The following is a 72,089-nucleotide window of genomic DNA, read 5'->3' as shown; positions in this document are numbered from 1 at the left end:
TCAGGTTTAAAACATGGACTACCAAAAAAGCAAAACAGTTTAAGTTAATGGTAAGTCGGTTAAGTGAAATTATTAACATATGTGTAACTCGTTCCATTATTTTCGATAATTGGTAACCAGTAATATAATAGTCAATAATAGGTATGAACAAGTATTATTAGAACTCAAGGTTACCTCAACTTTACTGAATTAGGAGATTTCTGTACTTTTCCAATTAATAGACTTTTGTTTTATTTCCTTGTATTGTAACTCAGAAAATATATGCACGATATTTGTATAACAGCCCTAAAGAAATTTTATTTTAAAAAAAAGAGACCTCAAAAATATTGTCAAAATAATTAAACGTGATATTAAGGTCCTAATAAGTGGAGCGGGAAAATCTAGTGTGCGACTTATTTTAACCCTTTAAGTGTTAGTGGTTCTTATATTAACCACCTGTTTTTTTTACTGTAATTCACTTTTTTGAAAATAGAATTTGGTCTCGTATATTAGAGACCTATATTTGGGAAAATAATGAGCCAAGAAGGTATCTTGCTATACTTAGGCTATTACATTTTTGTGATAACCGTAATCAAATGCAGGGTAATAGGCTTTTTAAAATTGAGACCATTGTCGAATCTCTTAGAATGAAATTTCGTTCAGTTTTTCAACCATACCAAAAGGTATGTGCTGATGAAAGTATAGTTGAGTGGAAAGGAAGACTTCAATTTAAACAATACATTCCTTCAAAAAGACATCGGTTTGGAATAGAATTGTTTGTCTTTTGTGACTGTAAAACAGGTTTTGTTTTAGACTATTTAGTCTATACACGCGATAACAAACATATCAATTTAAATATTGCTCTGCAACAATCATGTTCAGTTATATCCACTTTAATGCAACCATATTTAAATAAAGGACATATTATTTATATGGATAATTGGTATTCATCTCCATTACTGTACCAATATTTGTTAGAAAAAAACACAGGGGCTTGTGGTACAGTCAGACATAAGAGAAAAGGTATGCCCACTTTTCAGAAAAAATTAGTTCGTGGTCAATGCATAACAGCTACAACCAATAACATGATGGTTTGTAAATGGAAGGACAAAAGAGATGTACACATGTTGTCAACTGTGCACAAGTCAAAAATGTCAGTTACAAATAAACTAGGTCGTTCAGGAAATTCTGTTAAAAAACCTGAATGCATACTAGATTATAATGCAAATATGGGTCTCGTTGACAAATCTCATAAGTAGATGTCTTTTAACAGTACATCTAGAAAATCTATTAAATGGTATAAAAAGTTTTTTTTCCATTTACTTGATCTGTCTGTTCTTAATTCGTATATCGTGTACAAATCTTTAAATAAAATAGAAAAAAAACTACCAGACTTCAGGTTAAAATTAATAGAACAGTTGCTTCAGAGTTTCTACTTCTCAGAATTCAAGTCCTAGTCGTCCAGGTAGAAAAATGAAAGGTGATTTTCCGACTCGTCTCACTGAACGTCATTTTCCATCCCTTATAGTACCTCGCGAAGGAAGAAAAAGGGCTCAAAGAAAATGTCATATTCACTCATGTACTAAGTTAAATATCCAGAGTAGAAAAGACACAGCTTATGAGTGTAAAGACTGTGGCCAGGCACTATGTTTAGAGCCATTTTTTAAAGCTTACCATACAAATTTACACTATTAATTGTGTTTATTTATTGTGTTATCTATTTAATATGTTATTTTTGAATCAGTTAAATTCAAATAAAAGAGTTAATGTTTTGGTTTTAAAAATATATTTATTAACTTTTAATTCTAAAACCATAAAAAGTATTAATTTCTGTACTGTGTAATGAAAAAATGTTTAAACGTCAATTGACGTCCTTACTATTTTTGGACAAAAATCTAGGACGTCAATTGACGTCTTTACTTTAAGAAAAATATCAAATTTTTCATAAAAAAAATTCACTCCCAAATGAAAAAAAACGTACTCGTCAAAGGGTTAATTGAAAAAGTTTTACACCATGTTTTAGACCATCTATTAATTTTGCCCTTTAAAGGGTTAACCAAGAAACCGGCGAAGTAAAACAAATTGAATAAATGTTATCTAGAACAATACATACCCGTCACACGAAATCCATTCGACGTTGACGGCCATATTGCCGTGTGCACAACAATTGGATATAAGATTTTCTTTTTTTCATAAAGCGCAGAGAACTCGCTGAATTTACGTCGGAATTTCGAATACAACCGCAAAAGTTAAATTAATTTACAGGTACACTACAACTGAGGTTTCGAGTAAAAAAGCGTTTTTGATTATTAAAAACAACAACGCATTCGATTCCGGTACGTTGTTAGGCGAACCGCTTACGGCAACCGAATTCCAGCGGACGCCGGTCGAACAGAGCCGGTAGGCGCTGACGGCAGACGGATGGAAAATGGCCGGCGGCCGCAGTGATGGGCATAGCTATAGAGGCACAATTGAATACAAACTATCGATTAAATCATCCAACTGTAATCGATAGTTTTGATTAGTAGCTGTTGTCACTTGTCATTGTAGATAATATTATAATATAATAACATCTATGACAACAACTAATCAAACTATCGATTTTAGTTATGTTTTAGTGATATAATATAAATATATGTATTTATTTCAATGGTCGTTATTGACCGGCTATAGTTTACAATCTCATTACACGATTCCCCTACACGGCACACCGGCGGTATCGCAGTCGATGCGGTTGTTATCTCGAATAATGATAACACTGTTAAGAGCCTTTGGCTGATAACCACTGAGTACTGACGCACTGCGGCCTGTATTAAATGTTTGTACTTTATACCATCACACGTTATAAATTGCATTAATTATAATAACATTTATGGAACGCACTTTTCTTTTCACGGGCACACTATTTTTTACTTTATTTATTATGTTGTAGTCTCTTCCAGTTCAAAACTTATAGCTACTCAATCTTTGGGAATAATCGTTGCCCAAGTTTGAGAGTAAACAGGCAAAATATGTTTCCTACAATCAGTGCAGTGACATCAACATTCACTCTTTTTCTTTTTTATAATACATAATATATAACTCCAGTAGGATTGCTGTTTGCTTTTATTTCAAACCGAATAGTCGAAGAAATATTGTTTTTTAAGACCACTCTTTTTGATCTCATTTACTATAAGGACACACCGCATGACTATGCTGCTACACGATGTTACTATAGTTAGCCCTATGAATTTTCAACAAACCAATGCAAGAACTCATGCTAGTTGAACTAGTCATAGTCACTATACTCATTTGTTTGCTCAACTAAAATTGCAATCGCTTCAACTGACGCTATATAAAATATCATAAGAAGAGATTTAAATATAATTATTCTAAAGAACTTGTTTAATTTCTCAGCAACTTATACTAATACAAGAGGTTAAATTAAATTTAGTTGTATAAAATAATAAATTTAAATCAACAATAGATAACCTAGTTTTTACCTTCACTAATAAATACTTAATAAGTAATAAGTAATGTTTTAACTTTCTACAATGTCAAAAGTCTATTAAATATGTACAAAACCACCTTACCTAGATCATCAAAAAGTGAACATTTTTTCATAAATCGTTAGCAATTAACAATCTTAAAAACTCCAACTAAGTACACCAACGTTTAATTTAAGTGAATGTTTAAAAATATTTAATTTAATTTAAAAAAACTGCTCGAGTGGGGACGGGAAAGTAATTAAATTGAAATAATAAACTAGAAGACAAAAATACATACTTTAGTACAGAACAAAAACACTTTAGCATGATCGAATCTTGCTATAAGTTGTCGTAAGCATAATTCAGCCAATGAAAATGAATCATATTTTTTTTTCATTTTCTTCTTTGGATATTCCACTTGGTTGGAATAAAATCCTTATTCAGAAGCGTATCAATTAATAAAAGGGTTGAATGGTATAACAAATAAAATGTTTAATATCAATATGTGTATACGTATAAGTAAAAGCGACGACTGTCTCCCAATAACAATAATTAAATACTCGGTGTACAGGAAATACAAAATATGCTTACTAAGAATTATATCGACCTACTAACTATGTAATATTGAGCCAAATATTTTTTACTAATAAAGGCTATTTAAAAAAAAAAAAAAAACTGTAATATAATAATGGTGTTTGGTTTATAATTCCAACACACTTTTTGATATTATGTCCAAGTCTCAATGCTGAAATCCAATAGTATTGTTTTAAAAACTGCTTATGAGGACGTACAATTTTCGATTTATTAAGGGATTTGGTATAAAAGAATTTTGTCAATATCTTACAGAAATGAGATGTTTTTATGGGTGGATCATTTTTTTTTTTAATTAAACTATTATAGCATCGGTTTCCAACATTTTCCACTTTTAATGGTCAACATTTAAATGTCCTATAAATAAAGCTATTAGTGCTCAACATACATGATCTGTGTTATTTAAAGTAATTGAAAACAAGGAAAAAAGTGAATTTTAAACATTTAATAAAAATTATGCTTTTATAACAGATATCAACAAAAAACCGATGACATTTGATGTATAATATTGCTTTTTATACTTTTCCAAAATTTCAAAACTACATTAATTACGAAAAAAATAATACGACAGTTTAACCTCTTCATGCACAGAATTTTTAAATTTAAAAGAAAAAATTAATTTATGCGGATATTCGGCTGAAAAGACTGAAAAAAATAATAAAAAAATTCCACGGTCAACCCTTACTTTGTTACCGAGGGTAACAACCCCCGGCATCAAATGATACTTCTATGCAAGTCTGCAACAAATATAATTTATTTTAACTTTTCAAGATTTGTTCTTATTTCACATAAAAACATTAAGAATGTTCATATTATGAACACAGTTATAAAATAAATAATAAACATGCTACTCGCGTTTTATATAGTCTACAAGAAAATTTTATTTTAAACTAAATAATTAATTTTTTTTTTTTGCTTTACGCGCCATTTAGGCGCTTCGCAGCTTCTACCAAAGCTCTCCAAACTTCTCGATGCTCTGCATCCTCAATACCTGCTCCATTGCGTAATCTCTTCAGGTCGTCCTTAACTCGGTCCAACCACCGTTGTCTTGGCCTGCCTACAGGTCGTTTTTTATTTGGTTTGTTGATGAGTACCTGTCTTATCAGTCCACCCTCTGCACGCCAAACATGGCCAGCCCACTCTAACCTTTTCGACCTTAGAAAATCGTTTAAATTGGCTGTATTAAACAGAATGTTTAAGTCAGCGTTTTTTCTTCGCTCGTATACACCAGTATTGGGGTTTAATATAGGCCCATATATTTTTCTAAGTATTTTCCTTTCGAAAGTCAATAGGTTATTCTCGCCACCCTGCGTCGTGGACCATGTCTCACATCTGTACATGACAATGGGGCGCAAGTAGGCAATGTATAGTTTTTTCTTTGTGTCTCTAGATAGCAGTTTCGATGTGAACATTTTTCTCATTGCATGGTATCCTCGGTTTGCTGCACTTATCCTGGACTTAATCTCGTTATGCATATTATTTTTATGATTTATATTAGCGCCTAAGTACTTAAAATGTTCGACTTGTTCAAAAGAGAAATGATCAATGCTCACATTTTGTAACGGAGTAGGTCGTCTACACATTAGCATATACTTAGTTTTATTTTCATTTATTTTGAGGCCCATCTTTTTACTTGTCAGTATGAGCTTTCGTACTGTCCCTTCTAATTCCGTTTTCGATTCTCCAAATAACACAATGTCATCCGCATATGCTAAGAGAGTTGAGCGCCCCAGTACTTCCATTTCTCGGTCTTTCTGCATATCTCTTACGACTTTTTCAAGTGCTAGATTGAAGAGAGCGGGAGATAGCGCGTCCCCTTGTTTCAATCCACATCTGACCTCAAACTCCTTTGATGTTTCTCCAAGAAAACGCACTTTGCAAAGCGTGTCAGAATTGCAGCACTTTATTTACTTAACCAACTTCTTTGGTATTCCGAAATGTATAAGTGCTGACTGTTGGAATAATAATTAATATTCTATATATCAAGAAGTATTTCACAATATATAAATATGTTGTTTATCTGTATAATAAAAATACGTAGTTGTTAACCAGGAAATGTTGTAGAAAAACAAAGTTGTTTTTGTAAGCATACGTGTATGTGTAGACGCGTGCAACCTTGTGGGTTAATATAAATAGCATTTGATCTAAGGGCTCGGGGCTCAGTATTTCTATTCAGTTTATACATATTACTAGTGTATTATTGTTTCACTGTGTTGTATATATTCTATGTATAATATATCTTTTATTGTAATAACTTTATTTATGTTGAATACTTGATTATCATCACTACTGGCACTCTGATACTATATTTATGTATAGTATTACAACAGGTTATGGGCCCAGACACTCAGACATACAGTCAAAGGCACACCGGACATCGAGAGTCAAGTATTTGAAGAACACAATTTTTTTTGAAGATCACCAAGTAAGTGAATTATAGTAATTAAGCAGCACCTGACGAAGTGTATATTGGATATACATTTATCAAAGTCGTTCAAGGGTACTATACAAGTACGTAATCTATTGATATGGAAGAATCAATAAAGATTGCCAAGCTATGCAATATTGAAGGTTGGACACTTTGGAAATTTCAGATGAAGGTAATACTAACTTCATATGAGTTGGGTAGTTTAATTACAGGAGAGTATACAAAACCAGTGCTAACAAGCAAAGAAGCTGACGCCCAGAAAAGATATAAGAGGATCTATTATATTGGCAACGTGCTGACTCCAAATGCCAAAAACTGATAGTAACATCGGTTGACAACGGTCCAATGCAATACCTGATTAACTGTAAAACATCGTATGAAATGTGGACAAAATTACTCGCTGTCTATGAGCAGAAAAACGAGGCGAGTATACATTTAATACAACACAAATTTTTCAGTTACGTAAAGGACTCGGTTGACGATATGTCGACGCATATTACCAAATTGCAAAACCTACAGAATCAACTTAGTTTGATGGGACAACCAGTCACAGAATCTATGCTTATGACGAAAATTCTAATGACCTTGTTGGAATAATAATTAATATTCTATATATCAAGTAGTATTTCACAATATATAAATATGTTGTTTATCTGTATAATAAAAATACGTAGTTGTTAATCAGGAAAAGTTATAGAAAAACAAAGTTGTTTTTGTAAGCACACGTGTATGTGTAGACGCGTGCAACCTTGTGGGTTAATATAAATAGCATTTGATCTAAGGGCTCGGGGCTCAGTATTTCTATTCAGTTTATACATATTACTAGTGTATTATTGTTTCACTGTGTTGTATATATTCTATGTATAATATATCTATTATTGTAATAACATTATTTGTGTTAAATACTTGATTATCATCTACTACTACTCGCACTCTGATACTATATTTATGTATAGTATTACAACAGGTTATGCGCCCAGACACTCAGACATATAGTCAAAGGCACACCGGACATCGAGAGTCAAGTATTTGAAGAACACAATTTTTTTTAAGATCACCAAGTAAGTGAATTATAGTAATTAAGCAGCACCTGACGAAGTGTATATTGGATATACATTTATCAAAGTCGTTCAAGAGTACTATACAAGTACGTCATCTATTGATATGGAAGAATCAATAAAGATTGCCAAGCTATGCAATATTGAAGGTTGGACACTTTGGAAATTTCAGATGAAGGTAATACTAACTTCATATGAGTTGGGTAGTTTAATTACAGGAGAGTATACAAAACCAGTGCTAACAAGCAAAGAAGCTGACGCCCAGAAAAGATATAAGAGGATCTATTAAATTGGCAACGTGCTGACTCTAAATGCCAAAAATTGATAGTAACATCGGTTGACAACGGTCCAATGCAATACCTGATTAACTGTAAAACATCGTATGAAATGTGGACAAAATTACTCGCTGTCTATGAGCAGAAAAACGAGGCGAGTATACATTTAATACAACATAAATTTTTCAGTTACGTAAAGGACTCGGCTGACGATATGTCGACGCATATTACCAAATTGCAAAACCTACAGAATCAACTTAGTTTGATGGGACAACCAGTCACAGAATCTATGCTTATGACGAAAATTCTAATGACTTTGCCATCGGAGTATAAACATTTTTACAGTGCATGGGACTCAATGCAGCTAGAAAGTAAGAATTTAAATGAACTAACATCTCGGTTACTTATTGAGGAGTCGAGAATGTATCAAGGTAGTTCGGTAGTTGAATCTGTAGAAGAAAATAATGCTTTAACTGTTAGAAAGTTCCAGAAGAAATTTTCTAAAAAGACAGGCAGTGAAAAATTTGGTGAACGGAAAGTTGGGAATCCAAATGTGGGTACAAAAAAGATAGGACCCTGTTTTTATTGCAAAAAGGGCGGTCATTTCAAAAAGGACTGCAGGAAGTATAAAAAAGACCAAGACGATGCCAAGGGAAATTTGTCACAATCAAGTGAAATAGGACAAGCTTTTTACAGTGAACTGTTATTCACAGAACAAGAATCGGATAACTGGTATCTAGACTCTGGTGCTACTAATCATATGACGGGACATAAAAATTGGTATGTTCATTATAATCAATTTAAATCGCCAATTAAAGTGAAAATAGTGTGTGATATTATAATTAACGTGAAGTGGGTCTCATACGGTTAAAAAGTTATTAACGAAACGTTAATATTACTAAGTTTACTATAGTCAAGTTTATACAAACTAACGGTTGGTTACCGACTGCGGCCATCTATCACTGATGTTAAATAATTATGAGATTCGAGCTATCAAAAAAAAAATATAATGGTTCAACACGTTGGCGGTGGCCGGTACTTAACAAAAGACTGCAAGGAAATAGTTTTTACTAAAAAAATTGATGATTTTACTGTTTTTATCTATTTTTAATGTTATAATTATTAAAATTTATTTTATTATTGACCACGATTTAATAAAAAAAAAATTGTTTGGCTTAAGTATTCTAACAGCCTTGACAAAAATGTATTTTCTAAAATGATTATGTACATGTTTATTTTTAAAAGTTATTATCAGCAGTAATAAACATATAATATTAATCATTTGTTGAATAAAAACTAATAGTGTACATATTATGAACACAACGGATTTCATACAAGTTATTTTAGTATTAAAGTTAGAAACAATTGTGCATTATTAAAGAAAAATACTAAATTAATATAATCAAGTTTATAAAATATGTTTACTAAATTATTTCCACTTGGCTTATAGTTTTTAAATTTTGAACATAGTTGGAAAAATAACAAAGTATAGTTAGAACATTACAAATAATTATGGTATAAATCTACTTTACTGGGCAACCTTTTTTTCGATTATTTTTTTAAATCGACAGTACTTTTAATGTTGATTACGAATATGTAAAGAATTTGCGCCGCTCGCACTTAGTTTGGAAGTTACAGACTTTTAAAGTTCGCCGAAATCGACATACGTGCGCGCCCGGCTTTGCACGTCTACCCGCACCCGCTGGGTACTTCGTCCGTCGATCGCCGCTTAGTTATCATCGGATTCCTCGTCTACCTGCCTCCCGCCCGTCGTGGTCCTTTTTTTTTTTGCATCATAATTTCATCACGCTAATATTTGACTTGTTTGGGATTTTGCTATAGCGAACAATGAACAATTTTTGGCTCGCCCGATGCACATTGTTGAGACTTGAGGATGACTTAATAGTAAATATTAATGTTTTATCGCGCCCCGCTAATATTATAAAGTATTACGGGCTATTATAAAGCAATACATGTTATTCATTTTTTATAATTTGGTTATTCATTTATATTTTATGATTCTACATATATTAACACAAAATAAATATATAATGCTGTTTTTCTACAAACTCTGATGAAAATTGTGAGGGACACACACACATACATTAATTTATATATATATAGATAATAAAAATAGAAATAATTAATCAGATAAAAAAATCCAATTTATATAGATGGCCTATAGCATAAGCCAAATGGGTGGAAAATATACACATTTGCCAATTAGCTAAAAATGTACTTTTTTTGGATTTTTATATCGGTATTTATCTAATTCTAACCCTCTGCTTCTGAGTTTTTAATAATTAGTTCTAAGTCAATAAAAAGTAAAAACCTTTACCAAATACTTTTTAGTTGTATACATAATATATACATGGATCGTTCATTCCGATACTCATGAAAATGCACACAAATTAAACAATGTTCAATAACTTCACTTGTTTTATATTTAAAATATATTTGTAATTTAATTGGAATACATGAAAGCAAGTTAAAATATTATTCAATTAATATCGTTGCAATATACATAATTTTTTTACCTATGTATTATATTAATAAATAAGTATCAATAATATAAAAATGTATAATTATTTATAATAATAGAGTAAAAGTATTTAGAAACAATAATTATTATTAATAGCATGAGTAAACAATAAATCCTGTTGAGTAAATTGAAATGTTTACAATGAACATAGTAACAATGTCTACTATACAATAGGGGTTTTAATAAAAATATAATATTTTCTACAAAATTACTGTTTTTATTTTTATTGATATACAATTTGGAAATTACATTTTTTGCTATTACTCCGTTATAATATGTGGTGTCGGCCGCACAACATACACAAATAATAATCGTACATTTTACATAAATATTGTACATGTTGGTATCTCTTCGGGTGGCTGTTTGTCGAGTGGCTCCGTGTCGATTTTCGGTGGCTGTTTGTCGAGTGGCTCCTTGTCGAGTGGCCCCGTGTCGTGCTCCCATGCAATTACGGACCAAAAAAACATATTATGTAGTTTATCAATACATGTATTATGTTATGGTATCATATGATACCTACATGCATGAAGAGGTTAAGAATTAGCCAGTTACACATCTTATGATTTCCACTAAATGCGGTATGGTAGATGTGCGACGGGCCAGGGCTTCCTGTCTTAGGTCGCTGTAAATAGCTCTACTGGAAGTGGGAGGGGTCGCCTCGCAAAACCAGAGAACTATTGAAGTGAAAGGTGTGTCTAGTATGTATGTATATTGTGTGCGTATAGGGAATCTTATGGACTATAAATAACAAAAAAGACTCAATTTGCTAATCAATACTATTTCACAAAACAATACGCATATAAATAAACAATATCAATTAATATTAGCGCCACTTAGGCTCACAGTTAGTTTATAATACTTAATTAGTGAATAATAATTCACAATTTAACACTAGTGTCGATTAAATATAGTACAAAAATATTTTAAAAATCGCCTAGACGGCACAATAAATTTAACGCCTTGTAAATACAAAATAATTAAAGCTAAATTAAATATGTGAGTAGGAGGGGTGTTGATAAATTAGTAATAATAGTCGCGAAATACATTGGAATCCCAATATTGCAAGTGTATTGGAAGGGAAGGTATGTGTTATCGACATACACTGGACAGCCCGCAGCCACCACTTTACTGACAGAAGGATGTCATGCGTGTTCGGTGTTACAACTTGCAATAACACCCTTTTTTTACACGTAATTAATAGTTATGTGTAACATCATTTTTTGTGTGAATCATATAATTTTATTTTATATATATTTTTATATTTTATTGTAGCAAGTACCTAATTGAAATTCACAGGGACGATAGTAAAACACACTGCTCTTGGATTACTTAAGGGCCAGTTTTACCCTGTAGATTATTGTAAAATAGTAATACAATATTAAATATTTGTATCTACATAAATAATCGTTTATTTGTAGTTACTATCAATGTGCCAAACGAGGGCTCAACTTCTGCAAGGGTTCATTAAAAAAATCGACTGATGGGACATTAATTATCATCAAACCCCATAATGGACATGAAATGAGAGACAATAATGCGATGTTAATTAAATCTTTTAGATTGATTCTAAAAACGCGAGCCAGTAAAGAAAATGGTATATTAAAATTAATATATGATCAAGAATCAGAAAGGTATCTTAATCGATATTGTCTACTTGGTTTATTTTCATACATTTGTAAAACTTATATACAATTTTTTATTTTTGAAGGAATCCTGAAGCTAGCAGTCTCTATTCTTGGGCAACAGCTGAATCTATAATGCGTATAGCGAGAAGGCACTCTCTTCCGAAACTACCAACTTCTTGTACTGAACTGGCAGTTCTTTTTGAAAATGGAACACTTCCACGATATTCATGCTGTAATGAAAGCATATTCAAGGGCTGTGTGCTATGTATTGACGGTCACCAAAGTCTAATATTTGCTTGCACTGGTTTAATTCAATTAGTAGCGAATGTTGAAGAAATACACGTTGATGCTACATTCAAAATTGTACCCCCAAACATGGGTAAACAATTATTAACTATTCACTGTACGATTCAAAACCATGTAAGTTATTTTAATATTTCACATGTTTATTTTTTTTGTGGATTACGTATAATTATTAGTTAAGAAAAGAATATATTTAAACAAAAATAAAAATGAATACAATTTTTCTAAATGCAGAAATAGAAAGTACCTATGACAACTATTTTTTTGGTTAATAACTTATATAGAAAACAAATTGTCTAGCCACTCATACACATAAGATTCCTGGAATCTTAAATATTTTTTATGTTGTTTTTAATTGTAATTTTATGTATATATTTGTTTAGTCCATACCTGTTGTATATTGTTTAATGGAATCAAAATCAAGGAATGCCCACATTAGTGTTTTAAATTTTGTGAAATCAAATATTGTCCCAAATTTAAAGCCATCTGTTGTTATAATAACAGATTTTGAGACAGCCCTTCGAGATGCATTAATATCATTAATCACCCAAGCAAGAGTTGCTGGTTGCTGGTTCCACCACAATCAAGTAGATTATTTAATAAATAAGTATTTTTTACATCTTGATCATCTCTATACGAATGTCGGTAGAGCCATTCTCTTTGTTTAGGTTGGCCAAAAATATATTTATCAGTTATAATTTATTATTTCATACAATTTCAGAGACGTATTTAGGGGAGGGGGGGGCTTGGGCCCCGGACGGTAAAATTTTAGGGGCGGTAAATTTTGGAGAGCATTTTGATATAATACGGTAGGTCATTTGGGTGATAAAAAAAAGTAATGATACTAATAAATGTATAATTGTGGTTTTCATTTGTCACGAAACATGCATTGAAAATGCCAGGACATGGAAAAGTATATTTTAGTTTGAGAATTAAGGTACATAGAATATGGCCGCCCGAAAATATTTCGTAGACATGTTTATACGGTCGTGCCAACTGCCAGTAATAATAATCTTAGTTTGTAACGTTTATGTACTCGTAATCTATTATCTATGTTCGTAATCACAAAGAAAAAAAAAAAGATTTGTAACCATAAGTAGAAATTGCGTTACGAATTTATGTTTCTTGTCCTACATCTAACTGTTCTGCTGAGAGGTCTTTTTCAGTCTTAAAAAAGGTCAAGTCCTATTTGAGATCCAGTACTACAGACGAAAGGCTAAATTCTTTGGCTGTTTTAACTAAAGAGTCAGATTTAACAAAGAAGTTAGATTATGATGATATCATTGATACGCTCGGCGTAAATTCTACTGCTTTTGCTCGCCTTTTAATGACGTTTTTTGTTGAAAAAGCTCGGCGTAAACATTTTTAATTTTAAAATGTTTAATATTCTTATACATATGGGGAGTTTTATTATTAAGGGATTTTTTTTTAAATGTTGTCATTTAACCTATTACATTTAGATTTTTTGTATAATTAATAATAAATATACCTTATATGATTATGTAATATGTACTTCAATAAATGTATTTTTGCATGATTTTCTTTAGTTCGCTAACACGTACGTACGTACGTTTGTACGGTTTTTTTTTCAAATCTTGCAAAATTAATTTAACCCACTTCCCGATGTCGTATAGAGCTGAAACTTTGGCACAGACACTCGTCTTAGATGACAATACAATATTCTGTAATCATAGATATTGCATCCAGGTCGCCCTACACATGGTCAAATGTGGGGGTCATTTCACTAAAATTTCTTTTTTTTCCAAATCTTCCAAAATTAATTTAGTAATCTACTCAGCAATTATTAAATACCTTTAATAGGACTAAAAATTAAAAAACAAAAATAGTAAAAAGTGAACTAAAAAGTAAAAAATAATTTTATTACAAGAACAATTTACCAATCAATTGTAGCATATTTTATTTAAACTGTCAATTACTTTGAAAACAACCGAAAATTAATTTTTGGCTAAAAAGAAAAGCGTGGGCCCTATTCAACAAAGTCCCTAATAAATTTATCAGGTAATGTTTTATATTGTAAGTTTTTTTTGTAATTTAAATTTGGTTTAATATTAGTGTGTGACACATACATTTCTTAATACTTAACTCAATAAATTTGGACTTTGTTGAATAAGGCCCACGCTTTTCTTTTTAGTAAAAAAACTAATTTTCAATTGTTTTCAAAGTAATTGACATTTTAAATAAAATATGCTACAATTGATTGGTAAATTGTTCGTGTAATAAAATTATTTTTACTTTTTACTATTTTTTTTTTTTTAGAAAAGAATGTTTTTAAAAACGTGTTTTTTATGTATACCTAATATACCTTCAGATTATGAGTGTAGCGGAGAATGCATTAGTTTCACTATCGTGTGTTTTTTTTTTTACAAATATACCTATTGAGGAAGAAATATAGGTTGGAAAAGGGGTGTTTTTTTTCTTACCTGGGGCGCAAAATTCCTAAATACGTCTCTGTATAATTCTACACTTTTACTAGTCATAGTGTAGAATTAGCTAATTGATTTTGCATGCTATATTTGCAGAATTATTTCACTCCATATCCCCTGACTTCAAATAATAATATGCTACCATATTTATTTAGTAATGATTTGAGATATTAATAATAAGTAATAACTGTATATAGTAGTATAGATAAATATCATAATGTTATTCCGTAAACATTTCATATTTAAATAAAACTGTTTAACTGATGTGATTATTGTCCCGATTTTTACTATTCAAATTTTACTGAAAACTTTTAAAGATTTGATGTCTAAGAAAATAACCCCGTATTTTAAAAAATATATTAGTCTATATCAAACATTGTTTCCGTGAAAATCACTCAACAAATATTAACCTGCTCACTTTTTCCCACAATATTCTTAGCTTCTTTCATGATGTCATATACACTCATTTTGTAAAGATGTTTGGCAGAGTAATCATTTTTTATTATTACAAAGCTAAATTCTGTTTCGGTAAAGGTAATAACTTGGATAACATCCTTCATTATTAACAGATTCCATATTATTAAATACAAAATTTGTTTATTGTTTATTTCATAAGTACCTGATAGGTGTATGATTGTAATTAGACCTCGATCTGTTTTAAATTTAAAAATAAAATAAAATATAAATAATAGCAACAGTAATGATAGATAAGTAGATAGTAATAGTATGATTGAAGTAATTGCTATTTTCTATTTTTACAGGCGGTATGGAAAAATATGGGAAAAAAGGATTTCTCTATTTAATAAATACTAATGGTCAAGCATTAAAAGCTTTGAGAATGTTGTTTGCTTTGCCATTACTACCTGCTGCTGATATAGAGAGAGCGTATGAAGTCATTCGATTATTTGCCATTAATCATCAAGTTCCTACGACTAGTTTTTTAGATATTACCGAAGATAAAATTTTACTTTTGATGTTTTTAAAGAAATAGTATCTGAACTACAAGGGTTATCACATTCATGCTATTTATTTTATCTTATATTCAAGTCTTATTGTCAATTAAATTTTTTGAAAAGAAAATTGTTACTTAATAACTAATAATTTTTTATGTTAAAATATTAACTTATTCTTATTACTAGACCATTGATGAATTATATTTAGAAGAATGGTGTACAGTTTTTCCTAATTTCATCATGGTACTTAATATTAATTATATAATTTGCAAAGAGGGTAAATTCATCATTAGGTATTTACTACATTTTCTCAATTATTCTCTGTCTAGGTAATCTACTATTCCTGAAAACCAAATTCAATACCTACATAAATATAAATTAATCGGTTTTTTATTATTTCCAAAAACTTTGTTCGTTTGGACATACGAATTTCTGAAACTGGTCGACTCTCCTCATATTACAGTAAATTGCTGTAGTAATGAGTATTTAGTTATAGTACACTGTCATCTTTTGTTTATATTAACCAGATGTGTTCTCCGGCTTCGGAAATATTAGACCCATGTAACATGGGTCTAAGCAATATGCCAATTTTTTAAATTTGATCATAGCTAACTGAGTTTGCTAGTTGCTGAAGGCTACAATGTATACCATTGTCGATTGATTTTAATATAGAATTTTCAAGTACAAATAGTTAATTCAATGATCTGGTTCTTAAGGTTGTAACTTGTGTACAATATATCCAAAGAATAAATATAACGTTCGGGGGTTCAAGATACAATTGTAGCTATTGATTCACGTTTATTCATTTATAAAATGCACCTTTAAATACATATATTATAAAGTTAAACTAAATTTTCATATTTTCAATACAGTTGTATTTAATTCAGGGAAAGACTCTGCTTTTTATTTAGTTTTGTTTTCACTTAATTTGATGCTTCATTTATTTATTCTATTACAAATTACAATACTTGTTTATATCTACATTTGTCTTATATATTTAAAGTTTTGAAGAGTGGGTGTATACTAGGGAGTAAGTAGTAAAAATTACTTCAGGATTGTTCCAGGACTTCTTTTTTTAAATTTCCAAAACTCTGTAGAAAAACTTGAACATTCTTGAAGAGTTGGTGTAGCAACTAGGACACATAGCTTACACATTTGTGCGTCCCACACCCACCCACGCAAAGCCATTGTAATCAAACTCTATTATGAATGGCTAACTGTACTTACTACTAAATATTATATAATAGACAATTATTATTCTCTAAGACTAAATCATTTATCTTACAGTTATTGGATAGGACGAGTTGGTGTTCTCGTTTTTTTCTGTCCATGGACTATCAAGGCGCACTAATAATAATGTGGAAAGTTTTCACAATAGTTTGAGACTAAAATTATCAGTGGCGCATCCAAACTTATGGATTTTTCTTGGTAAGCACATGTGTAATTTAATACTTTATTTATTTTATAAAGAAACTTTATTAAATATAGTAAACGAATAAATATTTAAACCCTCGACCATAAAAAGATTAACTCTGTGTATAAATATATTTCGGCAACAATGTTGTCACCTTCAGCGCTCACAAGATAACAACATTTAAATATTTATTTGTTTATTATATATATGTATAATCATAAGTTGCTTAAAGTTTTTTCTTAACTTTATTAAATTGTGTGATTACAGATCAGTTAGCTCGTCTAAGTATGAATTACCATACAATAGTGAGTCAGTTGTCAAATAATATAAGGCCAACAAGAAACTATAGAGTAAATTATGTTATAAACTCCAATCGTATAAAGAATGCAACTAGCCAATATTCTCAAGGACTGATGAGTATGTGGCAGTTTTTTCAAATATGCTCTCACACTACTACTGCTTATGAACAACGTCAGAGAAATTGGGCATTACAGGCCGAGATCAATAGCAACCAAAATGCCTATATACCTCTTTCAGAAGATAACCGGATTGATGATTCTGCAGTAGCTGAAGAATTAATAGCTAACATACCTGTAGCCATTTCTGAGGGTGCAAATGAAACCGTAAATATTGATGACAATGATTCGCTTGACGATGAAAGTAAATGTGTGACATGTTTGGTGAGGACGCTAAGGGAAACTCCAATAAGGTATATGATAACTCCATGTGGGCACTCATGGATGTGCGATAGTTGTATGCAGACAGTTCTTAGGTCTGATCCTATAATCAAATATGGAAATGGTATTTTAGCCGACTTTGAATGTTCAATGAATTTTAATTGCCTATAATGTTCTATAAAACAATTTCAATAAATTGAAAACAGTAATAATATTTTTTGTATAATTCAAAATTAGTTTGTAGAGGTGGATTACCTGTTGACTTGGAGCGTTCAAAACAGTTGAAGTACCTATTCTCTGACAACTATAAGAAGTATGAAACATTGCCAAAATACTCTTTCCTAAATGACATTAAAAATTAATTATTAAACTGTCAAATTAACTATATTTGCTTATATATTATAATTTGATGTACTAGACATTCTTACTGAATCATAGAAAAACGATTTTATTTCGCGTGATCAAATGTATAAATGTATAACATCAATCATATAGCACAAGACAGTACCAAATTTATTAAAAGATCTTATAATTATTTAAAAATATTGTATGCGTCCATTATTATTGACATTTTTATGTCTTGGCTATGGCACACATACGGAAAATCAACACCGCTCGCTTATCATAACGAAAAAACCGACACCGCTTACCATAAAGAAAAAACCGACACCGGTTATTATAACGAAAAATAACAGTTGATTTATCTGGTAAGAGAGATAAGAGATAAGGGAAGGCGATAGGGGGTGAGGGCATATATGTTCTATTTACAACGTTCAAAATATAAATTAATAATAAATTCAATCATTTAAGGGGCCAAATTCTCTATGAATTGTTTTGGGTCAGATATTATGAAAACACTAAAATATTAGCTAGAAACTTGATATGTTCACTAGCCACCTTAGATACATAAAAATGTATCCCGTGGTGTTGCGGACTCGTACGCAAGCTGTTAAAATATAACAGCTGTAACAAATTGTATAATATTTTAAGTGATTTTATCAATTTGGGTGTATTACTAACTGATGATCTGTGAACTCCCTGAATCCCACTCTGTTGGCTTTCTATTAACATTAATTTAATATGATATTTAGGCAGTATGCAGGGGATACTCAGCATGCAAAATTTTCAAAAACGCTTGGAACATTGGAACGCCATTGGTATAATACAGCCATTAATGATGTACAACACAAAAAATGACTGACAGAGAGGCGTCTGATAATAGATTAACATGGTGTATCAATTTCTATCATATCTTGACGAATGAATAATAAATATAATGCATTAAGTTTATATTTTTTCCCCTAATAGTACCCATTTGACCTAACCACTGGATGTGTCTTGTTTTAGGCCACTTAAAATTGCTTGGCGTAGGGTTTTAGAAGTTCATAAAAAGAGTAGGAAAGGCACAATTGCAAAGGAAATTTTCCCCAGATTATTAAAGAAAATACTGGAAAAAATATCAGCTTCTCAATCAGATAACATTACTTACTTCTTTGTAAATAACCTTACTCCTATAACAGACATAGTAGTATTTGAACGAAAAAACTGATACGGGTGGCGGGTGCCTCGCCGTGTCGTGTGTTGAATAATAAAACGGATGCTTGATATTACGGTTGTTCTTTATTATTCAGAGGTTTTAGGTAATACAATAAGTAACGGTGAGGGCGGGACTCGCATAAGTTCGCCTCTCACGCTGGGGAAACGGGCACTATGTACCTCACAGTTATAGTACTATTGTAACACCCTGCAGCCCTGTGTGTTGGTTTGTTGGCTGTAGGTGTCCCTTTCGATCGTGGTGTTAGGATTTTTCTAAGTGTTTTAAATGAAAATACTTCGACTAAGAACACAATGAATTTTTAATATGGTATAAGTGAATAACAATACAACGTCAGAGTTAACAAAATATGCTCAAGTGCTCATGGGTAATGATTGCAATGAGTGTATGATGTCAGTGTCAAGAATCATCTGATCTGCTATGGCTGGAGTTCTCCCTTTTATGCTGGTCTGCTCGCTGAATGGGCGTGTGAATCCTCGCAATTATGAAAGTCCGCGCGTGTATGACCTCGGTTGCCCATGATATCCGCTTACGTCAAAGGTGCGGAGCAAGTGGCGGCGTAGAGTCCGGCTTTCGCATAGCCAAGATTGGCTAACGTCGAGGCGAGATTCGCACGGTAGTTGCCAAAACGTAACGTTTCTCTTAGCGGTTGGCCTCGTGTTTGAGGTCAACTGTGAACAGAATTGCAAGTCGTCTGCTTTCGCAAATAGCGGTATTATGATCTTTTGGTTCCGATGTGAAATCGACACGGGTTACATACTCATATTTAGTTAACAGTTAAACATATAATTTGTACAATGTAATATATATTTATATATATGTATTTGTTGGCCCTGATAAGGGTGGGTTCTTAACATCTCCATCCCTTTTTTTAGTTTTTTGGACGTAGTACAAAAAACTTTATAAAGGTTACAATTTGCTTGGGATATGTTACATAGTGTTAAATGATAAAATCATAATGAAGGGTACACAATTTAAAATTACTTTGTGTTCTTGACTTAATTTGCTTAAGAGGTTATTAAGGTTAGTTAACAATATATATATTCATGTGGTTTCCTTTAATACAATAAAAAGGTGGTTAGTGCTTATAAGTATATTTAATTGAAACAATAAAATTTTTTTTTTTTTATTATTAAGGTAATCCTTATTCTAGTGTTAGTAAGTATAGTATAATATTTTAGAACAACATTTTTTTTTTCTTTAAAGTAATTACATTAGTTTATACTTATGGTAGGGTTAATAAGACCTAGTGCGCTAGAACTTGTTTAGAGCTTAATTTAAAACGGTTTATTACCGGATTCGAAAAAGTTAGTAGAAATATAGCCTGTAATTTGTGGTTACTATTAATTATAATACTATATTAGGGAGTTATGTACATATATATAGTCTTAAGAGTATGCAATTATGCCCCGCGCCCGGGATATGCAGCGCCGGCCCCCCTTCTCTACAAATCTCAGGGCATATGACGTTACCAGCCCCTAATAGAACGTAAGGTTTTGGAAAGTCACGTGTCTGCGGCCCGGGTGTGAGGAGACCGATTGGCGTCGTTCCCCTAGGGCGTGTAGACACGCGTCTAACTCGCACTCATCATCGTCTCCTAGGTCTACGTATAGGCTCAGCGCTATGGTTGCGTCATATGGCCATAGAGATTCGAAGAGTTTACGGAACACACGCGTTAGCGTGCTTTCAAGATTTCTTAGAGCTTCTGGTTGGAACTTAATAATTGTCCGCTGGTTGGTTTCAGCTATAAGTTGAGCTAAAGATTTCTTTTTTCTTTCCCCAGCTAAATTTCGTTTGGCTGTTATCACCAAGTTTGACAGAAATTGTAACTCAGGGGTTACATACGGGTTACTAAGGACAATCATTCTAATTAATATACTATCTATTCTACCTTAACTAATAATACTTTTTTTTTTCTTTTTCTTCTTTTTCCTATTAGCCGGTAAATCTTTCATTAGGCGATAAAATTTTATTGGCTTAATTTTTTTTATAATATAGTTGAGCACAGCTCTGCTAGCTCGACAGTCATCTTCCGGATCATGAAAATTGAAGGGAGCGTGGTCAGTACAACAGATTAAGTCGTGGGCCTCACGTAAGTTTAATTGTCGACCGGTCTTGTCGACATACCCCAGATATTCATTGTAATATGCCTTCCCACTCCTTAAATCTGTTAACCTTAAGTTGAAATGACCATCTTCCCCGTAACTCCATGAATCCATATTAATATATTTGTATATGTTTCTTAATCCTAGGCCCTTACATATGAGGTAGTCCGTTGAGCCGCCCCAAAAGACTATCACTGGTTTTCGAGACCCTTCATGTACACATGCAGTGATGAAGTCTGCTGTTAATGTGGATGGTCCCTTGACAGCTAGACTTAAGTCCAGTTGTTTTAGAAAGGGACCGAACACTGCAGGTAGTCTCGGTTTCAATCGTAAGCATTTCTGCCTTAGATCACCCAGCTCGGGTACGGTCAATAACCTTACCTTTTCCGAGGTGACTCGAACGGGAGCTCCTTCTAGCCCGGTGGGGGAAAATTTCAAAAGGCTAGGTACGAGAGCTCCTGAAACTATGTCATAGTTTTTGCCATTTGGATTGAATTCAAAATCCATGATTATGAATTTTATTTGCTTACTAAACAGAACAATAATAATTATGTTTATAACGTATATGGAATATAAGTTGGTAATTTGTACTAATATGTGTTAGATACGTTTCGGCCTAAGGGACATATAGTGTTTCTTGGGTTTGTCCGGTTTAAAGGTTACGTGCCTGCGGCTCGGGTGTGAGGAGGGTAAATTGCTATACCCCCCTAAAGCGTGTAGGCACATTCCCAGTGCACTGGATTCAGAGTTTCCGGTGTGATCGTAGAGTGATAACCCCATTGAAACGTCATATGGCCCCAGCGGCCCAAAAGCCGTATCTAATACATACTGCAACGTGATCCCAAATTGTGTTAGGGCTTCAACTTGAAATTTAATAATTGATTTCTGATTCGTTTCGTTTATTAATTGAAATAGAGTTCTTTTAATCTTATCTTCATAGCAATTTCGTTTGGCGATTACGACCAAATTGCAGAAGAAGTTTAGTTCAGGGGTTACGTCTGGATCGCTATTAACATTCAATCAGGTATTACTTAATAATAACTTTATTATAATATACATATAAAAATGATTCTTATTAGTTTTTACTATTTCCGCGCTACAGCAACCTACAGAACAGGTTTTTAGGTCGTGTTCCGCGAGAGATCTATAGGATGCGGTTTTTTCTATATTCGATAGTTCTTTCTGGAAAACTTAATAATACATACGGATTTTTAATTCTAGGTACAAGTATTAATATCCCTAAGTGGATATAAGGCTCTTGGAGGTGTCCCAATAAATGGTGGACGGCAGATCCTAACCTTACTTCAAACTCGTATAATTCCCGCAGTGTATATCGAGAACTGATCTTCCCGTTAGCTTCTGAGAGAGCTATTCGTGTGGTTTTAAAAACTCTGGTTTGGTTATTTTTGATTAAACTATTTAATTGTTCGACAGTTAAATATTGGTCTTCGTATATTATGTTAATAAAATGAAAAAAGAACTGATCCAAGAAATAATAGTCGACGGTATTGGTAGGGTAAAATCGGGACGGGTTTTGTAATTGGAATGGTGCCAGGTTATTACGCTCCATTCTATTTTTTATATGCGCGGTGATCGCTGTAATGATATTTTGCCTGTATAGGCCTATTGGACGTCTATACCTGTTAGTCTGTGTCCTACCTTGGTGTATAATTGATGCGTGTTAATTTATAAAAAGTTTTCCCTTAGTCCTCCGTTGTCGGAGTCGGTCCAATAAGTATACCTAAGTATTGTTCAATGTACATAGGGTAGTACAATAACAAAATAGCCCTTTCGTTTAAGACTGAAATTAGTCTTAGTAACACTTCGTTTGTGTCCGGTTCAAATGTCGCTAACAGTTAAACATATAATTTGTACAATGTAATATATATTTATATATATGTATTTGTTGGCCCTGATAAGGGTGGGTTCTTAACACTATATTGTCCTACCGGGGATACAGAAGTGTGGGGGATGTGTTGGGATGACTAGGAGGAAGGTAGGGCAGCTTGAATAAGCGCCTACGGACTCTAGTCACCGGGAGGAGAGCGCAACTTTAATAAGTGACTCTGTATTTTAAGAAGGACGGCCTTCGATGTGGAATCGTCGGTGGAGCCGTGGGAGCTGTCGGCACATCTGCTGCGGGTGCCGCTTCTGTCGGTTCCGCTGTGGTTACTGCTGGTGTCGCTTGCTACTGCTGGTAGACGCTGGCGGTTGATAGTATAGGTGTCGGCTTCCAATTGATCCAGTGTATAAGATACCCGGATGGTTGGAAGAAGACTGTACTGATTATGGGATTGCGGTCGGTATTTATGCTGTTATCATAAAAACCCCGCAATCCCATTGGTCGATTTTTTGTTACTGGTTTTCTGTCGTTGTGTTTACTGTTCGGTACGGCCGTGTGGTGTGTTGCTCCGTTACAAAACCTAGGTGTTTCTGTTAATGTTTACGGGTTCAATAAGGGTAAACTAACATACAAAAATAAGTCAAAAAGGAAGTAAAGTGACCAACACATAATAGTACCTTACAAAGTATGTGAAGTTAAATTAGCAAATCATTATAATGATAACAAATGAAAAGCGTATTACTGCTACATAAAGAATTTTTCACGCTTAGTTGGCCTTTAAATGTCTTAAGGCTGTAGACAAATAGGTTTTCAACAACTCAAGTTTTCTTTTGTGGCTCTTACCTCTAAAAAAAATTGGACCAAACCCTGATCCTTTCTTAGTGCCTAAAAACGAATTTTCATCAATTCGATGAACTATTGCCAAATTCCAGCAATGCTAGTGTATCTCTACACTGGTTCAATTCACTCAGTTTTCCGAACTCATTTCTCTGCTTCCTCTTATGACGGGCTTTTGAAATTTGAAACATAGATTAATCCTAAGGAGCTTAGAACAAGGTAATAAATTGAGCCCTTAATATTAAGCCTTTTCAAAAGGGGAAAACATCAAAGTTCAAAGGGTGTCACTACTGTAAAAAGCCAGGTCACTTGTGGAAAGAGTGCAATAAGAGGAAGGACAAGCATCGAGATATAAAGGTTGGTATTTATCTCTTCATTAATATATTTTTTGAATAATAAAAAAAAATTATTTACCCATAATATTGCTGGTAGCCCTTCTACAAAATATCCAAAGACTTAACTTAAAAGAACACTTCTGTACTTGAGAGCCAAAACTAATAAGTTCCTAACATCATTGTTGGTCCTTAAGGGCATTAAAAAAATCATAACTTCTTTAAAAGTTTAACCAAAAAAGTATAAATAAAATATAAAAATCTAAATTTTATTTTTAAAATAAATGTTTGGGATTTTACAGTCAGTTTAATTGTTTTTTTTTTATTGTTCTATAACTATATAAAATTATAGTAATTTCAGGGACTGACAGGTCGTGATTCCGTCGCCGGGTGGCGGTGTTCATAAAATATTTAAAAATACATATTCTATGTTTATAATTAAAAATAACTAAAACTGATTTAAGTTATAATAATAAAATAAGTAAAATTAGGAGAATAAAATACCATTTGTATGGGTAGAAACCATAAAATTACTATTTGCATAAATGGAACAAGTCTAATATTTTAAACTTTTTTTATTAAAACAATACTGTATGTTACATTTAAAACATATTAACAAAAAACTACGGATTTTAAAACTTTTTTTTAAACCAGTTAGTGTTGAAAAAATATACATTTTTTATTAAGTTTTTAATGTGTCTCAACTGTTAAATTATGCATTTACAAATATTAATTAATACCTACATTAATTAAACATATACTATTTTTATTTTATAGGACAGCAATAACAAACAGATCAGCAGAGACAATGGGAAAAATTTTGGACAAGGCGGTAGTGGTTCTACTCTAACTTAGATTCTACTTACATTAGGTATATTTAATTTGGATCTAAATTGACAAAACAAATAACTATCTTAAATTTTACTCATAAACGTGAGTCAAAGGGTGTCACTACTGTAAAAAACCGGGTCGCCTGTGGGCAGAGTGCGATAAGAGAAGAAAGAAGAACCACCGAGATATAAAGGCTGGTATAAATCTCTTCATTAATATATTTTTCAAATAATAAAAAAAATTATTTGCCCATAATGTTGCTGGTAGTCCTTCTACAAAATATCCAAACACTTAACTTAAAAAAACAATTATACTAGAAAGCCAAACCTGATAAGTTCCTAACATCATTTTTTGTCCTTAAGGGCATTAAAGCAAATCATAAAATAAAATACTTTTTGTTTAGTTAAACGACTTAAAAAAAAAAAAAAAAAATCGTGTACTGTAAAATATGTATTAAATTGTTGTCTTGTCTGATCTCATAATAGATATTGTAATAGACTCGTCAATCACACAGACCAAGATATTCAAGGTGTATTATCAAATATTTTATTCTAGTCGAGTTTACCAAGTAGGTAATATAGGTTCATAATAAGCATTATATAAGCAATTTGCACCATAACGATCCGTTAATCGGCGATTTATAATTTACCAATTGCCGCACAACAATAATTATGTACAATTACAAAAGTAACAAGTAATATACCAGTTACAGACTTGGTCTGTCATCGACAGTTTATAATGAACATCGACAACTCGAATTACCACCATAAATCCGAATATTTTATTCCAGTCGAGTGTACAAGCAGGTTACATCGATTTACAACGTACTCTAAGCAAATTGGACCGTAACAGTCACTTAATCGGCACTTTACATTAGACCATTAGCCGCACAACAATAATTGTGTATAACGGCGATTATATTTTTAATCGGTTTGTTGAAGGCTCAAGTAGGTAAACAAGACATTGTCGAAAGGCGCTGCCGCCATCGAACCGACGCACACACTACATTATTATCGCCGTCGATATCAAAAACCAAACGTGGCTACGCCGAACGGCCAAAGTAATGACTCGAGTGTTGATACTCGATAATCGACCAGTCTTAATAGTAGCAGGTCTAAAAAGATAAATAAAAGAGACGGCACGCAGTAGGTTAAAATGTGACACGGAGTTGTGATAAAGAACGCACCGTTACCACAACGCTCGAATTCTGTTACCGCACGGTTACCCACATCGGACGAATCGCGCGCGCATTTTGAACAGCTGTCAAAAAAAAAAAAATTATTATATTGATTTCAACTGTAATATAATATCGAGTAAGTTTACTACGTTTACTATGTTAAACTTCATTAATAATAAAAGTCCAACTGATTTTTGGTAAACACTAATGAAAGCGTTTTTTGGCCTGAATTTCAATCGATCGTGTTTTGTTTAGTGAAAGAGACTTAATTTGTATCCTAAATTTGCAGCATTCAAATTTTTCTGCAAATCTTTTACTTGAGATCTGAAATTTTCGTTTATATTTTTATAACGTACATCGCCTTCTCTCAACGAAAACAATTATTTTTCTTGTATAATAAATTGTGATTTTACTTTTTCGTATTTATCATACAAATATTTATAATCGATGGATTGAGTTGGCTCGTCTTCAAGTTCAGTTGTTGTAATATTTGAGGTTGACAGTACTTCAGAACGGACAATGTTATATTCCCTTTTCCATATCAAAAGTTAAAAGTCTTGATAATCAGGAACCCATTAAAAATTCAAGATGTGAACATTTTCTGGTACTTGTAATTGCAGCTGAAGTATTGGAGGTGTAGACTCAGTTAGGTATCTAGGAGTCACGTTAGATCAAATAGAATCTTCATATTAGCATAACTATAAAAAAAATAGGACCATGTTTTGTAAGTTTAAAACATCAAACGGTATTTTATCAACAAAAACAATGATAATGGTTTTCTGTACTAATGCGCTATCTGTATAAACTTACGGAATTTGTGTCTGAGTCGGTACTTTTAAAAAATACTTGAGATCTCTTAGAACTACGATAATTACTCTACTAAGGATAGCCATTAAAAAACCTTTTAATTCAAATACCAACATACTCTACAGTACATATAATATATTAAATTTTAAAAAAGCTCATGCTAAAAAAAATATTATTTCATTTATATTTTTATAATTTTGAAAGCGTCAGTTTCAACCACAATTATTGTACCCGTCAAATGAAGAAATGTTGAATGTCGAATGGAATGCATGTTTAAAATAAAAAAATATAATACTGAACTTAGAAAAAGAGATCCTGTTAATTTAAGTATACATGTATGTATGCTATATGATTTTTCTATAAATCATTTTAGAAGTTATTATCTGCATAAAAACTATACTAATTTTAAGATAAAATATATGTGTTTAAAAATCTGACCGGTAGGCTCACATTATTATTGTATTAATTATTTATGTAAATTTGAGATTTTAAACTAGACATATTGTATTATATTAAATTAATATGAGTATTTGTTAATATATAAGTTTCTGAATATCACTAGGTAAGAACAAGTTTAGGGTTTAGGGAAAGTTGAATATGCCTCTACCGACTAATGTAAATATATCCTTCCCGCTAATTTTGAGTTTATTTTTGCTTTTTCATTGTGTTTGAATGATTAAAATTGATCAGTTATAAAAGCTATAATTAATATTGCTGTCTGTTGATTTCGCAAAATATAATAGTTATAATACATAATACAAAACATATTTAAAGATGTAGTAATTATAAGGAAACAAAAATAACGATACAAATTTTTGTAAATGTTTCTTAAAAAGATATATAAAATCCCTAGCCGTCATATACTGCAATATTCTAGATACTTTGGTGTGTTATTTTAAGTGAAAGTTTATTGTAGAGACTTAGTAGTTATCGTTTAGTTAATAGCCATATATAAATAAGTACATACATTTATAAAATATGGGCTATGCATTCGTATATCAAGATAAGGGACATGTTCAAATAAAGAGATTATTTAAATATGCCAACTAATATAGACTTATCATATTTTTAAAACATTCAACTTGTTTAGTTTAGTTTATTTAATAAAATTATGCCCAGAGTAGCTTGATATAAATTAGTGTATCGTAAATATGAAGTGAACAATCCTAATTTTAGCTACTAATAGATTATAATTAACATGTCTTTCAAGGTACTTTATTTAATACTAACATTTAATAAAATTGTCTTATTTCGGTTAGGTTAGGTTGTGAATATCTCGGAAACTATGCGTTTAGGCGGAACAGTCAATCTATATAAAATGAAAGTATATTTAATGATGGATTGATACACGAGTGGATTTATTGACCCAATGATTGCTCGGTACCGTGTAACTATGAGAACCAAAAAATGGTACATTAAAATATTTTACCATTTATTGGACATGAGCATTGTAAATTCATGGATGTTGTATAAAATGGTGGGTACTGATAGAAGACAAGGCAGGGGGAGGAGATCGAATGAACTTGTAGAACATAAAAAATATTGGACTTTTTTAAATTGTTCTTATTACAGTTATAAGTTGCCCCAAATTTAATATACGTATTATTTTTCAACTAGGTTTATAACTATATAATTACATATCGAGCAAAATTACAAAACTGGTTATCGACCAATCAAATTGTTCAGTAAATTATTCTTAATTTAAAAAGCTTAAGTTCATAAGGGTTAAATACATAAGTACTTTCCTGCAGTATAAATTTCAATTCATAGTTTATTATAACGAAATAGCTGTTATAAGTTTAAAAAAAAAATGACTAAATTCGTATTGAGTTGAATTTACTCTTTCTGTTTATCAATAAAAGAGTGGAGTCATTTTAATAGTACAAATATTTAATTATATTAATATATTTAATACTTTTTAATATGTATATTAATGTCACATTAATAACAATATTATAAACAATTTGGAAATGTAACAAAATAAATACTTATTTAATCGACATAACCCTTTTATCACTAAAATAATGGTTCAAAACTATTTAAGTCAGTATAAAAATGACAAAAATCTTGTTGCACTATTAAATTTTAAATTCAAAAAGATTTTAGTCAACCTATCACAAAACTAAATAATGATTAAATTAAATTAAAAGCGCGCATTACTCTACCGCACTTGACCCCCCCCCCTTCCACCATCTTAAATTGTATACTTTAATATCATTAAAAGTAATTATCCAAAACTGGTTACTGATCAGTCAAAATAACCAACAAGTTATTTTTAATCTAAAAAGTGAATTAAATATATACGTTGCCATTTAAGTTTTTAAAGTTAATACTACCCATGTTTGAAACTGTAAATTAATATCAAAAAAAAACTTTATTGGTTCTAAGATGATATGGGTCATCAGAACATAATTATAATGTTATACAAGCAAAATATTTTTTAAACTTCATTTTTTGACCCAAACATTTTTTTTTTAAGATTCAAAAAAATGTCCAAGGTGAATTAATTTGTTATTCATAAATTTACCAGATGTTTCATATTATGCAAATTATCAAACAACAATTATACAGTGCGAAATTAAAATATAAGTCGAAATGTCTAATAAAAAAATTGTATACAAGATATTTTGAATTTATCGAGTCCATAAAATATCAGTACTTCTACAAACTGAGTAAAAATTATTTCGAAGTTGTTAAAAATGAATGACAATTTTTTTTATTCGTGTTTTGTTGTTCCGCGTAATCATTTAACTTTGTTCTGTATATTGAATACTGAATCGTAATTGATAGAATACTTAATCAGTTGGTTCCAAGAACAAACCTTCAGGGTTTATTATCATATGTATGCACAATACATAAGTATTTGTTAAATCACGTCTAAAACGTTAATGAAATCTTAACTAAAGTTTTGCTCGGTTCAAGAGCCCTTTTTAATATACCCAAAGCTTATTTGAAATGACTAGACCAGAAGAAAAATGTTTCATTTAGATATTAATAAAATATAAAGATATATTTTATTATAAGCGCTATTAACTACTAATTTTTTTTTTAAACTGTAATAGGTATATGTAATTTTTTATTGTGATTTTAATTTAACACATTTTGAAAAACTTATGAACAGATAACTCGTCGTTGCCAGATAACTTGACACAGCTGCGTCGGCGAGAAAATTTCAAAGCCAGGGGTTCTCAGTATTTTATGTTTTTTTGTCTTTTAAGCCTTGTCGAAGTTGCAAGTTTATTTTTATAAAATTTGTAATATGTATCTGTGGTAGGTAATAATTTATCTATTATTGGTTTTATTTTTAACTTTACAAGATTTGCCGGCAGAAATAAAAAAAATAGATACTGATTGATGATTCTTATAGATTGCTAGAAAATGAATTTGAACTAACTCACCTGGAACTTTTTAAAAATGAGTTATTAAACAGAAAAAGGAAGCATACTGGTTGTATGTACAGCGAAGAATTGAAGAAATTTGACCTTACACTTAATTATTATTCGTCCAAAGCATAAAGATTTTGTCGGTTAGTTCTACATAATTTATTTATTTAATAATTTATTAATTTATTTATCATTGGCTTTATTTTTAATTTTAGTTATTTTATACAAGGTTTTGTTTGTATCACAAGTTATAATATTCTTATAAATATTATTGTTCTATTTGTATTTTGAGTACACTCTTTTGAAAAAATAAATAAACAAATAATCACATTGTAATTTATAATTTATAGATTTATATTCCAACTTCCTCACCCTACTGTGATAAGTTAATGGACAGCTACTGTAAATGCTGAACCAGGATTTTTTAGTGAAGTTTTTGAAGCTTTAAAATCCCTTCAGCTAGAAGAAAGAGACTGTAATCTGGTTATGGATGCTATGTACCGTAAAAATACATCAGTTCTGGTTCTAAATCCAGTGTGAATTTGAAAAAAATATTAGGTAGTTAACCTTTTTTTGATCAATTTTTCAAAAATGTTTGATAAAGTTAATGATATTGAGACCGGTCGGTAATTGCCAAATGCAGCACTAGTCTTTACTCGTTTAACGTTAAAGTTAAAAATGTTCACAGTAGGTATTGAAAACTATAGTAAATTATGAACCACAAAGAATAGTAATAAACAATTATTCAAAATATTAATATTTTTCAAGAAAATGATTGTCTTACATCCGTTGGATCACTCTGTATTATGTTTTTTAATTTCTTAAGTATCTAGAAAAAACTTAAGCAACTTGTAGTTCTATATCATAAAGAAATTATTATTTAAAAACCCTTTCTTAATTATGATTATTTGTCTATAGCTATGGATACAATTTTGCGTTTTCCCATACCCACGATTATGCAATGAATATACTAAGCAGACAGCTTCCTCGCCATCCAATTCACTTAAATCCATTTAATATCATCCATTTGTATCGCGATTAAAAAATAATATTACATAATATTTTGATATACCAATATTTAATCCATGCTACTATCATCATATTGTAGCTTAACAAGCCATGAAGGCCCAATACTGACTAAATGAGATGATTTCTTGACTACTATGTGGTATACTGTTGCTACTACTATAGTGTTACAAAAGTATATTAATAACTCGATTGAATAACGTGACTAATATATTTTTGTATAAATGGTATTATAACTTATAATAATAATATATAGGATATTTGAATAATATTGAAAATTCGCTGCCGCCACCGCTGGCAATGCGTGCAGGTCAGCGGTAGGCATTTGTTGTATACCTAACCAAATATATTATTACACCGATATATATGTACCGTAGGACCATCCCTAGGCTTCGACCCTTATACATTTACGTTTTATAAATTCCATGTTAACTGCGTGTCGCCCCTTGCACCGTACCTTTCGACATATTTTTACGTGCCTAGGTATAACGAACAATAGTGTAACATTATACTGTATACAGTATACGGTACATAATAATGCTATTGTCATTGAGGGACCCTCGGTCGTTTTGTCATTTTTCACATGTACCTACCACCGGCCGACGACGGTTGTGTTTGGTTGGCAGGTGATAACGTGTCGAACGGGGCCCGGCCGTCGCGCCGGTAACCGTATTATAATATGACGCGGTAAGGGGGAGCCACGACGTTCGTAGCGCTGTGCAGCTGCCTGCTTTCCACATGCCATTATCTGGCATCGGCATACATCCCGCACCCGGCACCGCCGTCCGGCCGCTTCAAATTACTTTTGTCATTCGGACTTGTAGTACACATCGACGACGGTTTACAAATATTATTACTGTTAATGAAAAAGTACTAACACCTATCCGGTCATGTCCGGTTCGAGTTAATTCAACATTTTAACAATTTACTATTTAACGCGACCATACCGCTAGAATTATTGTTCACAGTCACATTGCCGTTTTGCCGTCAACGCCATCCATACGTCTCGTCGGTGAGTACCTACCAATAGTTGTTACAAAGTTATTATTTTATACCCACCAAAAAAAAAAAAAAAATGACATGCGATTCGAAAGCGATTCTGATTAGTACTTAAGTTTTTCCGACTTGATTAGATTTCAAAATGACATAATATCGTCACTAGGTAATACTATGTTTTTTTTTAATAATTCGTAGATAATGTGTTACCTTTTATGATCCATGTCGTTTAATCGATAGCCTTAAGCGGCCCTCACACACATCATTATTATTGACAGTATAGATATATATATATTAGTACTTCTTTTAAAGAACTCCGCTATGTTCTTAATTTTTTTTATAATACATTGTATTGCATCTACTTCTAAGCTTTTTTGTACTGAAATATTAAGGACATGAGCAAAACATGGTACATGTCTCCAAATGCATAATTAAATAGCAGCTTTAATGTTTGCTGCGTTATCACTAACAACCGCAGATACTAAATTTTCAATTTTCCACTTTCCAACAATATCTAGAAGGAATTTTTACATTTCTAGAGCAGTATGATGTTGTGTAAAATGAAAACAGCCAAGGAGATGTGCTACTAATTTAGACTCTGGATTAATATAATGCGCAGCAACAGCGATAAAGCTTTGGTTGTTAACTGATGTCCACGCATCTGTCGTTAGGCAAACAGCAGTTGCTTTTTCAATTTGACACTTAATATTATCTAAAATTCTAATATATTCTTGGTCAAGAATACTCTTTGAAATAGTTTTTCTTGTGGGAATTGAATATCCAGGGGCTAATATAGATATTAGCTTACAAAATTCTTTTTCGTCGACAATAGAAAATGGATGGAAGTGGTAAAAAATAAATTTAGCGAGCTGCATATCAATTTGTTTAGATTTTGATATCGATAATGGTCTTGTTATAAAGTTAGAAATATTACCTTGTCTTTTGCTCAGTGTGGCAGGGTTAGCCAGGTTTTTTTGTATTACTGATGTTGAATTAGACGGAGCGTTAGTAGTAGAAAGAGCGTTCTCTGGCAAAGGATCATCTGGATCATGGTTCGGTTTGTCGAGGCAAGGTTCCTGGTTCTTTACTCTATCTAGAGGTACCGTATAATGTTTGGTTTTCATATTCCTAACAAGGTTGCTAGTTGAACCACCTGTAAAACTTATTTTTTGAGAGCAGTAACCACATTTAGCAACATTCAGTTTGTTTGTTGAAAAGTGATCCCATATATGGCTCCTTTTTCTATTCATTATGTAATGGCATTCATAATGTATAACACAATTGCCAATACATACTCGCTAAACACCTAGGCGGCCAATTAGACTCTATTTTTTTCAAATGTCCCAGGATGTATGTGAGTAAGCTTAGGAACCAATCTTATTTTGAGTTGACTATCTTCATTATAAAATTGTTCGACGTAGATACTGTCAGTAATTTCATCACCAATTTTTAAATAATGTTTGAAAAACATATTTCTTGTTGATTTTATCAAGTTTAGAGGATCAAAAATATACATAATTTTATTGCTATCAACTATAAAATGAGTTAAAAAAATCAAAATTTTAAACTGATAGTACTAAATAGACGCCCTTTCAACATGACCATCACGTTTTTGTTTACTTTAAAAGAGATCCTTCTATTTTTATCTATTCTGTGGTAGCGTCCCTTACAAAAGTATTAGTTAGACAATACAAACTACTAAGAGAATTGGAAGTGCATTTTTTAGTCTCTTAACCCTAGAATGGTAACGATAATTTACAACACACTATAGGTAAAGATGCGTAAATACACTTAACAAACTGATAAAAGCATATCTAGAATTGTGAAGCGATATCATCAATAATAACAGTGTGGCCACATTTTTAATAAAACGTATGCGTAAAATTTACGCACATTACCATTCTAGGGTTAAAGATTTAATGTATAAATAGATACAATAATGTAATTTAGTTCATTAAAACACGCCCGGACTATGGTTTTTTCTTTGATATCTAATTAATTTTTTAAGATAAATAAGATCAAATAATTTTTCTTGAGTACCTAATGTATTTGAGTTAAAAATATTTAATATATATATATATATATATATACATATAAGTATAGATTAACTATAATTTCTTTGACTAAAGGAAATGGAAAAAAGTATATTATATAACATAGTTGATGTTTTAAACTAAGTGTAAATTATTAGTTTAAATTTTAGCAGAATTTGTAAATGAAGTTGTTCGATAATTATAATCAGAAGTACCTAATCATATATATTGTACACACTATTGATTTTCTCTATCAGTTAGAAATATCATTTGATATTTCTATTGTTTAATTCAAAAAATAAGAAAACAAACTGTACTTAAGTTAGAATTATAATTTGAATTAGTTTGAAATTAATTTGTGTTTTTCTTAACTGTGTTTTAAAAACTGAACATTATTTTTAGTCATCTAATATAGTACAACTAAAAACAAATAACGACTGTTAATTATAATAATAGTCAACAATTCATGCTGCTAGATAATTCTCATTAAAAAAAAAAAAACTACCATAACGTAGCACATATTTTAATCTCCATATGTTTGGAATGTATGCTCAGAAAATAACATAAATTGTTTTCAATGATAACAAAAAGTGGGCAGTATTTTGACAATATGGACATAACGCCATGTGAAGAGTACGCACTTTATAAATATTTTGCATGTCGATTTGGCAACGACTAAAATTTAGCGGACAGTATTCTGGTAATATAGACGTATTGTCATATCAAGAATACACGCTTTAAAAAATTGCCTTTGACTATGACAACATTGTCAACAACAGAATAATCAAAACTTTTGTCTTGTTACTGTTACGTTATGGGTAAGATATAATGTATACAATTTCTAAAACTATGAAATTGAGAATTGGTTAAAAAAAAAATCTTTATAATATAATGTTATATATATTTATTAAAGACAGTAACACAGTTTAATTTCAAATTTCATTTTGGTGTAATTAAGAGTTTATCGAGTGATAAAAGAAATATATGTTTATTAACGGCATTACCTACAGTAATTGTAATAATACTTTATAAAACATATAGTTCAATTTCAAATATCAATAAGTACAATACTATAATAATTATAAATTAAAAAACAAATGATTGAAAATAAGGTTTTTTTATATTATCAACAACTTCATTTAGAAAATAATTAACACTTAGAATACAAATTCTAGTTTTATAGGTTTTGTGTTTAAATCATTGACTTTTATTTTATATATATTTTTTTCCCTACAGGCATAATCATAACCACACAATTATTTTATATTAGTGTGTATATGGATATGTTTTTATAATTAAATACCTCTATTCACAAATATCAAAATAATTATCTATAAAAGACCATAGTCTAGTAGTGTTGACGTTTGTATTATCATAAAATCGGATTATCTAGTAGAGTTTAAGGTCATCTGCAGAGTTGAAACTGGCTATAATTAAAACAAGAACCGAGATATCCATTTAAAATACTAAAAACAAACAGGGAGATGAGTTTGTTTTCAATTTTGATTTTCAAGTTTGATTCAATTTAGGACATTAAGATTTACGCAGTCAAACGCTTTATGAAAGTCTGTATAAATAACATTGACCTGAAGTCCATTTTCATAGTAAATTCGTTTCAGTAGACCATCCTGATCTGAATCCGTGTTGATTTAAAAATAATAAATGCTTTTAAGGTTGTGATATAGATTTTTTGGTTAATTGTTCAAAAAGTTTAGGTAAACATGAGAGCGAAAATAGGTCTGTAATTAGTTATTGAGATTTTAGAACACTATTTGAATATTGGAATAATAAAACTTAATTTCCAGAAAGATGGATGTATACCAATAGTTAGAGACCAATTATAAAGAATACGAATTGGGACAGAAAAGCATATTTACAATATTTAAGTAGTGTCGTATACAGTATTAACTCGATACGCACAACGTTATACCTTTTAAAGATGTTATACTAGGATCCTTTAAAGTTGATCAAAGCCAATGCCCAGCCGTTTAAACCTTCCGGAACTATACTTCAGCCAGACGACTAACCCACACTAAGTAGTAATCAACCAGACGCCTAATACAGGTTTAATCGTAGTTAGGGACTATATTCAATTATACCTAGTGCAAGATTAATGCCTATTTCCGTAAGTATAGATCTTTAAAGAATAAAGACTATTTGCAATTTTGATTACTAAAAAGGTTGTCCTAGCACACGTTATTTAAAAGGTAAACTTTAACTCTTAAAAATGAGACACTTAAAGGTAACGTTAATAAATAAATACGCAAGTCGAAAATATACTTTAGAAATAAAGTATAATGGCACAAAACAACAGTCGATACAATAAGTTCTCCACCTAGTTAATGCTAAGCGGAGAGACGTCCTTGGCTTGTTTTACATTCGTCTTTTATAGTCAAAAATAGTTAATATTGTTTTGCTTATTTTACATTAAGTTAAAGTGGGTCATTTGAATGTTTTGCCGAATTAGCATTATTGTAATACAGTACAAAATATTTCATAATTTGAACATATAATTTGTTTTGCTTAATCTATTTATTTAAATCTACTCTGTACTACAGTAGTATTTCTGAAACTCCATCAGGGTCGGGACTAGGATTTGTGCTTATTCCACCCAAGCTAATAAATATTATAGAGAGGGAAAACTGGATATTAGGTAGATCAATCCATATACGATAAAGGAGTAGTAAAATCTTTTAGATCAGTACTGTCTTTTGAGTACACAGAGCTAAAATAACCCTTAAATAGTTCCAATATTTTAGGGCCATATTGATTTATGAATATTATTAAGTTCTATATCAGAAGAGATATTATTATTTTTCTTTAAATTTTTGATATAGTTCCAAAATAACTTAGGGTTTTGCGAAAAAATAAATTAAATATAATTAATATATGAATTACAGTCTAATTTGGATCTAACTTTGTATAATGTTTTAAAAAGAATGCTACTGATTTGTATTGGAAATATCTATAGTATAATTTTGGGTGCTTACAAGCGATTTCCCTGAAGTCGTCAACGCCGTACGCCCCGGCATAAATTCGCTCCATATTTCTATAGCTGTATGCCAAGCCTGGGAATGACATACAACAACGTAGGTCGCTCATTGCACCGCTGTCCTCTAGAGACCATTCGTCTACATACGTTTCCTCTTCTCTTATTATTATTAATTACATACTTTTTGATTCGCTTTTATCTTGAGAATCGTATGCTGAAGACGAACGACCAGTTTGTTTTTCTTCTTTACTATCCTCAAATATATCATACAAATACCCTTCATTATCCAAGACTGCTTCCGGCTTGCCAAACTGTTCGATAAATATCTCTCGATCAGTTTGATCGACTTTTATGTCCAATAACTCATACTCGCCTGCAGTAGTTTTGTTAGTAAAGTAGTTTGGCTGCATCTTTGACTTCGTAGATGTTGTATTTGAACTGCTAACAGAATTCAATAAACTTAATATAAATAAACTTGTGGAGTAGAAAAAAAATATAAGTTGTTAAACACTTACTTTTTTAAAGTATTATTGTCGTTGACTTCCCAGGGGTACGTCAGTTGAAAAGGTCTGTGAAGAGTACTGTCGCGTTACACGTTTGTTGATCGATATAACAATAATATCATGATTATTATTCTTACTTTATACTATTACTAATTTCATATCGTACTATAATCTTTAATACTAAACATGGTTTCTTACTGTTTTACTGTAAACTGTTAAATTACTTAAAGTAAGAATATTATCACAATTACTGATATTGTTATTTGGTTCATGTTTGTCAGTAGTTGCTGGTATTGAACAGTCAGACGAAATATAAGTGTCTTCAAAATACTCTAAGTATTTGAAGAAATACTTAGAGAAAAATATGAGTTTCTTCAAATACCTAGAATTAATATTACAATTACTCACATAATAAATAAATAATTATTAAAGAGCCTTTTTAATAATAAACACTATTCGTACCCCCATTCGTAGGAATAAGTTTGATGCACTGTGTTACCTTTTATGATCCATGTCGTTTAATCGATGGTCATAAGATTTGAAAATTGTTTTAACATAAAATAAATGGCATCTGTTATTTGTGAATAGAATCCGTGTAAAGTGTCACATTGTGTGATTGTAGATGACGGAATGTGGACTGTGTTGAGAATCCAATGATTGTTTAACATGGATGTCATCATACACAAATATTGTTTATAGAAGATAAGGTGTTTGAGTAATTCCTTTTTAATGTATTCAAAGCCTCTAGATAAAAGTTTGGTTGTGAAGCCGAATTAAACTCTGTTAGAAGTAGCAAGAGAAGTTAGCTCCACCGAAACATAAACAATATCATTGTATGAACATTTTTCACACTCATTTATTTCTTGGAGGATCTTTGAGACTGGGTCCGAAGTAGTGTATTTTGAAAGCTAGCTCCAACAGCTATAACTATTTTTGAGTGTATTTAATTTTTTACGCAGAGCTAACAATAAGTTATCACATCTAAGCTCTTTCACCTGGCTACCAAGATCAGAGAGGCTCATATTCAAAGAAGCAAATTGTGCTTCTTGAGATTCGATAAATTTTTTTATTAGACGCTAGATTACTTGATTGGGACTAATTAAGATCTGAGAGCGCTTTCATTATAACTTCATTCAAATTTATTCTAATTTTACTAAAGTAAATGTGACATTTGCAGTTCTGCAAGAAACGCAATAAAGAAATAAAGGTAATTCCTGATATGATTTGTGTAGTACATACAAAATTTTTTTGTGTTTTAAGATTCCTTATTCTAAAGGGTGTTGTCTATTTTTGTGTATTAGTAAGTTAGTTAGTTACTTGTCCTCATTGTCAGCCGTCAACGGGTTGTCCAGATTCTCGCCTCCTTGAATACTTCGTTGCCGTGGAGTACCGTCTAACCTAAACCGGTATAACATTATGATGTTACAGCTGTACATAACATTTTAACCTTATGAGCTGAATCGACTTACTTGTCCTCATTGTCAGCCGTCAACGGGTTGTCCAGATTCTCGCCTCCTTGAATACTTCGTTGCCGTGGAGTACCGTCTAACCTAAACCGGTATAACATTATGATGTTACAGCTGTACATAACATTTTAACCTTATGAGCTGAATCGACTTGTCCTCATTGTCAGCCGTCAACGGGTTGTCCAGATTCTCGCCTCCTTGAATACTTCGTTGCCGTGGAGTACCGTCTAACCTAAACCGGTATAACATTATGATGTTACAGCTGTACATAACATTTTAACCTTATGAGCTGAATCGACTTGTCCTCATTGTCAGCCGTCAACGGGTTGTCCAGATTCTCGCCTCCTTGAATACTTCGTTGCCGTGGAGTACCGTCTAACCTAAACCGGTATAACATTATGATGTTACAGCTGTACATAACATTTTAACCTTATGAGCTGAATCGACTTACTTGTCCTCATTGTCAGCCGTCAACGGGTTGTCCAGATTCTCGCCTCCTTGAATACTTCGTTGCCGTGGAGTACCGTCTAACCTAAACCGGTATAACATTATGATGTTACAGCTGTACATAACATTTTAACCTTATGAGCTGAATCGACTTACTTGTCCTCATTGTCAGCCGTCAACGGTTTGTCCAGATTCTCGCCTCCTTGAATACTTCGTTGCCGTGGAGTACCGTCTAACCTAAACCGGTATAACATTATGATGTTACAGCTGTACATAACATTTTAACTTTATGAGCTGAATCGACTTACTTGTCCTCATTGTCAGCCGTCAACGGGTTGTCCAGATTCTCGCCTCCTTGAATACTTCGTTGCCGTGGAGTACCGTCTAACCTAAACCGGTATAACATTATGATGTTACAGCTGTACATAACATTTTAACTTTATGAGCTGAATCGACTTACTTGTCCTCATTGTCAGCCGTCAACGGGTTGTCCAGATTCTCGCCTCCTTGAATACTTCGTTGCCGTGGAGTACCGTCTAACCTAAACCGGTATAACATTATGATGTTACAGCTGTACATAACATTTTAACCTTATGAGCTGAATCGACTTACTTGTCCTCATTGTCAGCCGTCAACGGGTTGTCCAGATTCTCGCCTCCTTGAATACTTCGTTGCCGTGGAGTACCGTCTAACCTAAACCGGTATAACATTATGATGTTACAGCTGTACAAAACATTTTAACCTTATGAGCTGAATCGACTTACTTGTCCTCATTGTCAGCCGTCAACGGGTTGTCCAGATTCTCGCCTCCTTGAATACTTCGTTGCCGTGGAGTACCGTCTAACCTAAACCGGTATAACATTATGATGTTACAGCTGTACAAAACATTTTAACCTTATGAGCTGAATCGACTTACTTGTCCTCATTGTCAGCCGTCAACGGGTTGTCCAGATTCTCGCCTCCTTGAATACTTCGTTGCCGTGGAGTACCGTCTAACCTAAACCGGTATAACATTATGATGTTACAGCTGTACATAACATTTTAACCTTATGAGCTGAATCGACTTACTTGTCCTCATTGTCAGCCGTCAACGGGTTGTCCAGATTCTCGCCTCCTTGAATACTTCGTTGCCGTGGAGTACCGTCTAACCTAAACCGGTATAACATTATGATGTTACAGCTGTACATAACATTTTAACCTTATGAGCTGAATCGACTTGTCCTCATTGTCAGCCGTCAACGGGTTGTCCAGATTCTCGCCTCCTTGAATACTTCGTTGCCGTGGAGTACCGTCTAACCTAAACCGGTATAACATTATGATGTTACAGCTGTACAAAACATTTTAACCTTATGAGCTGAATCGACTTACTTGTCCTCATTGTCAGCCGTCAACGGTTTGTCCAGATTCTCGCCTCCTTGAATACTTCGTTGCCGTGGAGTACCGTCTAACCTAAACCGGTATAACATTATGATGTTACAGCTGTACATAACATTTTAACCTTATGAGCTGAATCGACTTACTTGTCCTCATTGTCAGCCGTCAACGGTTTGTCCAGATTCTCGCCTCCTTGAATACTTCGTTGCCGTGGAGTACCGTCTAACCTAAACCGGTATAACATTATGATGTTACAGCTGTACATAACATTTTAACCTTATGAGCTGAATCGACTTACTTGTCCTCATTGTCAGCCGTCAACGGGTTGTCCAGATTCTCGCCTCCTTGAATACTTCGTTGCCGTGGAGTACCGTCTAACCTAAACCGGTATAACATTATGATGTTACAGCTGTACATAACATTTTAACCTTATGAGCTGAATCGACTTACTTGTCCTCATTGTCAGCCGTCAACGGGTTGTCCAGATTCTCGCCTCCTTGAATACTTCGTTGCCGTGGAGTACCGTCTAACCTAAACCGGTATAACATTATGATGTTACAGCTGTACAAAACATTTTAACCTTATGAGCTGAATCGACTTGTCCTCATTGTCAGCCGTCAACGGGTTGTCCAGATTCTCGCCTCCTTGAATACTTCGTTGCCGTGGAGTACCGTCTAACCTAAACCGGTATAACATTATGATGTTACAGCTGTACATAACATTTTAACCTTATGAGCTGAATCGACTTGTCCTCATTGTCAGCCGTCAACGGGTTGTCCAGATTCTCGCCTCCTTGAATACTTCGTTGCCGTGGAGTACCGTCTAACCTAAACCGGTATAACATTATGATGTTACAGCTGTACAAAACATTTTAACCTTATGAGCTGAATCGACTTACTTGTCCTCTATGTCAGCCGTCAACGGTTTGTCCAGATTCTCGCCTCCTTGAATACTTCGTTGCCGTGGAGTACCGTCTAACCTAAACCGGTATAACATTATGATGTTACAGCTGTACATAACATTTTAACCTTATGAGCTGAATCGACTTACTTGTCCTCATTGTCAGCCGTCAACGGGTTGTCCAGATTCTCGCCTCCTTGAATACTTCGTTGCCGTGGAGTACCGTCTAACCTAAACCGGTATAACATTATGATGTTACAGCTGTACATAACATTTTAACCTTATGAGCTGAATCGACTTACTTGTCCTCATTGTCAGCCGTCAACGGGTTGTCCAGATTCTCGCCTCCTTGAATACTTCGTTGCCGTGGAGTACCGTCTAACCTAAACCGGTATAACATTATGATGTTACAGCTGTACATAACATTTTAACCTTATGAGCTGAATCGACTTACTTGTCCTCATTGTCAGCCGTCAACGGGTTGTCCAGATTCTCGCCTCCTTGAATACTTCGTTGCCGTGGAGTACCGTCTAACCTAAACCGGTATAACATTATGATGTTACAGCTGTACATAACATTTTAACTTTATGAGCTGAATCAACTTACTTGTCCTCATTGTCAGCCGTCAACGGGTTGTCCAGATTCTCGCCTCCTTGAATACTTCGTTGCCGTGGAGTACCGTCTAACCTAAACCGGTATAACATTATGATGTTACAGCTGTACAAAACATTTTAACCTTATGAGCTGAATCGACTTACTTGTCCTCATTGTCAGCCGTCAACGGGTTGTCCAGATTCTCGCCTCCTTGAATACTTCGTTGCCGTGGAGTACCGTCTAACCTAAACCGGTATAACATTATGATGTTACAGCTGTACATAACATTTTAACTTTATGAGCTGAATCAACTTACTTGTCCTCATTGTCAGCCGTCAACGGGTTGTCCAGATTCTCGCCTCCTTGAATACTTCGTTGCCGTGGAGTACCGCGTAACCTAAACCAGTATAACATTATGATGTTACAGCTGTACATAACATTTTAACTTAGGTTAGACGGTACTCCACGGAAACGAAGTATTCAAGGAGGCGGGAATCTGGACAAATCGTTGACGGCTGACAATGAGGACAAGTAAGTCGATTCAGCTCATAAGGTTAAAATGTTATGTATAGCTGTAACATCATAATGTTATACCGGTTTAGGTTAGACGGTACTCCACGGCAACGAAGTATTCAAGGAGGCGGGAATCTGGACAAATCGTTGACGGCTGACAATGAGGACAAATAAGTCGATTCAGCTCATAAGGTTAAAATGTTATGTACAGCTGTAACATCATAATGTTATACCGGTTTAGGTTAGACAGTACTCCACGGCAACGAAGTATTCAAGGAAGCGGGAATCTGGACAAACCGTTGACGGCTGACAATGAGGACAAATAAGTCGATTCAGCTCATAAGGTTAAAATGTTATGTACAGCTGGAACATCATAATGTTATACCGGTTTAGGTTAGACGGTACTCCACGGCAACGAATTATTCAAGGAGGCGGGAATCTGGACAAACCGTTGACGGCTGACAATGAGGACAAATAAGTCAATTCAGCTCATAAGGTTAAAATGTTATGTACAGCTGTAACATCATAATGTTATACCGGTTTAGGTTAGACGGTACTCCACGGCAACGAATTATTCAAGGAGGCGGGAATCTGGACAAACCGTTGACGGCTTACAATGAGGACAAATAAGTCGATTCAGCTCATAAGGTTAAAATGTTATGTACAGCTGTAACATCATAATGTTATACCGGTTTAGGTTAGACGGTACTCCACAGCAACGAAGTATTTAAGGAGGCGGGAATCTGGACAAATCGTTGACGGCTGACAATGAGGACAAATAAGTCGATTCAGCTCATAAGGTTAAATTGTTATGTACAGCTGTAACATCATAATGTTATACCGGTTTAGGTTAGACGGTACTCCACGGCAAGGAAGTATTCAAGGAGGCGGGAATCTGGACAAACCGTTGAAGGCTGACAATGAGGACAAATAAGTCGATTCAGCTCATAAGGTTAAAATGTTATGTACAGCTGTAACATCATAATGTTATACCAGTTTAGGTTAGACGGTACTCCACGGCAACGAATTATTCAAGGAGGCGGGAATCTGGACAAACCGTTGACGGCTGACAATGAGGACAAATAAGTCGATTCAGCTCATAAGGTTAAAATGTTATGTACAGCTGTAACATCATAATGTTATACCGGTTTAGGTTAGACGGTACTCCACGGCAACGAAGTATTCAAGGAGGCGGGAATCTGGACAAACCGTTGACGGCTGACAATGAGGACAAATAAGTCGATTCAGCTCATAAGGTTAAAATGTTATGTACAGCTGTAACATCATAATGTTATACCGGTTTAGGTTAGACGGTACTCCACAGCAACGAAGTATTTAAGGAGGCGGGAATCTGGACAAACCGTTGACGGCTGACAATGAGGACAAATAAGTCGATTCAGCTCATAAGGTTAAAATGTTATGTACAGCTGTAACATCATAATGTTATACCGGTTTAGGTTAGACGGTACTCCACGGCAACGAAGTATTCAAGGAGGCGGGAATCTGGACAAACCGTTGAAGGCTGACAATGAGGACAAATAAGTCGATTCAGCTCATAAGGTTAAAATGTTATGTACAGCTGTAACATCATAATGTTATACCGGTTTAGGTTAGACGGTACTCCACGGCAACGAAGTATTCAAGGAGGCGGGAATCTGGACAAATCGTTGACGGCTGACAATGAGGACAAATAAGTCGATTTAGCTCATAAGGTTAAAATGTTATGTACAGCTGTAACATCATAATGTTATACCGGTTTAGGTTAGACGGTACTCCACGGCAACGAAGTATTCAAGGAGGCGGGAATCTGGACAAACCGTTGACGGCTGACAATGAGGACAAATAAGTCGATTCAGCTCATAAGGTTAAAATGTTATGTACAGCTGTAACATCATAATGTTATACCGGTTTAGGTTAGACGGTACTCCACGGCAACGAAGTATTTAAGGAGGCGGGAATCTGGACAAACCGTTGAAGGCTGACAATGAGGACAAATAAGTCGATTCAGCTCATAAGGTTAAAATGTTATGTACAGCTGTAACATCATAATGTTATACCGGTTTAGGTTAGACGGTACTCCACGGCAACGAAGTATTCAAGGAGGCGGGAATCTGGACAAACCGTTGACGGCTGACAATGAGGACAAATAAGTCGATTCAGCTCATAAGGTTAAAATGTTATGTACAGCTGTAACATCATAATGTTATACCGGTTTAGGTTAGACGGTACTCCACGGCAACGAAGTATTCAAGGAGGCGGGAATCTGGACAAACCGTTGACGGCTGACAATGAGGACAAATAAGTCGATTCAGCTCATAAGGTTAAAATGTTATGTACAGCTGTAACATCATAATGTTATACCGGTTTAGGTTAGACGGTACTCCACGGCAACGAAGTATTCAAGGAGGCGGGAATCTGGACAAACCGTTGACGGCTGACAATGAGGACAAATAAGTCGATTCAGCTCATAAGGTTAAAATGTTATGTACAGCTGTAACATCATAATGTTATACCGGTTTAGGTTAGACGGTACTCCACGGCAACGAAGTATTCAAGGAGGCGGGAATCTGGACAAACCGTTGACGGCTGACAATGAGGACAAATAAGTCGATTTAGCTCATAAGGTTAAAATGTTATGTACAGCTGTAACATCATAATGTTATACCGGTTTAGGTTAGACGGTACTCCACGGCAACGAATTATTCAAGGAGGCGGGAATCTGGACAAACCGTTGACGGCTGACAATGAGGACAAATAAGTCGATTCAGCTCATAAGGTTAAAATGTTATGTACAGCTGTAACATCATAATGTTATACCGGTTTAGGTTAGACGGTACTCCACGGCAACGAAGTATTCAAGGAGGCGGGAATCTGGACAAACCGTTGACGGCTGACAATGAGGACAAATAAGTCGATTCAGCTCATAAGGTTAAAATGTTATGTACAGCTGTAACATCATAATGTTATACCGGTTTAGGTTAGACGGTACTCCACGGCAACGAAGTATTCAAGGAGGCGGGAATCTGGACAAACCGTTGACGGCTGACAATGAGGACAAATAAGTCGATTCAGCTCATAAGGTTAAAATGTTATGTACAGCTGTAACATCATAATGTTATACCGGTTTAGGTTAGACGGTACTCCACGGCAACGAAGTATTCAAGGAGGCGGGAATCTGGACAAACCGTTGACGGCTGACAATGAGGACAAATAAGTCGATTCAGCTCATAAGGTTAAAATGTTATGTACAGCTGTAACATCATAATGTTATACCGGTTTAGGTTAGACGGTACTCCACGGCAACGAAGTATTCAAGGAGGCGGGAATCTGGACAAACCGTTGACGGCTGACAATGAGGACAAATAAGTCGATTCAGCTCATAAGGTTAAAATGTTATGTACAGCTGTAACATCATAATGTTATACCGGTTTAGGTTAGACGGTACTCCACGGCAACGAAGTATTCAAGGAGGCGGGAATCTGGACAAACCGTTGAAGGCTGACAATGAGGACAAATAAGTCGATTCAGCTCATAAGGTTAAAATGTTATGTACAGCTGTAACATCATAATGTTATACCGGTTTAGGTTAGACGGTACTCCACGGCAACGAAGTATTCAAGGAGGCGGGAATCTGGACAAACCGTTGACGGCTGACAATGAGGACAAATAAGTCGATTCAGCTCATAAGGTTAAAATGTTATGTACAGCTGTAACATCATAATGTTATACCGGTTTAGGTTAGACGGTACTCCACGGCAACGAAGTATTCAAGGAGGCGGGAATCTGGACAAACCGTTGACGGCTGACAATGAGGACAAATAAGTCGATTCAGCTCATAAGGTTAAAATGTTATGTACAGCTGTAACATCATAATGTTATACCGGTTTAGGTTAGACGGTACTCCACGGCAACGAAGTATTCAAGGAGGCGGGAATCTGGACAAACCGTTGACGGCTGACAATGAGGACAAATAAGTCGATTCAGCTCATAAGGTTAAAATGTTATGTACAGCTGTAACATCATAATGTTATACCGGTTTAGGTTAGACGGTACTCCACGGCAACGAAGTATTCAAGGAGGCGGGAATCTGGACAAACCGTTGACGGCTGACAATGAGGACAAATAAGTCGATTCAGCTCATAAGGTTAAAATGTTATGTACAGCTGTAACATCATAATGTTATACCGGTTTAGGTTAGACGGTACTCCACGGCAACGAAGTATTCAAGGAGGCGGGAATCTGGACAAACCGTTGACGGCTGACAATGAGGACAAATAAGTCGATTCAGCTCATAAGGTTAAAATGTTATGTACAGCTGTAACATCATAATGTTATACCGGTTTAGGTTAGACGGTACTCCACGGCAACGAAGTATTCAAGGAGGCGGGAATCTGGACAAACCGTTGACGGCTGACAATGAGGACAAATAAGTCGATTCAGCTCATAAGGTTAAAATGTTATGTACAGCTGTAACATCATAATGTTATACCGGTTTAGGTTAGACGGTACTCCACGGCAACGAAGTATTCAAGGAGGCGGGAATCTGGACAAACCGTTGACGGCTGACAATGAGGACAAATAAGTCGATTCAGCTCATAAGGTTAAAATGTTATGTACAGCTGTAACATCATAATGTTATACCGGTTTAGGTTAGACGGTACTCCACGGCAACGAAGTATTCAAGGAGGCGGGAATCTGGACAAACCGTTGACGGCTGACAATGAGGACAAATAAGTCGATTCAGCTCATAAGGTTAAAATGTTATGTACAGCTGTAACATCATAATGTTATACCGGTTTAGGTTAGACGGTACTCCACGGCAACGAATTATTCAAGGAGGCGGGAATCTGGACAAACCGTTGACGGCTGACAATGAGGACAAATAAGTCGATTCAGCTCATAAGGTTAAAATGTTATGTACAGCTGTAACATCATAATGTTATACCGGTTTAGGTTAGACGGTACTCCACGGCAACGAAGTATTCAAGGAGGCGGGAATCTGGACAAACCGTTGACGGCTGACAATGAGGACAAATAAGTCGATTCAGCTCATAAGGTTAAAATGTTATGTACAGCTGTAACATCATAATGTTATACCGGTTTAGGTTAGACGGTACTCCACGGCAACGAAGTATTCAAGGAGGCGGGAATCTGGACAAACCGTTGAAGGCTGACAATGAGGACAAATAAGTCGATTCAGCTCATAAGGTTAAAATGTTATGTACAGCTGTAACATCATAATGTTATACCGGTTTAGGTTAGACGGTACTCCACGGCAACGAAGTATTCAAGGAGGCGGGAATCTGGACAAACCGTTGACGGCTGACAATGAGGACAAATAAGTCGATTCAGCTCATAAGGTTAAAATGTTATGTACAGCTGTAACATCATAATGTTATACCGGTTTAGGTTAGACGGTACTCCACGGCAACGAAGTATTCAAGGAGGCGGGAATCTGGACAAACCGTTGACGGCTGACAATGAGGACAAATAAGTCGATTCAGCTCATAAGGTTAAAATGTTATGTACAGCTGTAACATCATAATGTTATACCGGTTTAGGTTAGACGGTACTCCACGGCAACGAAGTATTCAAGGAGGCGGGAATCTGGACAAACCGTTGACGGCTGACAATGAGGACAAATAAGTCGATTCAGCTCATAAGGTTAAAATGTTATGTACAGCTGTAACATCATAATGTTATACCGGTTTAGGTTAGACGGTACTCCACGGCAAGGAAGTATTCAAGGAGGCGGGAATCTGGACAAACCGTTGAAGGCTGACAATGAGGACAAATAAGTCGATTCAGCTCATAAGGTTAAAATGTTATGTACAGCTGTAACATCATAATGTTATACCGGTTTAGGTTAGACGGTACTCCACGGCAACGAAGTATTCAAGGAGGCGGGAATCTGGACAAACCGTTGACGGCTGACAATGAGGACAAATAAGTCGATTCAGCTCATAAGGTTAAAATGTTATGTACAGCTGTAACATCATAATGTTATACCGGTTTAGGTTAGACGGTACTCCACGGCAACGAAGTATTCAAGGAGGCGGGAATCTGGACAAACCGTTGACGGCTGACAATGAGGACAAATAAGTCGATTCAGCTCATAAGGTTAAAATGTTATGTACAGCTGTAACATCATAATGTTATACCGGTTTAGGTTAGACGGTACTCCACGGCAACGAAGTATTTAAGGAGGCGGGAATCTGGACAAACCGTTGAAGGCTGACAATGAGGACAAATAAGTCGATTCAGCTCATAAGGTTAAAATGTTATGTACAGCTGTAACATCATAATGTTATACCGGTTTAGGTTAGACGGTACTCCACGGCAACGAAGTATTCAAGGAGGCGGGAATCTGGACAAACCGTTGAAGGCTGACAATGAGGACAAATAAGTCGATTCAGCTCATAAGGTTAAAATGTTATGTACAGCTGTAACATCATAATGTTATACCGGTTTAGGTTAGACGGTACTCCACGGCAACGAAGTATTCAAGGAGGCGGGAATCTGGACAAACCGTTGACGGCTGACAATGAGGACAAATAAGTCGATTCAGCTCATAAGGTTAAAATGTTATGTACAGCTGTAACATCATAATGTTATACCGGTTTAGGTTAGACGGTACTCCACGGCAACGAAGTATTCAAGGAGGCGGGAATCTGGACAAACCGTTGACGGCTGACAATGAGGACAAATAAGTCGATTCAGCTCATAAGGTTAAAATGTTATGTACAGCTGTAACATCATAATGTTATACCGGTTTAGGTTAGACGGTACTCCACGGCAACGAAGTATTCAAGGAGGCGGGAATCTGGACAAACCGTTGACGGCTGACAATGAGGACAAATAAGTCGATTCAGCTCATAAGGTTAAAATGTTATGTACAGCTGTAACATCATAATGTTATACCGGTTTAGGTTAGACGGTACTCCACGGCAACGAAGTATTCAAGGAGGCGGGAATCTGGACAAACCGTTGACGGCTGACAATGAGGACAAATAAGTCGATTCAGCTCATAAGGTTAAAATGTTATGTACAGCTGTAACATCATAATGTTATACCGGTTTAGGTTAGACGGTACTCCACGGCAACGAAGTATTCAAGGAGGCGGGAATCTGGACAAACCGTTGACGGCTGACAATGAGGACAAATAAGTCGATTCAGCTCATAAGGTTAAAATGTTATGTACAGCTGTAACATCATAATGTTATACCGGTTTAGGTTAGACGGTACTCCACGGCAACGAAGTATTCAAGGAGGCGGGAATCTGGACAAACCGTTGACGGCTGACAATGAGGACAAATAAGTCGATTCAGCTCATAAGGTTAAAATGTTATGTACAGCTGTAACATCATAATGTTATACCGGTTTAGGTTAGACGGTACTCCACGGCAACGAAGTATTCAAGGAGGCGGGAATCTGGACAAACCGTTGACGGCTGACAATGAGGACAAATAAGTCGATTCAGCTCATAAGGTTAAAATGTTATGTACAGCTGTAACATCATAATGTTATACCGGTTTAGGTTAGACGGTACTCCACGGCAAGGAAGTATTCAAGGAGGCGGGAATCTGGACAAACCGTTGAAGGCTGACAATGAGGACAAATAAGTCGATTCAGCTCATAAGGTTAAAATGTTATGTACAGCTGTAACATCATAATGTTATACCGGTTTAGGTTAGACGGTACTCCACGGCAACGAAGTATTCAAGGAGGCGGGAATCTGGACAAACCGTTGAAGGCTGACAATGAGGACAAATAAGTCGATTCAGCTCATAAGGTTAAAATGTTATGTACAGCTGTAACATCATAATGTTATACCGGTTTAGGTTAGACGGTACTCCACGGCAACGAAGTATTCAAGGAGGCGGGAATCTGGACAAACCGTTGACGGCTGACAATGAGGACAAATAAGTCGATTCAGCTCATAAGGTTAAAATGTTATGTACAGCTGTAACATCATAATGTTATACCGGTTTAGGTTAGACGGTACTCCACGGCAACGAAGTATTCAAGGAGGCGGGAATCTGGACAAACCGTTGACGGCTGACAATGAGGACAAATAAGTCGATTCAGCTCATAAGGTTAAAATGTTATGTACAGCTGTAACATCATAATGTTATACCGGTTTAGGTTAGACGGTACTCCACGGCAACGAAGTATTCAAGGAGGCGGGAATCTGGACAAACCGTTGACGGCTGACAATGAGGACAAATAAGTCGATTCAGCTCATAAGGTTAAAATGTTATGTACAGCTGTAACATCATAATGTTATACCGGTTTAGGTTAGACGGTACTCCACGGCAACGAATTATTCAAGGAGGCGGGAATCTGGACAAACCGTTGACGGCTGACAATGAGGACAAATAAGTCGATTCAGCTCATAAGGTTAAAATGTTATGTACAGCTGTAACATCATAATGTTATACCGGTTTAGGTTAGACGGTACTCCACGGCAACGAAGTATTTAAGGAGGCGGGAATCTGGACAAACCGTTGACGGCTGACAATGAGGACAAATAAGTCGATTCAGCTCATAAGGTTAAAATGTTATGTACAGCTGTAACATCATAATGTTATACCGGTTTAGGTTAGACGGTACTCCACGGCAAGGAAGTATTCAAGGAGGCGGGAATCTGGACAAACCGTTGACGGCTGACAATGAGGACAAATAAGTCGATTCAGCTCATAAGGTTAAAATGTTATGTACAGCTGTAACATCATAATGTTATACCGGTTTAGGTTAGACGGTACTCCACGGCAACGAAGTATTCAAGGAGGCGGGAATCTGGACAAACCGTTGAAGGCTGACAATGAGGACAAATAAGTCGATTCAGCTCATAAGGTTAAAATGTTATGTACAGCTGTAACATCATAATGTTATACCGGTTTAGGTTAGACGGTACTCCACGGCAACGAAGTATTCAAGGAGGCGGGAATCTGGACAAACCGTTGACGGCTGACAATGAGGACAAATAAGTCGATTCAGCTCATAAGGTTAAAATGTTATGTACAGCTGTAACATCATAATGTTATACCGGTTTAGGTTAGACGGTACTCCACGGCAACGAAGTATTCAAGGAGGCGGGAATCTGGACAAACCGTTGACGGCTGACAATGAGGACAAATAAGTCGATTTAGCTCATAAGGTTAAAATGTTATGTACAGCTGTAACATCATAATGTTATACCGGTTTAGGTTAGACGGTACTCCACGGCAACGAAGTATTCAAGGAGGCGGGAATCTGGACAAATCGTTGACGGCTGACAATGAGGACAAATAAGTCGATTCAGCTCATAAGGTTAAAATGTTATGTACAGCTGTAACATCATAATGTTATACCGGTTTAGGTTAGACGGTACTCCACGGCAACGAAGTATTCAAGGAGGCGGGAATCTGGACAAACCGTTGACGGCTGACAATGAGGACAAATAAGTCGATTCAGCTCATAAGGTTAAAATGTTATGTACAGCTGTAACATCATAATGTTATACCGGTTTAGGTTAGACGGTACTCCACGGCAACGAAGTATTCAAGGAGGCGGGAATCTGGACAAACCGTTGACGGCTGACAATGAGGACAAGTAACTAACTAACTTACTAATACACAAAAATAGACAACACCCTTTAGAATAAGGAATCTTAAAACACAAAAAAAATTTGTATGTACTACACAAATCATATCAGGAATTACTTTTATTTCTTTATTGCATTTCTTGCAGAACTGCAAATGTCACATTTACTTTAGTAAAATTAGAATAAATTTGAATGAAGTCATAATGAAAGCGCTCTCAGATCTTTATTAGTCCCAATCAAGTAATCTAGCGTCTAATAAAAAACTTTATCGAATCTCAAGAAGCACAATTTGCTTCTTTGAATATGAGCCTCTCTGATCTTGGTAGCCAGGTGAAAGAGCTTGGATGTGATAACTTATTGTTAGCTCTGCGTAAAAAATTAAATACACTCAAAAATAGTTATAGCTGTTGGAGCTAGCTTTCAAAATACACTATTTCGGACCCAATCTCAAAGATCCTCCAAGAAATAAATGAGTGTGAAAAATGTTCATACAATGATATTGTTTATGTTTCGGTGGAGCTAACTTCTCTTGCTACTTCTAACAGAGTTTAATTCGGCTTCACAACCAAACTTTTAACCAAACTTTTTTTAATAATTGAACAAATATCTACTCAAATATTTTTAATATTACTTACACTTAGATTTTGTGCGTTGGTTTCAGCTAACTTTGTAAAAGTTTCTCGCGCATCTCCTAATTGTGTCTTAAATTTTTTTTAGCTAAATCAAAATTGTATAATATTGCATTTTAAGTTTAAAAAAAAAAAAGTGAAAATAATATAAGCCATTACCCATATTGTTTTGAATTTGAATTAATTTTCTTTTACGACTATTATTTGTTTTTGAGGTTGCTCAGTACTAGAAGAAGGAATATGAGTAGAAATGAACGTCGGTTCTTCTAGCTCATTATATTCACTATCAAAGATTTCCTCGCAAACTATATTTAAATTTTCTTCCTTAAGTAAATCACCTGAAATTGTTTTAAAATTAATCTGCATATAATTGTTTTTAAAAATGAAAAATTTTAAAATAATTACTGTCATCATCAACAGGATATTTAATTGATATGCTTCTATGTTCTGCGTTTAAAATTGAATAGTCGCCTATGGCTAAACGTTCTACATCGTCAACCTAAACATAAAACCATTTTACATAACAATCCTAATCCTAAAATTGCTAAAGAAATAGAATAAATAGTACCTAAAAAACTAAACAATTATTAAGTTAAAGTTCTCAATTTTATTACTTGATCTTCAGGAAACGAATCAGGACACGTTGTTCCTTCCACATATTCATAACCAATTAAACCGAGAACCTTTTTCTCGCGGTCATTTAACTCGGGAATCGTTATGCTTTTATTGCCAGTTAATTGTTTGGCATTCCAAAGGGCTGAAGCTTGTTTGGATACTTTAGTCTTTAAGTCCCTCCATGACTACAAAAATTATAAGAACATTTTAAGAAATATTATATAATTTATATAAATAACAAACAAAATCCTATTATATAAAAAGAAGCACTAAAATTATTGTAATTTGGTTTTTACAATTTAATTAAATACTAACCTCTTTCCATGATTTTACATCCTTTTCCTTTACCCCCGGGTTACGCAAATTTTTTAACTGCCCAACCAGTTCATCCCATGAACCTCTCAAGCTATCCCTTTCGTGAAGAGATTGAAATTTACTAGTAGCTACACGTGGACGCTGCACCATGTAGTCTACAAAAAAAGCCAGTTGTTTCTCATTTCTTCTTCCTTATCTCGTTTTTTTATGGTTCACAGCATTCTGATCTTGGTTACTGGATGACAATGAATAATTAAATATTTATGATCAATGAAAACAAATATATATTTAGTTATGTGTTTAGTTATTAAATCAATAACTAAACAATTACCTGCTTTGGGTATTTGCTGTATCCATGGTAATTAATAAATACAAATATTTAAAAATATTACTGGGATTGCCCCATATACTCTTAAAAATTCTCTTAGAAATTAGTGCTACAACAGTAGTGTGTTTTATTTCATTTTTCTATTGTTATAGCAGTAGTGATATAATATGTATATATACATCAACTTTTGAAATTACTGCTATAGCAGTAGCTGTCCACTAATGTGTTAAGTAAACTGATGTTTATTAATAGTAGACATACACTGTACACATATTGTATGTGTTAGGTCTATGTAGTAATTAAACCTAACCTACTGCTAATAACTAGTGTTATTATAAATTGGAATATATGAATTTATTAATATTTAAAACAAAAGATGTGTATAGGCGCTATACATTTTAAAATGAACTATATTATATAACTTTATCCATTAAAGAATTATACTTGGATACCTACCACAGTAACTATGTAACTAATAATATTCACTTACCTCTTGTTCATATTTAAATTTAATGTGTATAACGTTTCAAATTTAATGTTAAATTAAAAATTAAAAAATCACTCATCGGGATGATAAGATTCAAACGATAAACATGCGTTCATAATCCCTTCGCAGCGCTGTGATTGGATAAAATATATAACCTCTCTGAAAATTATCGTTAGCTACCGGCTTCTTATCGACTTGGTGGCTACAATTATCGACTACAATTTGTAAACGCAAACTATCGATAGAGTCATTTACAGAATCGCAAAGTCGATAACAAAATTTGATACATTTTAGAAATTTCGATAATAAGCAATTATCGAATTAATTCGGTAACACAGTATCGAGTTACAGAATCGATCTATTGTTTGGCTAGTAAAATAGGCTAGGCCGAAACGACAGTTCTCGTCTTTGCCACCGGTGGTATTGTTATCATTATCGTTATCAATAACTCCCAATTTGCCATTGTCCAATGTCCGTTTCTGTTTCATGGGGCTTCCAGTGCTTTAACCTCCCACTGCAAACCAGGGCATACTAGATATACTAGGTAAAAACGGAATTCATGGTAACAGTTGTGGCCATGAAAGACGAGGAAATCATGATATCCTTCGGAACCATGGTATACGTGTTGGTTGAGATAATCAAGGTAAATTCGTTGGCTGGGTAACCGCGGCGGTATTAACAATGGTAATAGCTGTCTTAATGATAATACTATGATTCTTAGAAGTTTAAATACTAGACGTAATATAATATAAATAATTGTTAGTGCTATTATAATTAATTTAAATAAAACGTATAAAAGCCATAGTGTAATTACCAATAGTTCGTATAATAACTAAAAATATTTTAGAATCCGTATTATTATGGAATCATTCTCCGAGCTGTCGGGCTCTCCGTCTTTGTTTCCAGTGACATTATCCATCCCCGACGCAGGGCTACCAGCAGCTTGGCTGCGTGCTCGATTTAGATAATAAAAATATGAAACTTAGAAGTTTAAATACGAGACGCAATATGAAAAAATATGATTCTTAGAAGTTTAAATACTAGACGTAATATAAAATAAATAATTGTAAGTGCTATTATAATTAGTTAAAATAAAACTTTTAAAAGCCTAGCTAGGCTGCTGGCTCGATTTACCGACATTTGGGACGAGCCACCCCTACCTGCCGTTCCTTGGGGTCCGACCCCTTCCGTTACTCTCCTGAACGTCTGGTCGCCTGGCGGTTGATTAATCTATCAACGTTAATTAAGCTCAACGCCCTAATCCTGTTTTCATTTACCTTGGAATATAACTTGCATCTTGAATATTTTTGTGGGAAAGAAAAATTACTTAAGTCTGATGTTAGATTATTATTTGTACTCTTCTGCATCATATCTGCAGCTATTTTTAGCCATGACATTGGCATACGTTTCTTTTGACGTGACTATATCACCATTCATTTCAACTGCGAATATAGATGGTCCGCTTTCATGGCCGTCAGATCCTCGGCCAAATGTTGTGGAGGAGTCCTATCATATACAAGTACTACATACCTAATAGTTACGTTAACACTATCAATAGTTAATTAAAAAACAGTACATTTAAATACAAGTTTAAGAAATACTTTTAACATATCAACATAGTCATTAAATTTAATATCCTTCAGATGTAGTCATCAACTACTATAGCTAATCCAAATTTGTAGGCTATCTGAAATTCAAATTATATTGTACTTGATATTTAACATAATTTTTGAATAAAATAGAGTGTGTAAAATAACATAACTAATAAAACAAACATAATGATAGTGATAACATATTATAAATTGACAAAATTAACCAAAATGCTATAACTCAGCGTCGGTGGTCCTGCATGGATACAGGTGGACATATTTGGTAAGATTGTTCGCCAATACCTACAGATATTTGTTATTCGACGTAGAGGTTTCGAACGGTCCGAGGTGATCGATGTGGATGATCTGGAAGGGGCGTTTTCCCGGGGGAATCCAAAAAATCCGTAAATTGTATACAAATTCTGTAAATCCGTAAATCTACGGAAAATTCCGTAGAGTTGGTACCGCTGAGCTTTAGTAGCGGCCGTTTTCCCTGGTGTGGACTTTGCACTCTCCAACTAGACGGTGGAACAGTAAGTTCACAACCGAGTGTCGCACAATGTGTCGACGGGTGACAGAAGAGATACAGCGCGGTCCCAAGTTTTCTAAGTGTTTGAAAGGATATATCTAATGTTTTAAAAGAATTTTTTGTTCTTGTATAGTTGTGAAAATAATGATAAAATAAATGTTTGTTGGCATGAGATCACATTGTTAGATCGTCTAGTAAATATTCTATACTAATATCTTTATTCCATATTCCTGAAATAATTGATAGAATTTTGACATCTTGAAGTTGATTTGGTAAATGACGGAGTTAAACACTAATTCATCTTGACTAATCCATGTGCAGGATTTTCCAGAATTTGTTATTGCGCCATATCAGAATGACGGGGTTGATGGTGGAGCTCATGTATCCCAACTATGTAAGTACATTTATGATCACCTTAGACTCGGAACAGCATGATTTGCAAAACGGTAAGTACGAATAATACTAGAAAAATGGCAGCCAACAAACGCCGAACACGGTCATGGTAATGCCGCTAGTTTTGGCCGCTTTTTTTTTCTTTGACAGCGCATTTCTGCGACATGCAGTGCCGAGCTGTGGTTATATAATAAAAATTCTGTACATTTTTGATTCCAACATCGTGAACTTTGTTTAATCCATAAAGACTCTTGTTTAATTTACATACTCGACCTGATTTATCATCATACCCCACTGGTTGAGACATGTTAATTAGTTCCTCAAGAACCCCATTCAAAAATGCTGTCTTTATGTCAAATTGTTTTAATTTCAACTTTTCTTTGGCTGCGACTGCTAAAAGTGCCCTAATAGACTTAAAACGAACTACAGGTGAGATGTCTCATTATAATCTATACCGTATTGCTGCCTTGATCCATTTATTACTAGCCTAGCTCTATAACGTTCAACATCTCCGTTACTCGCATATTTAACCTTGTATACCCAAGAATTATTTAAAATATTTTTGTCTGTCGGTCTGTCTATTAACTGCCAAGTATTATTTACAGCGGGTGAATTTAACTCGTCATTCATGGCTTCTGTCCATTCATGACTGTTTTCACCATTGATCGCATAATAATAATTTATTGGTTTCATACCTTTCGCTGTACATGCGGTGTATCTGTCAGGTTTTCGTAGTTGACCACGGTCACGTAAGTCGTAACGTGGTTCTTCACGTTGTGACTTGTCCGCTGCTGGTCGTTGTGAAGTATCGTGTTGAATATCTAAATCACTTTCATATAACGATACATAAAAATTATTATGACATTCGTTTTTAAATACGACATTCCTAGAATCAATTATAATTCGTTTTTGTTCTAGATATACACGATATCCTTTCTTGTCAATTGAGTACCCTACGAAAATATCTAATTCACTTCTAGGATCCAATTTTTGACGTTTCTCTTTGGGAATATGTATGAACACTTTTGTCCCAAATACTCTCAGATGTTTTATATCTGGCATTTTATTATAAAATAATTCATATGGACACTTACCTTCCACAGAACTTTTACCAATTAGATTTATCTTGTAGACTGCCGTATTAACTGCTTCAGCCCAAAATGATAAATCCATTTTATTAGCATGAATCATTGTTCTCGCAGAATCAATTATTTATAATTTTTCAACATTTATTTATAACTAGTTAACAGTATTTTATTGTAAAAAAAGTTGATAAAAAATAAAAAATAGAGCAAATACATTTTTTTTCCTTTATACAAATATCTTTCTTCAAAGAGTTAAACACTAATTCAATACATTGCCTTTGACATTCTCTAAGACTTAACAACGTCTTTGGACAATGTGATCAAAGAATTAAGATCCGGTATTTGGTAAGGCGGGGCATTGTCTTAAATAAAACCGCCGAGTAGTTGAATCCAAGACTCGAAATCTGATGTGGAAAAGTAGGAATCCAGCAAGATCCGTCACACCGAGTGTCTTTAATGCAGCAATATTCTCTTGAAAGGTATTTACGAACGAAGTTAATGACGCTAGAGACTCGTGAACAATAGGCTTAAATGCGAACAACTGATCAATATGCGCCGTAGCCAATAGGCGTTGGTTATCGAAACGGTCAATTAATGCAGTCCAAGCAACAGGATAATTTTCGGCGGACAGAGGCACGGACTTAACGATTGAAGCCGCTGGACCAGACACATAGACAATGAAGTAATGAAATCGAGAAATGTCATCTATAGTTTGATTATTATGCACTAATGACACATACGTGTCCCGAAATGAGCGCCATTGAGTGACACAACTATCAAATTTGGGCAGCTCAATCTTCAGCAACATGTGACCAGTTTCGACGCGAGAACTAGTCGACGTAGCTGGTGGAGTCGAAGTAATGGAAGCCGCAATATCACATATGTCAAAATACATAGCGTCGACAGAATCAGACAAAGGTGAATCAATGAGCTCAAATTCATCACCACGGTTTGAGTCGACAAGCGCCCCGATAATCAATGATTGTTCATTTCGAAAACGTTCCACAAATTGCTCGAGCACACGAACACGACCGGGCAACACGGACAAATCGGCCAGGTTAGTTTTAGCGTTTACCGCAAACGCATGAATATCTTTAATCGACTTAAAAGTACGGTCTCGCGCCAAACGATGACGGACGACCGAAAAGTCGGACTTATTAGCCTTAGCTTTACGTGGCATGACAACAACAAAATGCAAAAGCAACTCGACTAATTATCCGGCCCGAAGGACCAAAATGTGCGACGCGTATTCCCGACAGGTAACTCATTTGCCGGGAGAAAACCCGTCTAGGCCGGATAGGAATAAATGGTTTAGAGAGAAACGAAAAGGGGAGAAAGGAACAAAAAAAATTTAACTAATTAAATGGACTGTATAAAAATCAACTACTATTGCCAAAGTTCAGTATAAACATCAATATACTTAAAACTAGTGTTAGTATGTAATATCAACAAGGTATAATAATAATGTTGATAATAATTATTTTATAATAAAATAAACGACAAAAACTAGTACTCTGACTTGGACACCTTGACTGGCAGCTCACACTGGCCGGTGGTGACACAGTAACGACGGCGGCGGCTAAACGGCAAACCCCAATACACACAACCACGGCAACGACCAATGGCGACACAAAGTATTGACGGCGACGATCCGTTTACTGGCACACTTACGACGACGACAAACGCTACGACCTAACCTAACCTAACTGAATTTTACATGAACTGTATTATGCTAGTATAATACAGTTCATGTAAAATTCAGTTAGCCACCCTACACAATTTAGTCAACCAGGTAATATTATCATAATCTTTAGAGAAATTCATTAAGTAAAAAACATAATGCTTTCCATTATTCCAGATTCTAACTGGAACTTGGTACTATTGATTAAAAAAAAAAATCGAAAAAAATGGTGCCCGGTAAAGTACATTTGTTCCAAGAAAATATTGAAATACAACCACTTCAACAAGATAAAAGCAGTGATGAAAATCACAGAGAAAACTATGAGAAAATGATCAACAAGTAAGAAATTATGGGAAAATAATACAAGGACCTTGAGTTTTTGGACCATGCTGGGGACAACATCGGTCATCGGTGATGACGGTGTGGGAACACCGTCATTGTATGCTGGAAAGACGATATTTTACAGTAAACAAACGTGACGGAGCAACTTTACTACCTTAGCTTAACTTAATAATTCAGGCAGAAGTGAAAACTGGTTCAACTTTCCACAGTGAAAAATGAAGAGCCTACAACTATTTAAATGACCACAGATATATCGTCTGGTGTATGTATCCTGTATATTCACTGTCTGGTGAGAAATTCATTTTTCATGATTCACACTTTACTTTTTTCTTTTTTCTAACAAGGTAGGTCAATTTTTGATGGTGGGTTACACATTGCCTTTAAATTTCTACGATAGGTCACATATTTGACCAGAGCCATTCAACACTGAAACTATCCAAAAAACAAAAACATATTAGTCATTTTTATTTTAGAATGTGAAATGTTTTATTAGAAAATGAATATTACATTTCATGACAGTTAATTATATTAAATATACTTAATTAAAAAATAATCTTATAATATAAATACAATGTCAATTGTATGTTGTCTACTCAATATGTGTAATACAAATGTTCACAAACTTAGCATAAATATTAAATATAATATTGAATAAACTCATTCTTTTGAGGTATAAAATCAAACATGGCACAATATAAAATACATTTTTATTCGTTTAAGCATTAAGGATAAATAAAAAAATTAAACAAATTGCTAAGACAACTGGTTCATATAATTATAAAAAAAAAAACAAGTTAATTAATAAATCGAGTTAGACGATAACCGTTGGCAAAATAATTGGTAAAATTGACTTAAGCCTTTTCTACCCGGGACCAAAGATATATATATATATATATATATATATATATACATACATTTTTTTTTCTTAAATCTAGTTATGTGGAAATTTGTATAATATCTAAGTTAGTTGACTAATTTTGCCAGAAAAGCTTTATCAAAAAAATTACTATTTACAATTCATATAAAATATAAAATTCATTTGTTCATCTTTTCATTCATACATATTATTATTATGTTTTTTTAACATGACATTTCTAATGTCAAATTATAACATGACTTATCTTGTGTTATTAAAATATTTTTACAATGTAAAATACCTGATAAAGATTCAGTTGATAATTTGTTGCGAGTTTTAGTTTTATTTAAATTAATAGCACTGAAAATTCGTTCCACACATGCACTACTGTGTGGGAGAATTAAAAGAAATGAAACAAATTTTGTCAGTAACGGATATGTATGATTATTATCTCCATTTTTCATAGTCATAATAACTTTCCAGAATTCAGTTAAATCTAATTTAAAATTTAGGTCCATTGTTTTTAAGCCTCTCCACTCTCTATCAATATCATTGAGATCAATATTTAATTTGTGTTCATAATATGAGACAACTTACCTATAGACATGATATTTTGTATTTCAGATGGATTTAAGAATGAAAGTTGTTTTAGAAAAATGATATGTGGTTGATGAAATGGAAATCGTTGAAATATTTAGTGAGAACATGCAACGTAAAAACTTAGACAATTTGTATAGAAAGCTTTTTTTTCTAAGACAATGGACATTTGTCTGATGAAAAAAGGGCTGTGCATTTACCACCATGTCTTCACTAAAAAAGATTGGATTTCTATACTGTATTTTATGGATATCGGTGGATTTTAAATAATCTGACCATCGGTCGTTTTAAGTATCTACAGTAATAAGTAATAACATTATACGTCGACGTCGGCCATATTTTTTTGACAGCGATAACATAGTCGTTTCGGTAAAAGTGGAAATTAGCGGGATTCAGTCATGGGAAAAGTTTTAGTAATATAAAAATAATAAAATAATATCAATTGACAATCAACAATTCAAAACATTTCGAGATCGAGAGAAAAATCGATTATTTTACTTATATTCGAAATTATTCGATTATTTTTATTATAATCGAGATATCTCGATTATGCCCATCACTAATTTTTGTATAAAAATTACGTTTTTAAAATAAGGGGCACCAGAAATTTTGGTATAGGCAGCAATTGAGTACTTCTTTCTAGTAAACGTTCCTGATCATTGTTGCCATCTGATTGCATTGTTGATGAAGTAAATTTTTGAAACATTAAATCTGTCGGCTCAAAGTTTTAGCAACACATTTTCCGTACCTAAAAAATAAATAAATATTGATTATGAATGATAACAAATATTAAAATATACTTAATAGTTAATAATAAGATCTTCATACTAAGTAAACCAAATAATAAATAGATCAAATTAAGTATAAGCTATAAAGATTAAAGACGTACAACAATATGTACTTTTCAAAAATAATTTTATTTCATAACAAATTATAAAATGTATTTTTTAAAAATTTTAACTGTTTATAAACTATTACTATTTATAAAATAAAAATTATTTTAAGTTATACTGTACAAATGACAAGATAGTATAAGATCTTTTTGTATTACTAATTAATTATATGAGAGCTTTTCTTAATCGATTTAACTTAATAACATTTTATAAAATGTATCTATTGACTATTCTAATAATTTTAAACCATTTATAAACTATTTATAAATCTAAAAAAAATTTAACAATTAACAACACTTTATAAAATGTATTGGTTATAAATTATAATCTTAAGCCATTTACAAACTTGTAATAGGTACTGTAATGAACTGTAGAGTCCAAGCCAAATACTATCTTGGACAGTGTTAAAACTGTAGTAAGCAATAAGAACTGCCAAGGTAGGATTGATTCAATGTATTTAATATATAACTTTTACACAAACGGCAACTTGCTCAGGTGAAGCAAGACAAAACAATTGAATGGATACTCGCTGTTCTTTTGGGGTTTTATAGTACAAAGAATGCAAGCTAAGTATTCTTAATACTTTTGGAAAACAAGTATTAACAACGTCATTTAAACAGAATTGAGTACAATAATATAATGCTTAAATGCTAACTAAGTATTACACATTAATTAAAAGTTACCCAAAACAACAGTAAGCAATATTTGTAATCCACGTACCATGGCCAATAATCTCAAGGAGATCTGACCATTACAGTACAAGATAAACCTATAGCTAAATTATACAATACAATGACTAGATAATATGAGATCCTTTCATATTACTAACTGAATTATTGATTATTATAGGAGAACTTTTCATAGTCAATTTAACTTTTTATGAACTTTATGATAACTTTATAATTTATAAACTTTTAAATTTTAATAGGTACAAAAAAAATCTATAACTGAATTATACAACACAATGATAACTATACATATATCAAAATAAAAATTTTACGTTTGAGGTGTTTGAAAGATTATTACGTAAAAAAAGCAATTTTTCTGCATTTCTGTGTAACAATCTGTTTCTCTTGTCTTCATAAATGGTACCAGCTTCAGAAAATAATCTGTAACACATAAAATTCAATATCTTAAACTATAGGTAAGTTCGTATGAGTTATACCTAATTAAACTAAAAAAAAAATTAATTTTTTGTGTGGGGAAAAAATAACTGTTATATTTATTTGTGTTGTTCATAGTTCATACTTATGTAAAACAACATATACAGGTACCTCCTGTTAAAATTTTTTTTTTTTTTGAAATAGGAAACTGAATAAATATCATAGTTACTAATAAATAGGTACTAAGTTAATAATTATATAATATTATAGTACCTAAAGTATGGTCTCGTTAATCCGAACGGGTTTAAGGAAAGGGCTCGTTCGGATTACCTACGACTTAAAAACAAATAAATTAAAGCAAACGGATATGGAGGTAATGGAGAGTGATCCAAATTAGATTTAATTTATATTGTTGAGCCAGCGTGGGCTGTACCATCTGGATGACAAGATACAAGAAAATAAGCCTTGTATCCAAAAAAAATCGTACATGAGTTGGGGGTAAAATGAGTTTCAGAAACAAGGCTATGTTAATATTTTTATCTTTTAATATGAATTGAAACTCATTTTTGTGCTGTTTAAGTTCATTGGCATTCCAAAAGAGGATGGTTAGCGGGGTATTTACACTAATATTATGCGTCATTTTTAGCTATAATTTTGTTTATGACAGTTGTTAGAAGATTAATTAATGGTGTGAACAGAGATTGGAAGTTCTCAAGAAAGGAAGGCAATTGGGAGGAAAGTGAGGAATCGTTGGATGAGGTATTTTGTTGATTTTTATTATTAGTCGCGTCAGAGTAAGAATAGTGTTGAGGTTGAGTGCTGGGTGGCTTACCATTACATTATTAGCAGTTGAGACTTGTGGGTACATAGGTGGTTGAGAAGACTTGAGCATATGTCTAGACCTTTGGAGCTGTTTGTGATTGACGCATCCTTTATAGTTGGCAGGATGTCCTTCTCAACATAGTGCGCATGTGGCTGGTAACTCTTTTGTTTTTTGACACATATCGGAAAGGTGCTCTTGGCCGCATCGAACACACCTGGGTTGCAGTAAGATCGTGTATGGCCATAATTTTGGCATCTGTGGCACAGGAATGTCACGACGAGAATGAGTTTCCTCGATTTTTATTTTAGAGAAGCACAAAGTTTTTATTTTGAATATATCTGGATTATTCGGCGCATCGTTGAGGTCGATAATGATAGCGGCTCTTTGGTCGGTTTTTTTTTAATGTTGATTACGTTTCTTACAGAAAAACCCTAGGCCGACAGTTCTTCGGTAATATATTCGGGGGTTGTCGTATGGTGGAAATATTTTAACACGACCCTGTACGGTTTCAGGTCTTTTGATTGATAAGTATAATACTCTATACAGTTATCATTAAGTAGTTTGACTACTTTTCGGTATGAGTTTGATGACTGTACGGAAAGTTTAAGATTTTTTGATGTAGATTTGCAAACAAACTCCTCCTCTTCTCCAATAGTTGTTTTTAATTCGCTACATAATTTAATGTAGTCTACCGGAGTGACAATAAATATTAGTGGTGGTGGAGGAGGCGTAGGTGATGTTTCAGTATTCATTCATGTGTCGTCCTCAACATCATTGAGGGCCTGGTATCTGTTTGGAGTAGAGAATGGGTTATCCGTTTTATTTTATTTAGCTTTGCGTGATAGTCCTGGGGAAGATTGACCCAGGACTGGTTTTAATGACCCAGCTGGGTTCTGTGTTGACTAATACATTTGTGGTGTTTACTTTAGATAATTTAAGAGGAGAGACTGGTTTATGAGAGCTGCTCTATTGATCATTTATCGTCGAAGTGATAATATAATTTGGCTTTGTTGTATTTGTATTAGCGGTGCGATCTTTTGGCGGTTTAGGAGTATGTGACATTGTGCGTCGTTATCGATAAATTATTGGTTTTGATAAACGGATGACTGCCGCCGACCGATAGCCGGGGAGTCGTTAGCGATAAGCAGCGCGCTGCAGTATTTTATATTTGTAATTATAATTACCAGTTTATTTGTTATAATGTGATCGAAGATGGTCCAACCAAAGTTTTGATTAGCGTATCTTAAAGAACTTTTTCTGGTGATTTTTTAATACCACATAAGAGCACAAAAAATTGTGAAAAAAGCTGAGATAATTTCATTAATGAGGAGTTAAGTTAACACGTGTTATGCGGACAACGTTCACAGCGCGATTAAGTCCATATCTACGGTAGAAAATATTATACATTTTCCCTAGTATTTTTGTGAAACCTTCGTACGACCATCTTCGGATTACATCATCGAAAATGCATTTTAAAATAAGCATGTTTGTTGTCGGATCGTTTGCCTGAATGAATCGGTGAGTGTTTTTACAAATTATATTGTGTGATTCTAGTAGACTTAAGACCCTACCGTCCCTTTGATGTCTACCTATGCAAAATCGGCATAATTCTCTTTTGCTTCTTAATTCGTTAATGATCAAATAAAACATCCCATCATTAAAGACATCGTACGCTCTAACGTTTAGGACTATGTTTTGGATGTCCAAATGGTCTAATATTTTTTTTTTTATTGACTCGTTCCAAGTAGTTATGATAGAGGTACCCAAATTAAAATTAATATATGATTTTAGAAAGTCTGAATTTAAGTTATTATCTGCTAAAAAGAGACTGTCGTACAGTTCTGTAAGCAGCACATTTGTCGACGGATCGTTGGCCTGCGTAAATCGGTGAGTATTTTCACACATTTTATTCTGCGTTTCTAATAAACTTAGGGTCCTACCGTCTTTTTGAAATCTACCTATGCCAAATCTGCATAACTCCTGTTTATACTTTAACTCACTTATTATTAAATAAAACATACTATCTTTAAAGATATCGTATGCTCGAACGTTTAGAACTAAGTTCTGTATATCTAAATGGTCTAATATTTTTTTTTTATTAATTGCCCCGTTCCAGGTGGCTATGATAGAGCTACCCAAATTAAAATTAATATAAGATTTTAGAAAGTCAGGGTTTAAATTATTGTTCGCCAGAAAGAGGCTGTCGTACAGCTCAGTAAAAATAGCTTGTAGTTTTATTGGTTCGTTAGAAAAAACTCTATTTTGGAGTCCAAGCAATTAGGATAAGAATTATTATCTATATAATCAGTAGGTTTAGTAACAGGAACTGTGGATGACTATGATAAGTCAATATTTGATTTAATTGTACTGGTAAAAACTTTATGTGTAGGTTAATCATTCTTTGGATTTTTGGTAAAGTTATACTTCAAAAAACTCATAACGTCTAAACAAAATAATATATAGATATTAAAAAATTTTAATTCATTAAAGATAATTTTACATAAATACGTTTTAATTTACCTGTTGGCCGTAACTTCTTTTAAACAAATTATATAAATAACTAAATAGTTAATACTAAAAAGAAAACATTACATTTTTAATATTTTTTAGTCGTTTTGAAAAGTGATACCAGTTGGCAATTAGGTACTAATGTTGATAAATGATAAGTGATAACAATTTCTTAATAATTAATATTCATAAAACCCTAGTATTAATACCATAAAGAAACCACAGAACCATATAACATAATATTATATTATGTTATCACTTATCGGCTAATCGAATACCTATTAATCACAGTATAGCCGTTTACAATAACTAATAAAATCAAATATTTTTACACATATATTAGATAGTCCATAATTTTTATTAAATACATTTGATTAAAGTAAAGTAACAATTGGTTTAAAAAAAATTAAAACTGATTGAATCTCAACGGGTATTCAAAAAGATCATGAAAAAAAACATTTTTCTAAGATTTATTTTTATCGACATCTTTCTAATAGAGAAAAATTAGTTAGGCGTTGGTTAATTTACTCAAAATCGTCAGGAAAAATATTTTGTTTCTGTTGTAAATTATTTGATAGAACTCCAAAATAAAATTTGGCAATTGATGGGTTTTCTGATTGACATAACATATCTACTGCACTTACTATGCACGAAAAAGCTCCTAATCATTTTAAGGCTTATGGTACATGAATAGAATTAAAAGAAAAACGGTTAAAACTAAATAAAACAATAGATGCAGAGCACCAGCGAATTATGAACATGGAAATTGATTATTGGGTAAATGTTTTAGACCGTTTGTTATCAGTAACTTTGGTTTTATCTAAGAATAATCTTGCGTTTCGAGGAAGTTCAGATAAATTTTATACGCAAAATAATGGAATTTTTTAAGTTTAGTTGAGCTTTTGGGTAAATATGACGACGTAACGAAAGAATTATTACATAAAACACTTTCTCGTGAAAAAACCGTACTTTATTGTAGCATTCTATTCAAAATTAATTAATTAATCTCATGGGCAATAAAGTTTTAGAAACAATAATAGATAGATTACGTGCAGCAAAATATTATTCTGTAATCCTCGACTGTACACCAGATGTTAGTCATCAAGGACAACTATCATTTACACTACGATTTGTTAATATAAAAAGTAAAATTTAAGTTGAAGAACATTTCATTGGGTTTTAAACGGTAAAAAGCTCACAGGTTTGAGTTTAACAGACCTTCTTCTAAAAACCCTTGCAGAGAAAGATATTCCTTTTCAAGATTGTCGTGGGCAGGGATACGATAACGGTGCTAATATGAAAGGGCAAAAAAAAGGAGTTCTAGCGAGAGTTTTATCAATGAATCCTTGTGCCACCTTCGTTCCATGCAATTGTCATTCTTTAAATTTAGTTGTATCAGATGCTGCATATAGTTCTATAAATTCAATTACAGTTTTCGGCGTACTCCAAAGAATTTATGTTTTATTTTCATCGTCGGTTAATCAATGGAAAATTTTAACCGACATTATAACATGGTTGACTGTGAAACGTCTGAGTGATACAAGATGGGAAAGTAGAATCAACAGTGTAAAAGTTGTTCGCTTGCAAACTGTGCAAATTTACAACGCGCTTATTCAACTATCTACAGTCGAAAATATAGATGCTGGAACGCGCCATGAAGCTGTTTTGCTTGCTGGTCAACTTACAGATTTTAAGTTCTTAGTTTCATTAGTTGTTTGGTACGATATTCTTTTTCAAGTAAATCTAGTCAGTAAAAGTATGCAAGCAAAGACGACAATGAACTTGATAAATGGTTCTAATATGTTAAAAAGTGTTTTAGAGTTTTTTAAGAACTATAAAGATAATTTGATCAGATTTTGATAAAAGCAAAAGCAATAGCAGGAGAATTAGGGATAGATTCTGAAATAAGAGTAGTTCGGAGGCGTATAAAAAAAAACTTTGATTATGCGAGTTCAGATGACGCTGATCATAGAATTGCAGTCGAAAAATTTGAACACGAATTTTTTTACACATTAATTGAACTTTTATAGAACCATGTTAATGTATGGAATTTTTTATACGATTGAAAAAAGGCACCTGGAAATGAAAATGAATTATTGAAACATTGTATAGATCTACACAATCACCTTAAAGATGGATCTGACTCTGATATTGATGGTGTCGAATTATGCACAGACATTCAGAACATTAAAAAATTGTTAATTTCAAGTTTGGACATAATTTCACCTCTAAATATTCTTCAATACATTTTTGACTTTGAACTCCAAGACATATTTCCAAATCTTTAAATTGCTTTGAGATTATAATTGACGTTACCAGTGACAGTAGCTAGCGAGCGGAGTTTCTCAAAATTAAATCTTATAAAAACATATTTGCGATCAACTATGGCTAATGAACGTTTGGTCTCTTTATCGATTTTATCTATAGACAACGAAATAGCCACAGAAATTGATTTTTCTACAGTTTTGCCTTTAATACATTTAAATAAATATTTTATTTATGTTATTTTGTTATGTTTTTACTATGTTCACTCCATCTCCATTAATTATTAAATTACAACCACTTTTACATTCTTTATTTGTATTATTAGTATGTATCTAGGAATTCTCTTTTGTAATTGTTGTTCTACCATCTTTACATCTTCAGATAAAATTTTATTGGATGGACTTGCTTTACCCCTTTTATCCGGTGAAGTTTTATTGATAGGAGAACCTAATTTTTGTTTACAAACATTATTAACTTATTCATTTCTCCGAAAATTTTTATAAAACAACATTGTAAATGTAGTTTTATAAACATTAAAACAGATATTGAATTTCCATCTTTTGGAATAAAATAATTGTTGGATATCGAGGTGTGTATGTACGTGGATCAAGACAAAATAAGAATTAAACACAACTTGTATAATAATAATAAAACAGTAATATTTCACTAATACTAAATACAATATAAAGTAATAATAAAGACTTGTTATACTATGTGAAAAAATGAGAGAATAAGATATCCTCCGATCTCCCTTTTATATAAGACCAAAAATATATTCTAGAACAAAAAACTGTATACAAAGCAATAATACTATTGACGTCAAATTACTTTAAATACTTTTGATTGGTTAATATGAAATCACGCCATAATATTTTCCTTATTAAGATCTCTCTTTTATATAAGACCAAAAAAATATTCTAGAACAAAAAACTGTATACAAAGCAATAATACTATTGACGTCAAATTACTTTAAACACCTTTGATTGGTTAATATGAAATCACGCCATAATATTTTGCTTATTAAGAAAACAAGTTTATCTAAACAATATTAATGATAACTTACATTCTATGATGAATATAATATAAATTATTTATTGATCATTTCAACAATAATGATAAGTTTTATTTCTAGTTTATTGTTTATCAGGAGTACTTCGACGTTTTCTTGAAGTTTTTGTATCAGTAAAATGTATACAACTAGAAATATAGGTAACTCTTCTATTATAACTGTTCATTGGCCAATAAAATGTCAATAACTGTTCACGTAAAGTATCACTTATTTTAGTGTTGCATTTGGCTCGACAGTTAAGTAATGGCTTAGAAGATCGAGCTTTGACTATTTTACCTTTATTAGTAGTATATGTTTGACCAGAGTTTCTTTTATTTTTTTTTGTGTTGACGATATTCTTCCGTGTCACCTTTTACACTAATTTTAATTTTTCTTGTATTTGGAATATCATCAATCACTTTATTAGTCAAACCTTCCTCATTGCCCAATACAATGTGTTCTGGAGTCCCTAAAATTACACTTATTGTATCTGATTTCTCAGGACTTCTCTGATATTCATGGGATATTAATTGTGACATAAATTCCATCCCATTACAGTTACTATTAATGTTGTCTTCAACCTTAAACAAAAAAAATGATACTATCAAATTTTAATACCTATGAAATCAAATAAATGATTCATAAAAGGCATTTTAAAATTATTATTATGCAATTTATATTATGTATTTATAAGTTAAAATCTAAAGAATTTTACATTAAATTTGATGAAATAAATAACTGGGATGTTATAATGTATGAATATAAATTATCATCAGATTATGAATAAATTAGTTGAATACAATTATTCAAATTATTAAACCATTAAAAAAATAATAATTTGGATTTTGATACACATTTAAAATACATAAAATTATTTAAACTTAGAATAGAGATAATTAAAGTTAAATAATTTTTCATTTAAGTATTGCATTTTATATTTAATTCTA

General features: G+C 33.3%; 2 protein-coding genes, 2 long non-coding RNA genes and 2 pseudogenes across 54 annotated transcripts; 2 read left to right on the top strand and 4 right to left on the bottom strand.

Moving 5' to 3' along the window:
• Positions 1–4,954: 4,954 nt before the first annotated feature.
• On the bottom strand, positions 4,955–5,458 carry LOC126847604 (uncharacterized). Its single transcript, XM_050587911.1, has one exon. The coding sequence runs from the start codon at positions 5,456–5,458 to the stop codon at positions 4,955–4,957; it is 504 nt and encodes a 167-aa protein (XP_050443868.1).
• Positions 5,459–11,887: 6,429 nt separating this feature from the next.
• Positions 11,888–18,118, top strand: LOC126847603 (uncharacterized; annotated as a pseudogene).
• An 18,427-nt stretch (positions 18,119–36,545) lies between these two features.
• On the bottom strand, positions 36,546–43,251 carry LOC126847637 (uncharacterized). Of its 50 annotated transcripts, none has more exons than XM_050587976.1 (21): positions 43,122–43,251; positions 42,970–43,050; positions 42,818–42,898; positions 42,666–42,746; positions 42,514–42,594; positions 42,362–42,442; positions 42,210–42,290; positions 42,062–42,142; positions 41,762–41,842; positions 41,610–41,690; positions 41,458–41,538; positions 41,158–41,238; positions 40,702–40,782; positions 40,246–40,326; positions 40,094–40,174; positions 39,942–40,022; positions 39,794–39,874; positions 39,646–39,726; positions 39,494–39,574; positions 38,189–38,558; positions 36,549–38,111 (listed from the first exon to the last, which is right to left on the bottom strand). In XM_050587976.1, exons 1-20 carry the CDS (start codon positions 43,238–43,240, stop codon positions 38,357–38,359), a joined length of 1,779 nt encoding a protein of 592 aa, XP_050443933.1. In that variant the 5' UTR covers positions 43,241–43,251; the 3' UTR covers positions 36,549–38,111; positions 38,189–38,356. The 50 variants fall into 50 exon arrangements, with proteins under 50 accessions (XP_050443955.1, XP_050443956.1, XP_050443954.1 ...); XM_050587972.1 differs by lacking the exons at positions 40,702–40,782; positions 41,762–41,842 and adding exons at positions 40,854–40,934; positions 41,914–41,994 and having other exon boundaries at positions 36,551–38,114; XM_050587973.1 differs by lacking the exon at positions 40,702–40,782 and adding an exon at positions 41,006–41,086 and having other exon boundaries at positions 36,551–38,114.
• Positions 43,252–43,406: 155 nt separating this feature from the next.
• LOC126847614 (uncharacterized) lies at positions 43,407–51,145 on the top strand. Of its 2 annotated transcripts, XR_007687104.1 has the most exons (4): positions 43,407–43,488; positions 48,424–48,727; positions 49,184–49,335; positions 51,008–51,145. It is a non-coding gene; the product is annotated as an uncharacterized LOC126847614 (long non-coding RNA). The 2 variants fall into 2 exon arrangements; XR_007687103.1 differs by lacking the exon at positions 48,424–48,727 and having other exon boundaries at positions 49,032–49,335.
• Positions 51,146–53,416: 2,271 nt separating this feature from the next.
• On the bottom strand, positions 53,417–54,972 carry LOC126847602 (uncharacterized; annotated as a pseudogene).
• A 7,212-nt stretch (positions 54,973–62,184) lies between these two features.
• Positions 62,185–65,897, bottom strand: LOC126847633 (uncharacterized). Its single transcript, XR_007687115.1, has 3 exons — positions 65,331–65,897; positions 64,396–64,504; positions 62,185–63,250 (listed from the first exon to the last, which is right to left on the bottom strand). It is a non-coding gene; the product is annotated as an uncharacterized LOC126847633 (long non-coding RNA).
• Positions 65,898–72,089: the final 6,192 nt, after the last annotated feature.

The sequence above is a fragment of the Adelges cooleyi genome, unplaced genomic scaffold (genome assembly GCF_023614345.1).
Source record: "Adelges cooleyi isolate 19-005CV unplaced genomic scaffold, UGA_ACOO_1.1 ACOO_flye_CR_arks_rails_tigmint_CR_PRNA_11, whole genome shotgun sequence".
Taxonomy (NCBI): domain Eukaryota; kingdom Metazoa; phylum Arthropoda; class Insecta; order Hemiptera; family Adelgidae; genus Adelges; species Adelges cooleyi.
This window is presented reverse-complemented; position numbering and strand designations above follow the sequence as displayed.

Bases quoted from the DNA above. Each gene is read 5' to 3' on its own strand.
- LOC126847604 (XM_050587911.1), bottom strand. From the start codon at position 5,458: ATGAGAAAAATGTTCACATCGAAACTGCTATCTAGAGACACAAAGAAA.
- LOC126847637 (XM_050587976.1), bottom strand. From the start codon at position 43,240: ATGTACAGCTGTAACATCATAATGTTATACCGGTTTAGGTTAGACGGT. The intron at 42,747-42,817 runs GTAAGTCGATTC...ATACCGGTTTAG, and splicing joins ACGGCTGACAATGAGGACAA to GTTAGACGGTACTCCACGGC. The intron at 41,843-42,061 runs GTCGATTCAGCT...ATACCGGTTTAG, and splicing joins ACGGCTGACAATGAGGACAA to GTTAGACGGTACTCCACGGC.